This window comes from Macrobrachium nipponense, chromosome 30 (genome assembly GCF_015104395.2).
Source record: "Macrobrachium nipponense isolate FS-2020 chromosome 30, ASM1510439v2, whole genome shotgun sequence".
NCBI classification, from domain to species: domain Eukaryota; kingdom Metazoa; phylum Arthropoda; class Malacostraca; order Decapoda; family Palaemonidae; genus Macrobrachium; species Macrobrachium nipponense.
In genome coordinates, this window is record NC_087218.1 from 22,758,594 (window position 1) to 22,830,682 (window position 72,089).

Here is a 72,089-nt window from a genome sequence, read left to right on the forward strand (position 1 = left end):
ATTCTCGCTCTAGATCCGTGAGCAGAGAAAGAGTGAGGCGTTTTCGTTCGCCTGCTGACTATTCGGGATCGAGCCGGTGGCGGTCATCAGAGATTAGAGGCCGTGGCCGTAGGGGCAGGCAGCCATGAAATTCCCGCCCGTTTGTCAGAGGATAGGAGTGAGCTAACATCCCCTGTGGTGGAGCACAGTATGTTAGAGCCAGAGGAAGGAGAAAACCAAGAGTTTCTGGCCTCGTAGGCAGAGGTGATTGATTTGATTCGTCAATTCAATAACCTTTCGGAGAAAACAGAAACACCTGCCAGTATGCTTCCTCCGTGGATTGACATGGTATTTGGATTGAAAAAGGATACCAAGGTGTCGTATGAACTGCCTTGTTCAAGTCATGCGGACTTTGTTTTACAACACGTAAACGCACAGATTGCAGGAAGAGATAATTCCTTAAGATATAATAGATCATTTAAATTCATTCCTCCCCCAATGATGAAACAAAGGAAATATTATACGACACCGACGGTCCCTTTGCGGTCTAGGCAAGTGAACCCTAATGTGGTAAGGTTAAGGCCTGGATTAACCTTAGATCAGGTTAAAATGGAGTGCCCTTCGATGACTTACCAAGAGGCTGCTATGTTAGAAGCAACAGCTTCTTCTGTCTTTCAGACTGCTTCTTGGTTAGATCTTTGGTCAACAGCAGTGGCGAAGATTGCATCCTCAGAAGTGACAAGAAAGGTAGTGGATGAATCATTGTTCATTAGATTACTACAATCAGGTTCCAAAGCGATTGCGTACTTGACAAATTTAAGTGACAATGTTTGGGCAAATATCCTGTTAATGAGGAGAGATGCAGCGTTGGCTAGACTAAGCCGCACTGTTGATTTGGAAGGATGGACACTAACGATAGATTGGTACAGCAGGCAGTTAGGAAAACGTCTAACAGTCAACATACCTCTATGGAGGTAAGGCAGCAGCAAATACCTCGGAAGAAGACAGTGAGACATAACATCCCTAATAGAGCAACGAGACCCTCTTCCCCAGAGGTTAGTTCATCAGCCCTTTTAAAATAGAAACAACAGAGGAAGGAGGATTAGGGGAAGAGGGAGAGGCTCAAGAAGATAGGATGGGCGCCTCTCATCACTCGGCCACACCAGGGGGGGGGGGGTTGCCTGGCAAATCACTGGAAGGTGTGGCAGGAACTGGGAGCAGAGCAGCGGGTGGTGGATGTTCTCAGGGTCGGGTATTTGATTCCGTTCGAGGTAACCCCACCCCTGACAGAACAACCATTATCTCACCTTGCTTATGCTCAGGAATCTCAGAAGGCCATTATTCTGCAAGAGGAAGTGAAGAAGATGATGGAAAAAGGGGCTGTGGAACAAGTATCCATTCCGTCAAAGGGCTTTTACAGCAGGATTTTCCTGGTACCCAAAGCCAACGGGGAGTGGAGGACAGTAATAGACCTGTCAACATTGAATCTGTTTATAAGAAAACCCAGTTTCAAAATGGAAACTCCAAAAACGGTTCTACAAGCAGTCAGGATCAAGGACTTTATGCTGACAATCGATCTGAAGGACGCATACTTTCAGATACCAGTCCATCAGTCTTCAAGGAAATTTCTCCACTTCAGTCTTGCAGAGAAAGGTTTCGAGTTCAAAGTCCTGTGCTTCGGATTGACATCTCAAGTTTTTACAAGAGTGTTCACTCTCGTGTCGACATGGGCGCATGCTCAGGGGATCAGGCTAATAAGATATCTAGACAATTGGCTGGTGATAGCAAAGTCCAGAGAGAAATTACTCAGGGACAGGGCAACCCTCCTGCAGTTTTGTCACAGTCTAGGTATTGTGATAAATCAGGAGAAGTCACAGTTGGATCCAAGTCAACGTTTGGAGTATCTGGGAATGGTTATAGACACAATAAAAGCCAAAGTATTCCCGACAGACCAGAGAATAAAGAAATGCAAACAAGTGGTGAATGCCTTTCTGGGAAAACAAACATAGCCAGCAAGGCAGGTGGCAGGTAGTACTGGGAATCCTAACTTCCTTGGAGAAGCTAGTACCACAAGGGAGGTTACACCTTTGATCTCTATAATGGAGGATGAAGGAGTTTTGGACACCAATAGTAGATCACCCGTACGAGCAAATTCCCTTGTCGGCAGAAGTGAGGAAAGACTTGCTGTGGTAGGTGAACAATGACAATGACAGTGGGTGTCCCCCTTCAACAACCCTCCCCGGACCTCTTGCTGTTCTCAGATGCTGAGCCATATGGAGTTGCGAGGACAGAGAACTCCATATAAACGTGCTGGAGTTAAAAGCAGTGTTTCTAGCTCTACAGGAATTCAGGGAGAGAGTGAAGGGACATTCAGTGGTTTTGATGTCAGACAACACCACAGTAGTAGCTTATATAAACAAACAAGGAGGCCTAGTTTCTCGGCAGTTACATGTGATGACAGTTCAACTTCATCAGTGGGCTGTAGAGAACCTAGTAGACATCAGGGCCAGATATATTCCGGGAAAAAGAAACATAGTGGCCGACAAGTTGAGCTGCAGGGATCAGATACTGGGAACGGAGTGGTCCTTGCACCAACAGGTAGTGGACAGGATGCTCATATTGTGGGAAAGGCCGATCATAGACCTATTCGCAACCAGGTACACCAAAAAGTTTGAAGTGTATTGTTCGGTAGTCCCAGACGTAGAGGCAGTAGCAGAAGATGCGCTACAACACCCTTGGGACAATCTGGACGTGTACACATTTCCTCTATTTTGTCTAATCCGTCAGGTTCTGAACAGGGTAAAGCAGTCTCAGAACCTCAAAATGACTCTGGTAGCAGAATGGTTTCCGGACCTGCTGGAACTCCTAATAGACGTGCAGAGAGAGTTACCACCATGGAGCAACCTACTATGTCAGCCGCACATGGAGAGGTACCACCAGTCGGTGAAGTCCCTAACGCTTCACGGGTGGAGACTGTCATGTATCTCCTCCGAGCGAGAGGGTTTTTGCAAAAAGCAGCAACTCAGATAGCAGGAAATATCAGGAAGTCATCTGTGGCAGTATACCAAGGAAAGTGGTCAGCATACTGTGATTGGTGTCGTAGAGGGAACTTGTCTCCACTCGGTACTACTATTCAGCAGTTAGCAGACTTTCTGGTATATCTCAGGACAGAAAGGCATATGTCTGTATCTGCAGTGAAGGGGTACAGGGCTGCTCTAGCCTTAGTCTTATGAATGAAAGGTGTGGACATTTCGTCTTCATGGGAGTTGGCCATGCTGATGAAGAGCTTTGAACAGTCATGTCCGCCAAAGGAACTAAAAGCCCTACGAACCTGACCCTGAAGACAGTCGTCTTATTGGCCCTAGCTTCAACCAAAAGGGTGGGTGAGCTACATGGCCTGTCATATATCATAAAGCACTCGAGAGGTTGGAAGTCAATGGTATTCAAGTTTGTTCCAGAATTCGTGGCTAAGACTCAAAACCCAGCAATAACGGACGGCAGATTCGACTCCTTTTCCATACCTTCCTTGGTAGACTTTGTAGACAATGACAAAGATGAGATGCTTCTGTGCCCCATCAGGGTAATAAGAGAGTACTTAGGAAGGACAAGGCACCTCAGGCCGGGGTGCCGGAGGTTGTTCGTAAGTACAGGACGGAACAAGAAGGAAGTGTCCAGGAATACAATATCGTTTTGGCTAAGGGAGACGATCAGGAATGTCTACATGACAGAAGACAGGGGTCAAATAGCCAGGAGAGGGCTAGAGCTCATGACATCAGAGGCTTGAGTGCTTCTTTGGCATTTAAGAAGATGTCTGTGGAGAGAATTCTGAAAGCTGGTGTTTGGAAACGCCAAACAACTTTCACTTCATTTTATTTAAAAGATGTTGCCCATAGATCCTTGGACACCTTTTCCTTGGGTCCAGTGGTGGCTGCCCAACAAGTGATACAGCTTATCCAGTACCCCTGGCAGGTCAGTTTGTGTCTAGTCTAAGATGAAGGTATGAAAGTAGAATGAATGGGATGACTGGCCTTTTTCTTTACTACTTTCTTTCTACTCCTTTACCTACGGGCAGTATGAGGGAGAGTACAATCATATGCTGTAACGGACTAGATGCAGGTGAGGTGGTCAGCCATACTGTAAAGTTATGTTAGGGTATAGTATACTTTTCAGTAGCAACAAACTCCTCTCGGTAATAGGAAAGAGAGGGGTGAGGGTGGATCCAGATGCAAGGGACGAGTGATTTATGAGAAGGGAAGTTTCTCTGTTCTCCCATAATGTGTAAACCATAGAATGGTATCAGCACCCAGTGAGGGAAACCAATAAATTCGCTTATATCTTTGGTTCTAGGTTCATTGTCCATTCTCTTGGAATTCCCCTAATATTCGGAAATGGATAAAGGTGGCAAACTCCCAGTAGTTATAGAGACTTACCTCCCCCCAATAAGTAAGTCTATCCTAATGTTAAGACCGAAGGTTTGTTCTGTATATGAACAAATGACAAATTTGTAACTAATTTGTATTTTTCATAACTAACAAACCTGAGGTCTTAACAGGTAAAGGCCCACCTCGAACCACCCCTCGAGCAGTTTAAACTGGGTTAGAAATATAACTGGTGGGTCACAGGATGCAAAGGGCATTCTGGGTATACAGTGGGGCCCCCATATTAGCGTTCTCCAGATTTGCGGACTCACTGATTCGCGGATTTCAATCTGGGCCATATCTACCCATTTATTTGCGGGGTATTCGCCCATTCGCGGGATTTTCCGACGAAAATAATCACTAATTAGTGTATTTTGATGTTTATTTTCATGACTAAATACATTTTTATGATACAAAAATGATTTACTAATTTTCAAATATTAATTTTGATTAATACTGTATTAGTAAGTTTAATAAGTTGAAATGATATCACATAATAAAAATAATAATTCTCTCTCTCTCTCTCCCTCTCTCTCTCTCTCTCTCTCTCTCCTACAAAGATGTATGTTTTTTTGTATGATAAATAAATGATTTACTATTTTCAAATATTAATATTAATTTATACAGCAATAACATCAATTCATTAAAGAAAATACCACAGTGAATTAGTAAGATTTTTGTTTATTGATTTAAAAAATTATGGAAGAATGAAGGAAATCCCAGTTCTTAATAATAATAATAATAATAATAATAATAATAATAATAATAATAATAATAATAATAACAACTGTAATTACAAAATTCATATTATGTGATAGTATTTTAAAGAAATACAATACTATCTATCCGTGTCACTTTTAATTAAGGTTAACTCTCTCTCTCTCTCTTTTGCCACACAAGATAATAATGTGTCATAGTGGTAACTCCCTTCCTCTCTTTCGCTGGAAGCGTTATAAGTATTTTTTGAGAGAACAGAGAGATAAACTCTCTCTCTCTCTCACCGAGATGAAAGAATTTTTATGGTACTAGTATGTAAAATTTTTATTGATAATTTCAGTTATTTAATAATAATAATAATAATAATAATAATAATAATATAATAATAATAATAATAATAATAATAATAATAATAATAATAATAAAAAAACTGTAATTACAAAATTCATAATGGCAGTATTTTAAAGAGATGAAAATGACCTTTCCATTTCACTTGTAAGGATAACTCCTCTTTCTTACCGAGATGAGAGAATTTTTATGGTAGATGCATGTGTTTATTATATTTTCAAATAATAATAATAATAATAATAGAAGTAGTAATAATACGATAACTAATTTCAAATGAAAATTCCTCCCTTTGTCTTTTTCTGTATCAATTTCCCTACCTTCTCATAACTCCAGTGACGCTCGGAGCTGGGAAAGTAACAATGCCATACAATGGTCAACGAATATAATGGTTTTTATGTAATCTCTCTCTCTCTCTCTTACTGAAATGAGATAATTTTCATGGACATGTATGTAATAAGTTTATCATTAATATTTTCTAATAATAATACTATAACTGTAATTACAAAATTCATATGTGAGTATTTTAAATACAATAATTATTCCATTTCACTCTTTTAAATACTGTAAGGACAATCTCTCTCTCTCTCTCTCTCTCTCTCTCTCTCTCTCTCTCTCTCTCTCTCTCTCTCTCTCTCTCTCCACAAGATACTTGTCATAGTGGTAACTCTCTCTCTCTTGGCTGCAAGTGTTATAAGTACGTATAATACAGTAATATGATAATAATTTAAGGTAAATTTGATGCAGGATGTTACATAAGGTATACATTTGGTGTTTCTATTTCTTCCTTCTTTTATCTCTCTCGCTCTCAGCAAAAGAATTGATAGACAGACAAGCATAATTGCACAGTCCTCTCTTTCTCTCTTCTCTGAAGAAATATATGTATTTATGGGAGGGGAAAAAAGTGTTGCCTACAGATGTTCATTTCAATCTATTGAAATCGTAATGAGTTATTCTCTCTCTCTCTCTCTCTCTCTCTCTCTCTCTCTCTCTCTCTCTCTCTCTCTCTCTCTCTCTCTCTCTCTCTCTTACCGAGATGAAAGAATTTTTATGGTATTAGTATGTAAAATGCTTATTGATAATTTCAGTTATTTAATAACAATAATAATAATAATAATAAAACTGTTTACAAAATTCATAATGGCAGTATTTTAAAGAGATGAAAATGACCTTTCCATTTCACTTGTAAGGATAACTCCTCTTTCTTACTGAGATGAGAGAATTTTTATGGTAGATGCATGTGTTTATTATATTTTCAAATAATAATAATAATAATAATAGAAGTAGTAATAATAAGATAACTAATTTCAAATGAAAATTCCTCCCTTTGTCTTTTTCTGTATCAATTTCCCTACCTTCTCATAACTCCAGTGACGCTCGGAGCTGGGAAAGTAACAATGCCATACAATGGTCAACGCATTTAATGGTATTTATGTAATCTCTCTCTCTCTCTCTCTCTCTCTCTCTCTCTCTCTCTCTCTTACTAAAATGAGATAATTTTCATGGACATGTATGTAATAAGTTTATCATTAATATTTTCTAATAATAATACTATAACTGTAATTACAAAGTTCATATGTGAGTATTTTAAATACAATAATTATTCCATTTCACTCTTTTAAATACTGTAAGGACAACTCTCTCTCTCTCTCTCTCTCTCTCTCTTCTCTCTCTCTCTCTCTCTCTCTCTCTTCTCTCGTCTCTCTCACTCCTCTCTCTCTCTCTCTCTCCTTCTTCCTCTCTCTCTCTATCTCTCTCCTCTCCTCCACAAGATATTTGTCATAGTGGTAACTCTGTCTCTCTTGGCTGCAAGTGTTATAAGTACGTATGTAAGTATATACCTTTAAGGGTACTAATGTTTAGGATTACTTTGAAATGAAATTAAATTAACCCTTTACTGCCGACTGGACGTATTTTACGTCAACATTTTTTGTCTCTCGTGTGCCGACTGGACGTATTTTACATCGACTTACAAAAGTTTTTTTTTAAATTCGCGGAAAAATACTTATAGGCCTACCAGCCTAAAACTTTTGAATCACGCGCCTTGGGGGATGCTGGGAGTTCACGGATCAAGGTGTTGTTTTGTTTACAATCGTTATGCAGGCGCGCAAGCGCGAATTTCTTTCTTGCCGCACTAAAAAGTATCTGTGACACATCTCGGAAATTATTTCGTCACTTTGACATAATTTTTGTACCATTGTAAATTAGCCGTTACATGAAGTATTATATATGAAAATGTGCGCATTTTTATGTAAAATACAACAATAAAATACTCATGATTGTAGCTTTTATCAGTTTTGAGATATTTTCATATAAATAACGATAATTGCCAATATTTCAACCTTTGGTCAACTTTGACTCTACCGAAATGGTCGAAAAACGCAATTGTAAGCTAAAACTCTTATATTTTAGTAATATTCAATCATTTACCTTAATTTTGCAACTAATTGGAAGTCTCTAGCACAATATTTCGATTTATGGTGAATTTATGAAAAAACTTTTTCCTTACGTCCGCGCGGTAACTCTTCCGAAAAAAATCATACATGCGATTGTGGTAATGTTTGCACCATTTTAAAATTAGCCGTTATATAAAGTTTTACAGTGGACCCCCCGTATTCGCGTTCTCCAGATTCGCGGACTCACACATTCGCGGATTTCTCTCAAGAACGTTTCCCTGCATTATTCGCGGAAAATTAGCGCATTCGCGTTATTTTTCTATGATAAATATCCACAAATTCCTAGTTTTTTTGTGAATTTCATCATAAAATGCACTTTTTGTGATAAAACTATTAAAAAAACCATGTAGGAAAATTTTTAATGGGTTTTTCTTGAGTTTTAACTAACAAAATAGGCTGTTTTTAGCATTTTTATAGGGGTTCCAAACATTCGCGGGTTCTAACTATTCACTGGGGGGTCTGGTACGCATCCCCCGCGAATATGGGGGGACCACTGTATATATGTAAATGTGCACAATTTAATGCACAATACAACTAAAACCAACACATGGTTGTAGCTTTTATCAGTTTTGAGATATTTTCATATAAATAACAATAATTGCCAAAATTTCAACCTTCGGTCAAATTTGACTCTACCGAAATGGTAAAAAAACGCAATTGTAAGCTAAAATGCTTATATTCTAGTAATATTCAAGCATTTACCTTCATTTTGCAACAAATTGGAAGTCTCTAGCACAATATTTCGATTTATGGTGAATTTATGAAAAAAAAAAACATTTTCTTTACATCCGCGCGGTAACTCTTCCGAAAAAATCATACATGCGATTGTGGTAATGTTTGCACCATTTTAAATTAGCCGTTACATAAAGTTTTATATATGAAAATGTGCGCAATTTCATGTAGAATACAACTAAAAATAATTGAAGGTTGTAGCTTTTCTCATTTTTGAAATATTTGCACATAAATCATGATAAATAGAAAAAAAACCACGTTCGGTCAACTTTGACTCTACCGAAATGGTCGAAAAACGCAATTGTAAGCTAAAACTCTTACAGTCTAGTAATATTCAGTCATTTATCTTCATCTTGAAACAAATTTGAAGTCACTAGCAAAATATTTAGATTTATGGTGAATTTTAAAAAAAATCTTTCCTTCCCTCCGCGTGGCGGATTCTCTGCCACAAATCTCCGAAATGCGTACGTCCCATTCTCGGAATATTTGCTCCATTTCATATTAGGCATTTCATAGAGTTTTATATATGAAAATGTGCGCAATTTCATGTAGAATAAAACGAAAAATATTTGAAGGTTGTAGCTTTTCTTATTTCCGAAATAATTGCATATAAAATATATATATAAAAAAATTTGACATTTGGTCAACTTTAACTCTTCAGATATGGTCGAAAACTGCAATTTTAAGCTAATACTCTTACAGTATAGTAATATTCAATCATTTGTCTTCATTTTGAAAGAAATTGGAAATCTCTAGGACAATATTTAGATTTATGAATTTTTGAAAAAAAAATATTTTGTTTACGTCCGCGCGTTACGAATTCATGCATTATTTTGTGATAATATTTTCTCTGTGTTGCTTTTATCGTTTTACAATGTGTTATATACCAAAATGATTGCAATTTAGTGTACATTACAACAAAAAAAAGTAACTTGTTACCTTTAACCGTTTTGCGCATAGCGCGATTTGAATACAATTATTAATGAAATTTCATTTTTGCACTATCATATACAGTAGGGCCTCGATAATCACGGGGGATAGGGCCCAGAACCCACCGTGATAAGTAAATACCCGTGTTATCCTGATACCCCCCCCTAAAAATTGCTTTAAACTGCCTACTTTAATAATTAACCCACCCAAGACCACTATTTCAATGTTTATAACTGCCTACTTTAGTTCAAGCACCAAATATGTCTTCAACTATCACCTTAAACTAAATTCAAGACAGTTTCAAAGTTATTCTTTCCTATCTTCAATTTCCCCTTCATCAGATCAGCAAACAAAAGTATATTACCTAACAATTCCTTTCTATTTTCATGATTTGGCTGCTGCATCAAACTAAAAGTACATAGTATATCTATTTTGTGAATGAACATATTTATGATAAAAAAAACATGATTTACTGTAAAGATTACAGCACCCAACTATAATATTAATGTATAAACAGCAAAATACAGCAATATAAATCTAGTTTTGTCTTTTGTTTACGTTTAGAATCAGCTGATGGACGTTTATTACCGAAAGAATTATTTTGGAAAACAATTTAGTTGCCAAAAGAAATGAATTTATTAATGGAATTATTATTATCTTTAACTTTGTACATAATAGTTTATGGTATTATGATTCAGTAATTCATATTTCATTGAGAGAGAGAGAGAGAGAGAGAGAGAGAGAGAGAGAGAGAGAGAGAGAGAGAGCAGCTTGGGATGAGAGTAACTGTTGAATAGCTTGAGAGACCAGCTTAGGACGAGCATACTGTTACTAGCTTAGCTCGAGAAATACATAATGAAATTTGTATTTGAAATATTTTTATGGTGATAAGAAATGAAACATGGATAGTGATAAGATATTCTCTTGTATACTGTTATAATGTGATAATCATTGAGTCAACTATAAAAGTTGTATTGAAGCAGTTTCGTAAATCACAGAAAGAATAAAAGACCTTTTTGTTCTTTTCTTACGATAATAATAGATCAGTATTATAGTTTTTTCTGCAAGTGATAAAAGAAAGAAAGAAAGAGAGAGAGAGAAGCTTGGGATGAGAGTAACTGTTGAATAGCTTGAGAGACCAGCCTAGGACGAGCGTACTGTTACTAGTTTAGCTCGAGAAATACATTATGAAATTTGTATTTGAAATATTTTTATGGTGATAAGAAATGAAACATGGATAGTGATAAGATATTCTCTTGTATACTGTTATAATGTGATAATCATTGAGTCAACTATAAAAGTTGTATTGAAGCAGTTTCGTAAATCACAGAAAGAATAAAAGACCTTTTTGTTCTTTTATTACGATAATAATAGATCAGTATTATAGTTTTTTCTGCAAGTGATAAGAGAGAGAGAAAAAAAAAAATTTGCTATTTACATTCATAGTATTTGAACATTTGTAAATGAGTGTATCCTAAAAATCATTTAGTTATGAAAAGAAGAAGAAAACACAGTAATTAGTGAATCTTGCTCTATGATAAAATTCGCGATTTTGTTAATTTTCTGGGATATACGTAGTATTTGGGCTCCACAAAAAAGTAAGTGATTTATGACAGAATTTAGAGGATACTTACGTAAAAATACATCGGTAGTTTGTAGAACGGTGTAACCACTATCATATTGTGTACGAACAAGACTATTATAGGTTTGGTGACGTCAAGGTGGTCATACGTATTTTTTTCGTGAATGAATATACATTTATGATTAAAAAAAATAGTTACTGTACTGCTTAGAGTACCATACTGTAATATTAATGTAATCACATCAAACTAAAGTAATCGTTGCATGCTGTAAACATATAAAGTGTATTTTTGTCTTTTGAAAAATGCATTCCCCAAGGAATTATTCCTTGAAGAAGCTTTTTATTATGAAGATATGCCAATGATATATAAGATATGCGTTTTATTATGAATATAATTATGACAATAATACATAAGGTAAAATGGTTTTGTTACGTTTAAGCTTCGTCGCCGATCGCAAACAACAATATGATAATCTATGACAATTATCGTTTGTATGACTGCCGTGTTTGATTACGTTATACCAAAACAATAAAGAAGTTCGAATTGAAAATTAATGTTTTCCTAAATGTTATTACTACTGTAATTACAATAATACTATTAACATTTCTAAAAGGTTAAGAATGACAAAGGTGCTGTTAAGTGTAACTCAATGTTTACATTTCTGCTGGCCGCTCAACTACAAGTTGATGTCAATGATGTGGGATTATTCCATGAATAGGCTATATATTATGAAGATATGCAATAATATATAAGGTGAGAATGGTTTTATTACCTTTATTGTCAGTTAATATTTAATATCATAATGTGAATCTGTTCATGCATTTGTTGGTTATCGGAAACGGACGAGGCTTAGCCTACCAGGGATTCATACCAGTGATATAGACTGAGAAGTGGTCCAAGGAAAACCCGTGATTAACTGAATCCGTGATTGCTGATCCGTGACTAAGCGAGGCCCCACTGTATCGCATTATTTATATATGATAATGATAATTTTTTTCATTTCTGATGGTTGCATACTAAACTTCAGCCAATGACAAAAAAAGGAGCCAAAAATGAACTCTTAATCTTGAAAACTAAGCGCGCTGTGATTTTTTGAAAACAATATTTTTTCCGCTTCCGCGCTTACTCTGTAACACCTCCAGCACACGGGAGACAATTTTTTTTTACCGCTTCGGCGTTTAAGGGTTAATACAATCTCTATGATTAATACAGTAATATGATAATAATTTAAGGTAAATTTGATGCAGGATGTTACATAAGGTATACATTTGGTGTTTCTATTTCTTCCTTCTTTTATCTCTCTTGCTCTCAGCAAAAGAATTGATAGACAGACATACATAATTGCACAGTCCTCTCTTTCTCTCTTCTGTGAAGAAATATATGTATTTATGGGAGGGGAAAAAAGTGTTGCCTACAGATGTTCATTTCAATCTATTGAAATCGTAAGGAGTTATTCTCTCTCTCTCTCTCTCTCTCTCTCTCTCTCTCTCTCTCTCTCTCTCTCTCTCTCTCTCTCTCTGCTATTGGTTGTTTATATATTTCTAATGGTAAAATGTTTAAGATGACTTTAAAATGATATTAATAATACCAATTCAATGGTATATTTGATGTAGGATAATACTTTATGTAGGATAATACTTTAAGTAGACATTTGGTATTTGAACTTTCAAGATAGGCAGATATGGGTATTTTTAGAGGGGAGTTCTAACTATTCGTGTGGGTGTCTGGTACACATCTCCCGCGAATACGGGAGGAACACTGTATATGCCCCATAACCTGGTATAGATGCCAATAGTCCCTGGATCTCACAAGTTTAATTTTAATTCTACCGGTTTCCAGCTTGGCGCTAGTAAATCTTAATGTTAAGACCTCAGGTTTGTTAGTTATGAAAAATACAAATTAGTTACAAATTTGTCATTTTTATTAAAATGACCATTATTCTCAATACACAAATATTATTCGGCTTTAGCTAATGGATATCTGTTAGTGTAACAACCTAACCGGGGCAATGGGGAGTCTCTCTCTCTAATCCTTATGATGATGCTCTGTCATCCACTAACACATTAAAATTAATTGAAGAAGCAATTGTAAACCGTACCAACGTAAACAACCAAATAGAAAAATGGTTGATTGCCGACGTTATTTGCTGTCACTATAAAAGAAAAAAAATAACGGAGCAAGCAAAACTGATGTTCAGAAGTGGCAAAATCACACTTAACACTTATAGAATCAAGTACTGTGCACGTTTTAAACTCAACTTTGTCATACAAGATAAATTATCTCTAAATTACATCTCTTCTAATAGCCAAGTAAGGGCAATGAAGATATCAACAGTGCTCTGTCAGCCAAGATTTTGAGAAGGTAAACAATATAAAATGCAAATGGCATACAATGACAATGCTTATATTCTGTAATATACGTTTAACTTTTTCAATTGTTCATTTTCTCCAGAAAATGGTTAAGTTTACAGACAGTCCCCGGTTAACGACAGGGGTTCTGGTCCTTGGGACCTGTTGCTAATTGAAATACAAAAGTCTACAAGTGCCACAATCCACCTTCCGGTGCCCTAGACTTGTTAAGGATGTAACTTCCCTCTGGACTTTGCTACGACAGATATCTTAGCAATCTGATCCCTTGAACATGAACCCATGTTGACACAAAGTGAATACTACTCTTGTAAACACCTGAGGTGATGTTTTCAGTCTGGAACATAACACCGTGAATTGAAACACCTCTGCAAAACTGAATCTTAAAAACTTACAGGAAAAATGATGGATCAGAATCTGGAAGTATGCATCCTTCAAGTCTACGGTCAGCATAAAATCCCTGTCTGTGACTGCTGCTAAGACTGTCCTAGAGTTTCCATTTTGAATTTCGTCTTCCTGACGAAAAGATTTAAGGTTGACAGGTCTATCACAGTCCTCCAATCGTCACTGGCCTTTGGAACAAGGAAAATACAGGCAGAATCCTCTCGAAGGAAGCGATACTTGCTCTCTTCTCCATCATTTTTCTTACTTCCTCTTGCAAAATAAGGAGCTTCTGAGACCCAGGAGTGTAAAGAAAGGTGTGGTAGAGGGTGTTCATCAGAGGTGGAGTGAAGTCGAATGGGAATAGATAACCTACTTGAAGGACATCCACTACCCACAGCTCCACTCCGAATGAATCGCCAGGCATTCCCCCGCTGGTGGCACTGAGCAGGGGGAGGCGTTCTGAAGGGGCCATTGAGGCAGTTTCTTTCTTGGAGAAGCTGATGGAGTAGTTTTAGGGGCCAGAGTAGGTCTCTGTCTTCTTTTGAGGATTTTGTTGAATGTCTTCTTTCGTTAGTTTGATTCACCGTAGACTTATTACCCGCTAGTTGAAGTAGTCTGTCATTAGTATCAGATCGTTGCCTATCAATCGCTGCTTCTAGTTTGTCTTTAGGTAACAGATATCAAGACGAAAATATCCCCGTTGTGGAGAGAGAATAAAATCTACAACCACAGCTGGCTTAACTTGGCTACAGCTGCATCTCTTCTCATCAACAAGATATTGGCCCAAACATTAAGTGCTAAGTTGGTTAAGTATGAGATAGCTTTAGACCCAGAATGAAGCAGTCTGACAAAAGCTGATTCTACATGACTGGAGCACAGCAATTCATAGGACACCCTAACATCCTTCTTGGGTCCTAAAAGAGCTTCTATCCCAGTAGGAACAATCATGGAAGGAGTTTCAGTCCTTGAAAGGTTATTGAACTGACGAATCTGATCAATAACCTCTGCATAAGAGGAAGAAACTCCTGATCGCTACCTCTTCAGCTTCCAAAATATTCTGTTCAACTGAAGTGGAAGGTATAGGGAGATCATGACCACCAGCTCTTTTGGCTGAAGCACCAATATCATGTCTGTGGAGATCCCGACCTCTCAATCCTATGCCTGAAGCACCTACCTCACTCGATGCCCATCTATGAAAAGGTCTTGATAAATTGGCTGGTGAGGAAGATCGATGGTATCTTTCTGTGCTTCTTGACTGAGAACGAGAATGTCTATTCTCTCTCCAGTCTGTCAAGTCTCTTGAAACATTACGTCCGTTGTAAACGGAGCTTCTACAGCCGTCAGCTACAGGTGAATGACTAGCAATGGCTGTTGGAGATCTAGTCCTCAAATGCCTAGTTCAGGGGCAAACTACTACCTCACTATTCCACTGCCTACTTGTAGAATGAATGTTATCATCTATGTGAGGATCCTCCAAAACTAAAACTCATGATCTCTTGATGGAACATTCTCATCTTTTCTTCTCACCTTGAATGGACTTACAGGAGAAATAGGCACCTGCTCAGTGATCTTGGGAGTCCAATGAGAAACTGCTGCAGATTCTTGACAAATTCTTGTTGATACTCTAACTGTATCCTCTGTCACTCTCGCGTCTGAACTTGTTGAAACGTTCACACCCTCCTCTGAAGTTTCTTTGGCCATGCTACCACACGAAAAAGACAGCTGTTAACTTTCGACGTGGAGCTAGTGACTACTTGGGCTTTCCATCTTACAGGGATGTGATGGTCCCGGCTCAAAGATGAAGAAGAAATAATTCTTCTCTCGGCACAAGGATCAGCCACGAAGTCCCTGATTCTCCAACGCCTAACTGGAGCACGCACAGGAGAGACAGAACACTCTGACAAAGCTGAAGTCTTTGAGGAGGAAGTAATACAAGAAGAGGAAGCCACGTCTTTTCTTCTTACATGTCCTATTAATCTTCTCCTCTGAAGCTTGTAGCTTCTCCATACCCGTGCGCACTACCGAATCCGAAAGTGTAGTTGTATCTGTCGTCATCGGAGTTGAGAGGGCAGGCAGAATAGGCTGTGACGTCATGACAACTGCCATGTTGGATTGTGACGTCACTGAGGTTCCTGGCTGTGGTATCACTATGCTCGATGGAAAACGCAAGGAGGCCGTTGGTTCGCCTATAGGCACAGTAAAGTGAGTCCCTACGTGATGCGGGATTGGTACCATGTGGAACCCTGTAGATGTCATGGCGTTTGACCCCATGCAGGCAATTAATTCCCAGTTATTGGCAATCTGGTTTTATGCCGCATGTCTAGTGCCGAAAATTGCCGACCAACTTTTGGCGCTGAAATGTGCCGATTTCCGGTTATTGGTGCCGATACATACCTAACAGAGGCGCCATTAACTGGTTATCCTGAAAATCGCTGATTTGTGGTTATTGGCGATTTTTGCTTATCATCAGGCCATTGGAACGTAACCCCCTGTGAAACCCAGGAACTGCCTGTATAGTGTCGACCAGGGGGAGAAGGGACACCCATAGAATGAGGCACAGGAGGGAAGTGGTTAGCTATGTAGTGAGACAATAAGCCTAGCGAAGCCCACATGCCCTCCATCCTCTGCGCATCTGAGGTTGGAACATGAAACAAAGATGGTGATGGCCCCCTCCCCAAAGGGAAACAAGAAGCAAAATGAGGCAAAAATCTGCTAAAAACCCTTCCCAATGCATCCAATGACAAATCATTGGATGAAGCAGAAGGGGTATGGGAAGTTTCTAATACAGAAGGAGAAACATGATGGAACAGGCCTCTCTAGAGAAGGGACAGCATCACATGGAGGCAAAACAAAAGTAAATGAATCACAATTCCAAGATGGCATCGTCTCCTTCCTCTTGTACTGACCTTTCTCATAAAACCTTTTCCATTGTTCCACCAAGCAAGAACAACAAACAGAACAGGGATTGGTAATAGTACATACGTTCTCTCTGCATTTACTAAACATTGGATTAAGACCCATATACACCGATGTTCAGAATTGCAAACAAGGGAATCTGCTGATACCAGGGCCCTCCTTTACTTCTTACCATATCCAGAAGAAATTTTCTCATGGTGGGATAAAGGTACCCATAATATCCAGTCACACGATACAATCACCAGCAAATTCACGCACTGAAACCCAGAATGAAATAAAGAGCGGGTAAACTGACTGGCTTTAAAGAGGAAGAAGAAACATGCCCTATCCTAAAGGTGGTAAAACAGTAACTGGCATGGCCACAGGTTGCTAAGGGCTATGTGGGTGGTCCCACATAACTCGTGACCAAGCACAGATGCCAAGAATCTCTTGCATACACAATTTTGTTAACTAACAGTTTCCAGCTAGTACTAGAAGATTTATCCTAGTGTTAAGACTGAGGGTTTCTTTCATATAGTAACAACTATGTACTTATCGGTAATAACATTCCCTTTATAATTACTGTAATTTTGAATTGCAGCACATTAAAAAATTTAAAATTTCATTTACCATGACATAAAGAACTAAAATTCTGACCTATGACGCTAACAGCCATAGCATGTCTTAAAGTACAAAGAAATAATTTCTTGTTAATATACCACCATTCTCTTCCACTTGATAAGTTTCCCAACAACTTGCTAGACTATGCAAGTATGTATGTATCAGTATGTATATACAGAAATGATAGCATGTAGCATGTGACTACATGCTATTTTCATTATCAAGCTTTATAACATCCAGTTACCGCATTCCATCTTTTTATAATGGTTCCCTAGAATTTAAGTCTTTGGTTATATTTACATGAAAACAGTAATAACACTATGTCATTGCTCTGCCTCTGGTTTCAATGGGCAACATGAGAGCTGCTGTTATAGCTAATATAGCTACAATGCCATATGTTGCTGTTGCTAAATGAACTGATGTGCGTGTCAAGACCTGTGCAACAAGGGGAGTCAACATAGCCCCAAAGCGAGCCATTCCAGAGCACGTTCCCACACCAACAGCTCGTAGTGATGTTGGATAAACCTGAAAATAATCCATTTGTAATTTAAAATCATATAATGAAATCTGAATTATGCACCAGTTATCTGCCAATATAAGTTCACATTCCTATTTCAGAAATTCTCAATCTTTATTGTAACCTTGGTCAATATCAGGTTTACAAAATGTTATACACTTGAAAATAACATGAACATGGACCACTTGGTTATTTCTAGCTTTCTGTATTCATATTTCATATCGATGTCTTGTATGAAAATTTCTTTGACTGCTGGAAATTATTTTATTATCACATGGAATAATACAAAGCAACGGCATCTTACCTCTGGAGTGTAGACATATGCAGCTTGGAACACACCTGAAATGATTCCTCGAGCTACGAACAGAATGAAGGTCAACCAGGTACGGCTGTAAGTTTAAAAATACTCTTACAGCATACAACAAAGCATAGGTACTCTATTATTAGATTAATAAATGTTTCATACACCATACAAACAAAATGAATGTGTTTATATAAAAAAGCTACACTACTCAAAACTACTAAAACTTAATACTACCCATTACAGTTTAAAAAGCTCAATAATTTTGACATTAGAATATCACACAGTAACACGTAACATCTAAAAAGTCACAATTTTCAGTTTCATAAAACAAGTCCTCTTTCATTTTTTGTTTTGATGAATTTAGCTATTTTTAGTTCTGTCAGGAAATATAAACAGTTCTTGAAATTCCACCTGTAATGCTTACATGCTCTTATTAACTGACGCCTTATCACTGAACATGGTGGATTAACCCTCTTACGCCAAAGGGGTATAATAAAAATCGTCTCCTGTATGCCAAGGGGGTCTCGGAGTGAGCGCCGAAGCAGAAAAAATATTTTTTTCAAAAAATCACAGCGCGCTTAGTTTTCAAGATTAAGAGTTCATTTTTGGCTCCTTTTTTTGTCATTGCCTGAAGTTTAGTATGCAACCATCAGAAATGAAAAAAATATAATTATCATATATAAATAATGCGATATATGACAGCGCAAAAACAAAATTTCATATATAATTGTATTCAAATCGCACTGTGAGCAAAACGGTTAAATCTAATGAGTTAATTTTTTTTGCTGTATTGTACACTAAATTGTGATCATTTTGGTATATAACACATTGTAAAACGATCAAAGCAACACAGAGAAAATATTATCACAAAATGATGCATGAATTCGTAACGCGAGGACGTAAAAAAATGTTTTTTTCAAAAATTCACCATAAATCTAAATATTGTTCTAGAGACTTCCTGTTTGTTGCAAAATTAAGATAAATGATTGAATATTACTATACTGTAAGAGTTTTAGCTTACAATTGCAGTTTTTGACCATTTCGGACGAGTTAAAGTTGACCGAATGTCGAATTTGTTTATATTTTATTTTATATGCAAATATTTCAAAAATGAGAAAAGCTACAACCTTCAATTATTTTTAATTGTATTCTATATAAAATTGCGGACATTTTGATATATAAAACTCTATGAAACGCCTAATATGAAATGGAGCAAATATAATGAGAATGCGACGTACGCATTTCGGAGATTTGCGGCGGAGAATCCTCGCGCGGAGGGAAAGTTTTTTTTTTTTTTTAATTCACCATAAATCTAAATATTGTGCTAGAGACTTTGAATTTGTTTCAAAATGAAGATAAATAATTGAATATTACTAGACTGTAAGAGTTTTAGCTTACAATTGCGTTTTTCGACTATTTGGGTAGAGTCAAAGTTGACGGAACGTGGTTTTTTTTCTATTTATCTTGATTTATATGCAAATATTTTGAAAATGAGAAAAGCTACAACCTTCAATTATCTTTTGTTGTATTCTACATGAAATTGCACACATTTTCATATATAAAACTTTACGGCTAATTTAAAATGGTGCAAACATTACGTCAATCGCATAAAAAAATGTCTGATTTTTTCGGAAGTTACTGCGCGGACGTAAGGAAAATCTTTAAAAAATTCACCATAAATCGAAATATTGTGCTAGAGACTTCCAATTTGTTGCAAAATAAAGGTAAATGATTGAATATTACTAGAATATAAGAGTTTTAGCTTACAATTGTGTTTTTCGACCATTTCGGTAGAGTCAAAGTTGACTGAAGGTTGAAATTTTGGCACTTATCGTTATTTATATGAAAATATTTCAAAACTGATAAAAGCTACTACCATGGGTTGTTTTTAGTTGTATTGTGCATGAAATTGCGCACATTTCCATATATAAAATTTTATGTAACGGCAAATTTAAAATGGTGTAAAAACATTACGACAATCGCACAAAAAAATTTATCGCAAGAGTTACCGCGCGGACGTAAGGAAAAAGTTTTTTTTAATAAATTCACGATAAATCGAAATATTGTACTAGAGACGTCGAATTTGTTGCAAAATGAAGTTAAATGATTGAATATTACAAGAATATAAGAGTTTTAGCTTACAATTGCGTTTTTCAACCATTTCGGTAGAGTCAAAGTTGACCAAAGGTTAAAATTTTGGCACTTATTGTTATTTATATGAAAATATTTCAAAACTGATAAAAGCTACAATCATGAGTATTTTTTGTTGTATTCTACATAAAAATGTGCACATTTTCATATATTATACTCCATGTAACGGCTAATTTAAAGTGGTGCAAAAATTATGTCAAAGTGACAAAATAATTTCTGAGATGTGTCACTGATACTTTTTAGTGCGATAAGAAAGAAATTCGCGCTTGCGTGCCTGCGTAACAATTGTAAACAAAACAACGCCTTGATCCGTGAGCTCCCAGCATCCCCCAAGGTGCGTGATTCAAAAGTTTTCGGCTGGTAGGCCTATAAGTATTTTTCCGTGAATTTTTAAAAAAACTTTTTTATGTCGACGTTTAATACGTCCAATCGGCACCCGGGAGACAATTTATCTCGACGTTTAACACGTTCAATCGGAGTATGAGGGATAAATTATGAAGAAATGAAGTAAACAAATAGTAATAAATGGGACGCTCAAACTACGGTACCATATATTTCTGCATACAAGACGACCTTTAAATCCTAAAATTCGACAGTCTTATACTACCATTCTAAAATTCAAACCATGGATTCTGTGTGATGTTTATACGTAGGCTAGACTTGGCCTCGGTACGATAACCACTGACATACATGAAAAGATTCACATTATGATACAAACTGATAATAAAGATAGTAAAACCATTATTACCTTACATATTATTGGCATATTTGAGAAATAATTCCATATCAATGAAATCAGCTTTTATGTATGCAACCCCAGTTGAGAAAATGTAAACATCAAGTTATAGTTACGCATACAGGAACACTTATCTTTTGGTAACCTTTCAGAAATTTTAATGATAGTATACTTTGGTGGTAATAACATTTAGGATTACGTAATGTTCATTTTTCGTTAGAATTCATTATAATTTTGGTGAAATAACACAATTTTGGATTACATACAACCATTTACAACAATTTAGTCATATGAACAATACAGTGGACCCCCTATATTCGCGTTCTCCAGATTTCTCTCAGGAACGTTTCCCCGCATTATTCACGGAAAATTCGCACATTCGCAGTATTTTTCAATGAGAAATATCCACAAATTCCTGGTTTTTTTTTGATAAATTTCATCATAAAATGCACCTTTGGTGATAAAACTATTAAAAAAGCCAAGTATGAACATTTTTAGTGGTTTTTTCTTGAGTTTTAACTAACAAAATAGGCTGTTTTTAGCATTTTTATAGGGGTTCCAAACATTGGCGGGTTTTAACTATTCACGGGGGGGTCTGGTACGCATCCCCTGCGAATACGGGGGGACCACTGTAATTATACATGAAAATTATTGTACATTAGACTAACCTCTTTGCCTTCATCTCTTTATCCCATCTAGTTAAGTTAAAAAAATAAAAGAGAATGATAAAAGTATTGTTAGTAACGCTAAACTTGTTGGGTAAATGGGTGTAACCATAAACAACCAAATGAAAAACAGCTGTTTGCTATGGACAACTGAATCCGATAACAATAGCTGTTTTGCTTGCATTTAAACCAGTGTACGATTAGTAAATAATCACCGTACTTATGTTACAAATGACATTAGGTGATATATTTATAGAGTAAAGTAGTACTGTATACTCTTATTCGCTATGGAGAAAAGATCAGTAAGGAAATATATTGCTAAATTTAGGCTGCAAAATGTAGTTGAAGTTGAGAAAACAATGTTCAAGTTTCTAATGAATATAAATTATTGTGTATCAGCAACATGGATGAAAATTCCCCTAAACCTTGTTGTGCCATCAAACTCAACTATAATAAAATTGGAGAGAAAAATATCTTAATTAAAACTACTGGGCATGAAAGAACGTATGTAACAGTTGTTTTAATGTGAATGGCAGATGGGACAAAACTTCCCCCATGGTTATCTTTAAATGGAAATTGATGCCTAAACAAAAATTCTTGAGCACAACACAATGAAATAATGAAAACACAAACAATGCATGGTACATGATTGCTATGTTTGAATTTTATAAAACAATAGTAACATGAATACATATAATATTACTGGATACAGTGAAGTAAAGCATAACTTTTTTAAAGATACCTGGAAAAGATGCATACTCTATGTTTGTATTTTATATTACAATATGTGAATATTACATACACTAATTTTATATCTCATATATGATACAGCCTCCTTGAAATTAGCTTAAAAATGGCAATTTGTCAAAAATTGCATTTTTCCTAACTATACAAACCTGAGGTCCTTTACAATAGGAAGGTAACTAGCGGCAGCTGGAACGGTTTTAAGCTTCGAACAAGGGAGTTCAGTAGTTAACTGCTTGTCCGACAGTGCGCGCACGCACGACTGGGAGGTGAAGGACCACTTTGCTTTAGGCCCAGGAAAACGCAGAGTGAGGGGTGGCATGAGGTGGGACTATGTGAAAAGGACCTCAGGTTTGTATAGTTAGGAAAAATGCAATTTTCGACAAATTGCCATTTGTTCCGATACGAATACAAACCATTGGTCCTTTACAATAGGAAGACTCACTTCTTGGTGGGAGGTATCTGAGTCTTTGTGAACAGACTAGTGTTCCCCCAACCTTGGATTCCCTCCCTGGTCGTAAGAGCAGAGGGAGGGATCCTAGCCTCTGCCCCATGATCGGGGTATGTACCGCAGGATCAGTGGTCAGACCTCTGGACCCAAGTAATAAGAGGGAGGCAAGCGTACCTCTTAAAACTAGCAAGCAAGAACTTGTTCCTATTGCTAGAGGCAATATGAAGTCATGGGTTGTCTCTTGTTGGCTTCCACTTCCCCCCCCCGTTGGGGAAGTGGTGGATAATCGCTCCTATCCCTACTGGAAGGGATAGTATGGGGGCTCGGTTGAGTAGCTTACCTGCATCGCCTCCTGATCCAGCATAGTAACTACCGCGTCCCTCTGCCCACAGGTAGAGGGAGAGAAAAAGATGGGGAAGAGAAGGCCAGTCACATTCTCATTCACCTATCCCTTCATGCAGTCACACAAGGATGCGATGCTGTTCTATCCGCTCGGGTGCTGGGTAAGCTACACAACGTGTTGAACAGCCACCACAGGTCCTAAGGAAAAGTGTCCAAGGATCTGTGGGCTATATCCTGAAGGTAGAAGGAGGTGTAGGTGGTCTGGTTGGACCAGACCCCTGCCTTCAGTACCTGCGCCACGGAGAAGTTCTTGCGGAACGCAAGGGAAGGACCAATATCTCTGACTTCGTGGGCTCTCGGACGAAGGGTACGGATGTCGTCACTACCATCAGCTTCGTACGCCCTCCTGATCAACCTCACGCAGCCAGAAAGAAAGAGTGTTACTGTATGCTTCTTTCTTGGTCATCCCGGTGTTAACGAAGAGGCGTCGACACTCAGGATTGGGGAGCCGAGTTCTCTTCAGATAGCGACGTACAGTGTTCCCCCGTATTCGCGTTCTCCGGATTTGCGGACTCACACATTCGCAGATTTTTCTTTGGAACCTATCTAGAAATTATTCGCGGACGGACTTGCCCATTCGCGGAATTTTCCGACGAAAATAATCACTAATTAGTGTATTTTGATGTTTATTTTCATGACTAAATACGTTTTTATGATACAAAAATGATTTACTAATTTTCTAATATTAATTTTGATTAATACTGTATTAGTAAGTTTAATAAGTTTAAATGATATCACATAATAAAAATAATAATTCTCTCTCTCTCTCTCTCTCTCTACTACAAAGATGTATGTTTTTTTGTATGATAAATAAATGATTTACTATTTTCAAATATTAATATTAATTTATACAGCAATAATATCAATTCATTAAAGAAAATACCATAGTGAATTAGTAAGATTTTAGCTTATAAATTTAAAAAATTATGGAAGAATGAAGGAAATCCCAGTCAGATTCTTTCTCTAACTCCAGGTACTAAAACTCAGATATGAGTATCAAGTTAAGTGACCGGAGGGGGAAGGAGCTGATTTGTTGCTGCCATCAAGTGCTCATGAAATTTCCACCCCCCCCCTCTCCTCTCTCTCTCTCTCTCTCTCTTTTACTGAGATGAGAGATTTTTATGGTACATATATGCGTAATATGTTTATTAATATTTTCAAATAATTAATAATAATAATACTAATAATAATCAATAATAATAAGAATAAATAAGAAAACTGTTAATTACAAAAATCATATGTGAAAGTAATTTTTTACAAATACTACGATAATCTCCTCTCTCTCTCTTGTCTCATCTCTCTCTCTCCTCTCTCTCTGTCTCCCTCTCTCTCTCTCCACTCTCTCTCTCTCTCTCTATCTTAAAGCGATGTATGTTGTTTGGATGATGATTTACTAATTTTCAAATATCAATATTAATGTAAACAGCAATAATATAAATTCATTAAAGAAAATACTAAAGTGAATTAGCAAGATTTTAGTTTATAAATAAAAAGAATTAGTTAAGAATAAAAGAAAATGCATTAAACCCCAGCTTGGTTGGCTGGGTGGGTTCCAACTGTCAAATCCAGTGTTTGCCATCTACGGATCATTGAAATTCTCTCTCTCTTTCTCTTTTGCTGATATGAGATAATTTCTATGTACATGTGTATGTTTATTAATATTTTCGCATAATAATAATAACAATAATAATATAACTAATCTCAAAATTCACATGTGATAGTATTTTAAAGAAGTACAATAATCTATCCATTTCACTCTTTTAAAAACTAAGGACAACCCTCTCTCTCTCTCTCTCTCTCTCTCTCTCTCTCTCTCTCTCTCTCGTAACCTTTTCTTCTCCTTCCCTCTTCTCATCTTCCTCTCGTTATCTCTCTCTATCTCTCCTCCTCTCTCACGTAGTATTTGTTTTGTAGTGTAAATAAATTATTTACCTTATAACTAATTTTCAAACTATTAATAAGATTAATAAAAATAGCGATTCCCAGTCTTTTATCCACTTGGAGGAACATGGGCGGGGGAGTAAATGAGTTTGATATACGGAAATTGGTTGGGGAGGGGAGGAAGCGGAGTCCTAGGAAATTATTCGCTACTCTCTCTCTCTCTCTCTTCATCTTCTCTCTTCTCTCCTTCTTCTCTCTCTCTCTCTCATCGTCCCTTAATTATTCTTTCTTCTCGTCTCAGAAATAATTCATAATTTCACTCTTGAGGGTCAAATATATGTGTTGCCATTCATTGGTCTCTCTCTCTCTCTCTCTCATCTCTCTCTCTCTCTCTCTCTCTCTCTCCTCTCTCTCTCTCTCTCTGTTATTTGCTGTAAGTATATATTTTTAATGGTAAAATGTTTAAGATGACTTTAAAATGATATTAATATATAACCTCAAAGATTAATGCAGTAATAGGTTAGTAATTTTAGGTATATTTGAAGTAGGATGTTATTAAAGGTATACATTTGGCATCTGAACTTTCAAGATAGGCAGTTATAAGCATTTTTAGTGGTGGTTTTAACTATTCGCGGGGGTGTCTGGTACACATCCCCCACGAATACGGGGGGAACACTGTAGCGCCCTCACAGGACAAAGCAGCATCTCATCCGCATCGATGTCGGTGAAGTCCATTAGGGAGGGGATTGTGAAAGACTCGAACCAATCGGCAGGGACCGAAGGATTCTGAGTCTTCGCTACGAAGTTCGGTACGAAATCGAGCGTCACAGATCCCCATCCCCTGGATGCTTGACGTCGAAGGAAAAGCCATGCAGTTTTCCTACTCGGAGGGAAAGAAGGGAATCGTCGCGATGACCTATCCCTCTTCTGTCCGACATATTCTTCGGAGTGATGTCCAGTACCCATACTGGTCTATCCGTCTGCAGCGAAGTGTCTCGCGTTCTTGTATCCCATTGCAGCGAAGTCTCTCGCGGTCTCGTACCCCACTGCGGCGAAGTCTCTCGCCGTCTCGTACCCCACTGTGGCGAAGTCTCTCCGTCTCCGCGGTGGATAGGACACCAACGCTCCATGGTGGGTGTCGATGGTATGGGTACTGGAACAAGCTAGTAAGACGAAGTAATGATTGATCTGGAACAACCGAACTAAGTCCACAGCATAGCTCGTAACGGTCTTGGACGCTTCGACAGCTGCCGACTGACTGCGTTCGGTTGTGTGAGGCAAGCTGTTCAAGCATCCGAGCATAATCACGTGACCCTCACCTTTGAAGGGGTATGCCGAGAGACCACACAAATCGTCATATGTTGCCGCCGATGCCGGAAGGCGAGATGATGATTCTCTCAAGTCATGTGCCCAACAGGCGAAAGTCAATTGCCTTCTAGAGACCGAGGTCCCTGATGGCAAGACAGAAGTTCTCATGGTAGTTGAATCTCAGCTAAGGAGAAACAACACTATGCGCCGTTGAAGACGAAGGTGGAAGGTGAATGCAGACCTACGTCTTCACAGCTGAACCGAGAAAAGTGATTCTCAAGATTCTGAACCTGTACTTTTCAAAGGACCGAAAACGCTAAACCGCTATTTCATTGCTGTTCGGTGAGAAGTCGTGATTGCAATGAAAGCAGAACGCTTTTCAGTAATGAAAACACAGGGATGTACTGCCTGAAGAACCGCTTCTCATGGGCTGAATCATCATCATCATCTTTCAGGTTATCCAAGGAGGACATATATATACTTGGAAGTAGAGCTTGCAGGGCGGGGAACAGGCGTTGTCTTCCGTTATAGTACATCTACAATTCGGGGTGAACAATGAACAATTGTATACCTACGAATATGAGATATATTTAGAAGACAAACTCAGATGTCTGAAGAAATCATTCCGCATTATCGCAGCGGTAGGTGTGATGCAGCGGGAGACTAGGCTACAGAATTCTGTTACCGTGCGGTAAACAGAAAGATGATAGAGTCTATTGAGATATCTCTGTCTGGAAATTCTCGCAATGTCCAAGGCAATGCAGTAGAGATGGTCATTCACGTATGCAAGAATCCCAGCCAACCAGAGACCTAAGTCTGTGATTGCCGGGCAGAGATACGGTTCGGTGGTCAATCATTGTAGAGGAGAGAGACATAAACCGACCGTGCATCTCGGAGAGCCAGCTGGTACTGGGCTGCGGCAGGCAGCCCAATACACCGTTGGTCTCGCTCACTCGTCATCCTGAGTTGCCAGGTAATCCATTCCAAGAAGGAATGCGTTCGGCTAGAACCATCGAGCGCAAAAAAATACGCTCGAGCATTTGCATTTAAACGAAACAGATTTCGGTGAATACAAACGCTGAGGGTGTTGTTGTAACAATACCATAAGTATCTCAAAATTGAAACTGGTAACTCCTGGGAGGTTGCAGGCAGTCCCGAGTTGCAGTTCAATTAAGAAGATACTATTCGTCTCGGTCACAATCCGTAGAGTTAACTACGGTATGTGCCTACACCTCGGATAATTCAACTGATTAACAGAATCATGTCGCGAGGACAATATATGTAGTATATTTGTAGGTTCCTGTACATAGACCTCCATCCTAAATTCTTTTCCATTCGAGGAATGAGAATAAGGACTGGAAGCCGACACCCTTCATTCTCTAATGAAGAGAGTGAAGAAGTTATCCCCCGAAGGAAGACTTCAATGGTGATAACAGGATACCGAAGACGATAGTTCAAGCCAAACTGGATGTTCCCACCCGTTCTTCTCTATCCTGGGGTTGGCCGCCTACTGTGAGATATTCTTCCTTCAGCAGCAGTGCTTCTCTTGAACGCTAGAAATTCCAGGAATTCAAGCATTCGGCGAGATTCCGGAATATCGTAGTAACAATTATCTGGGATTCTCGTCTAGCCCCCACTCTGGACCCTGGTTTCGCCCAAGTGTTTGCAGATTGTAGAAAACCAGAACACTCGGAGAGTGCTAGAAATTCCAAAGAATTATAAGCACTCGGCGAAACCCCCACCGAATTCGTCAGACAATCATCAGGTGGTGGTCCTCCCGATTCCCGTAGAAATCGAGGATGGGGCAGGATCCTTCCTCAACGACGGGGACTTACGTCTGGTAGGACCCGAAGGTCCCCCAGGAACGCAGTCCCCAACGTGGAGTCCTACGGAGAATGCTCTGCAGGATCCCTCCCCTTTCCTTCGTAGCCATAGGGAGAGAGGGAATGGGGAGGAAGATTGGATACTCGCTCGCCTTCCCAGCGGAACTAGCAGTTGGAGAAGCGAGTAGGAGCAGCCATCACCGTGCTGTGCCGCTCAAAGTCTAGGAAAATGTTACCGTCAGGAGAAAACGTTTTCCTGAGGAGGGTTACGAACTCGTACTGTAGGCTAAGCGTTTGCCGCCACCGTGACCGTTGTCTGGGTTGGGCTGAGCGAGCACCTGACAGGAGAGAGCCGATACCGTCCTCCGACGCGTCCCAGTCCTCGTCAAGGCCGAAACCTCTCAAGAGGACCGAAGGGGGAGCGCACCCTGTTCTCTTGAGTGTGTGGTTCAGACGGACTGTCACGTGAACAGCGGTGATGGTCCCTCCGAGAGTCTGAGAAGCATCATTTGTCATCGCCAGCCACCCACGATCTCCTCCAACCACTTGAGCGAGGATCTGTTGGTCCCAAGACCTAACCAAGCTCGTGGCCGGATCGTAAGAAGTGCATTCCTCACGGTCACTCCTGTTCGTCTCGTTCCTCTCGGTGTAGCCTGAGGAGGTTGAAGGGACAGGTGAGGGAGACCTGATGCTCCTCCTACCCTGCCTACTAGCAGAACTAGTAGGCTGGGAGGACTGCAGGTTGGTTGGCGATCGAGCTGCAGGTCTGGACCAGCGGCTTCTTGCGGAGAAACACTGGACCAAGGAACGGAGCGTCGGTCTCTATGTCAGGGGAGTTGTTATGAGAGCTCCTCCCCTGCCTACTAGCAGAACTGGTAGGCTGGGAAGACTGTAGGCGATCATCAACCACGGTGATGGTCGAGCTGCTGGTCTGGACCAGCGGTCTTCCTGCTCTTCAGGAGATCTACTGGCGATCGAGCTGCAGGCCTGGTCGTGCGGCTAGACCGAAAGCAGCAGCGACGGTCCCGAGCGTCAGAGGAGCTGCTGCTGGTTCCCCTATCCATCCGGTCCTGGTGGGAGCAGCGGTCAGGGGACCGGCAGAGTCCGCTGTCGCTGTGGGAGCACGCCTTCACAATCACTCCTGATCGCCTCGCCCTTCCTGGTGTAACCCGAGGAAGTTGAAGGGATAGGAGAGGAAGGCTTGACGCTCCCCTCCCCACCCACCGGCAGGACCAGTGTGCTTGGGGGGCTGCAGGCGATCGCCAACCCACGGTGGCGATCGAGCTGCAGGCCTGGTCGCGCAGCTTTCCTGGGGAGAGCTGCTGGACCGAGAACAACGGCCCTGGTCCCATGCGTCAGAGGAGCTGCTGCTGGTCTCCCTACCCGTCTGGTCCTGATGGGAGCGGCGGTCAGGAGACCTGCAGAGACCACTGTCGCGGTGGGAGTGGTGCCTGTTCTCACAGCGCGTCGAACCGCTGGAACCAGCCGGGGCTGGTTCCTGCGATCGAGGGGACTTCTTCCCAGCCTTAGCCTCTGGCCGGTCTGGGACCGTCACGGCAACCCTGGTAGCCTGCGGTTCACTACGAGAGCGATCGCTGGCCTGGCGAGAGTCACCTGAGCAACTCTCGCCAGCCTTCCGCTCTGTGCCTCGGTCCTGGCGCCGAGCGAACTCGGAAGCCTGAGCCTTGGCTGTACGGTCGCCCATGGGAGACCGTACACTCGGTACCTCTCGCGAACGAGAGGCCGAGCCGGAACCTGGTTAGAGGTAGGACCTCTACCACCAGGCGAGGAAGTACCGGTGTTAGCCGGTACCCCTCTGGTCCCCGTCTTCTTCTTCCTTGCGGAAGGAGAGACGGGCCCCGCTCCCGAAGGAGCAAGAGGACCAGTGGAAGAACCCCCCATCCCACCGGAGTAAGACGGGCCCTTAGAAGTTCCCAAAGGAGACTTCTTAGGGGGGAAGGAGCCAGTCTTCTTCTTCTTCCTCGGCTTGGAAGCTTTGGAAGTCGAAGGGGGAAGAGGCGGCAGCAGGCGATGACGAAGAAGACAACGACAACACCTTCCTCTTCTTCTCGTCAGCTCCCTCAGGACAGACGTCTGGTCCTCCATCCAGAAGGACCCGCGACTGGGGCAGCAACACCATGGGCTGGAACAAGTTTGGCAGGAACTGGCTCAGGCAAGGCAGGTACAGCAGGAGCGGCAGGTATGGCAGGAGACTGGGCAGCAGCCAGCGACATCCTGGGTGCCGGCGGCAGGTCCAGGGGCGAACTCTTCAGGCACCGAAAGTCAGGGGCTGGCAGGGCGAAGAACCCAGAGGGGGAGGCATGCCCCTCCTCGGTACGGCAGCGATTGGGGTCTGTACAGCGGCCGTGGGAGTCACCGGCATCGCATGTTATGTGTAGACCAGGTGGGGAGGGGCGGCATACCCTGGGGTCGTGACGGTGGTGGCTGGTGGTGGTCACCATTCCATGGGTGACCAGAACAGCAACCGCCAGAAGATGCAGCTGCCCCTGAACGCTCGGTGTGCCCTGGAGACCCAGCGAGAACCATACCTGGCCGAGGTCGTCGCCCCCAGCAGGAGCACCTGAGGAAGCAAAAAAAAAAAAAAAAAAAAAAAACGGGTTAGTAGTAGGGGTTCACCCTCGCACGGGGGGGGGAACAAGTTCCCTCCCGAACGAACGGAAGACCCCGAGTACAAATTGGATGTTGGGGTATCCCGCCCCCTCCTCTACTCTCGACGGATGGGGCGAAGAGAAGGAACGAGAAACCCCCCCGAAGGGGAAGGAGCCATACGCGAGAGCTGGAATGGCGGCAGGAAGGAAGACAACGTGACTGTGACCAAGGGCGTTGCCGGACAACCCTCCAAAAGACTCCCTGGCAGGCTTACGCCGCTTCCTCCTAGCCTCATAGAGCACCCACTGCTCCTCCGACCAATTATTACACACAACGCAGGGCTCGGCCCGAGAGCATTTGCGCTCTCGGCACCGAGCACAATAATTCATGAGGATCAACCTCTGGAAAAGAGTGGAAGGCCCCACACTTATGGCCCTCCACACCAGGGCAAACTCTGCGGCTGATGGGGGGCGTGGGGACGTCTCCAGCTCACGAGAATGCGTAATAATGAAATAATAATAAAATACAAAGCACACGTACTTACAGTATTTTATCAAACACACACAAAGCAAACCAAGTTTGACGTAAGATACAAAGCGTACGACAAAAGCGGGCAGAGAGCAAACAACACGTCTGTCTCCATCGGCGGCCGAAAGCAAAGTCTTCACCTCACAGTTGCACGTGCGCGCACTGTCGGACAAGCAGTTAACTACCGAACTCCCTTGTTCGAACCTTACGACCGTTCCAGCTGCCGCTAGTTACCTTCCTATTGTAAAGGACTGATGGTTTGTATTCGTATCGGAACAAATTATATTTCAAAAGTCACATGATATGCGAGTATATATGGTAACGAAATGCTAATCTATACACAGATGGTTCTGTAATTTAGCAGTCGTCTACACTTGTCTTGTCTAAAGATTGTCTTTAGGTATTCAAGTCGTTGAATGGCTATAGCTTTTATCAGTATCTTTTAGCAAATGAAATACAAAATCTAAAGTACATAAATAAATGCTTGTTACCAAAAAAGGACAACCTACTTACTTGGAAGTGCAGATGAATAGAAAAATAATTGAAACTACGAAGACAATGAACTCAAGGGCCATAGTCTTCTTCCTTCCAAGTCTTTCTATTACTAAGATAGTGAAGAAAATCCCTGAAAATATAAGTCACTATGTAATGCCATATATTTCCACAAAAACATGTTGAATTAAAATATGTTTCATCTGCAAAATGTAAAACTAAAAAGCCCAATAGTCATGGGGATTAAGTCACCTGAAAAAGTAAGGGCCCCTCAGCCATTAAAATACAAAATTCATGTAAGATGGCAAAAAGAAAAAAACAAATCCATATTCATCATTGCCATCATATATCACTACAAGTTAAAAACATGGCTGGTCAGATAATGCAATCATTCTTCAGTTAATACACCCCAATACTCCCATTTTCAAAGTTTGCTTCCTATATTGTAAAGTGGATGTGGAGTTTTTTCATCTTTTTGTTTGTTGTTTCATTCTGACATGCTCCAGACTACTGCCTGCTTGACCTTGACCACTGAGTCCTCCCTTCCCACTATTTTTGGAACTGTGGGTCAATGTCTCTTAATACTTACAGCACTAAGTCATGGCTCATACTAAAACTCCTTTAATGGCAATTAATTTTCACATATATTTAATTGTCCTAGGTAAGAATAAATGTCAGAATTATGTAATAAATTTAGTTTTAAAGATTCAATATTTTCCCTATCTTTATATCCCACACAGTTTCCAACTATACCAACTTGCTAATGCACCATTCCTCGTAAGATTACTTGCAGTTGCAAGCTGTAATCATTACTTATCTCTTTGGCAAATAAAATAAGATCTAACCTTACTATATCTATTAGGTAAAGGATGATACTGAAATGACTGTTGCTCAAGTGTACCCTTACAAAAATGGTAAAGGGATGCTATACTATAGCACCTTACCACCTAAGGAGCAAAGAGCACACAGCTAAATTTATATGGTAAGGGCACCTATATGCAATACCATATACAGTACTATACTGTATTTAAAGTTATACCTGATGCTCTGTACAGGGATACTACTTAAAGCGTTCCTTGCACATCATCCTGTGAGCTGTATTATTTTTTATTCCTGCTTCATCCCTTCCATTCCCAGCCTTGTTCTGAGTCTGCCTTTTCCTATGCACCCAAATTGTAGACTGGTTAAACTTTTTTAGTAATAAGAATCTCACCTCTCATTAGAGAAGAAATCCTTCAAGCAAGCAATGGAAGATAATAACTGCCGTTATGGCATGAGTAAGTTCACAGACTTCATGAACTATATTAAGTGAGTCAACTGTATAATGTTGACTTTTTCTAAGTACTAAATCTATTTTAATGCAATACTGATGCATCACTGGATTCAAGCGCACTCTCTTGACTTGCTTCCACCTCAACTACACATCGGATGCCAGATGCCACAGCTTCCGATGCATTTACAATCTTTTATTATTTCTAACCGGTTTCCAGTGGCGCCAGAAGATTTATCCTATTGTTAAGACTGAAAGTTTGTTCTGCGTATCAACAAAAAAGCATCTATGGCTACTTAAAGACAATGTTAGCTTATTAACTACCCATCCTTAATCTTAGATAGATGATTGGAGATGTGGCAATGCATATGTGATTGGAGAATGTTTCAAGTCAATAAACATTACAAAATGTTTACATCAATCACAAATTGGTTAGTTAAAGAGTATTTTATTCAATTTAGTCATCAAATAACTTCATTTCCTCATATTTTTTATTAAAATGTGTGATCACACATAATTGGCACTAATCAAGCATGAACCCTAATATTTGATCAGCCATGTTTATCTCTTCTACCAAGTTAGCATTATAGTATGAGTAAAATAAGAGATTAGATCTATTCCATGGTCACATATGAAAGCATCAAACATCACCTTACCAGGAAATTCTGCAAGTGTTGTCCACAAAAGATCCAAATAATCTTCTGAATTTAATGGGCGGCAGTCAGCAGAACAGGTATGTACACCCTCTGTGCCAGATATGGAACACAAATTCCCTTTGGCTTCAAATAATTCTGTAGTCATGAGCACAACTCCATAATAGCAGAATGCACAGGATGACCTGTTAAAATATGCAAATATGTGTATTAAATCTCAGCTCCCTCCCAGCACCAAGCAGTATCATCAACCATTCACTACGATTCCCCTTCAAAGAGTCATCATCTTCACTCATCATCTGTTCACCAGTCAACAATTTTTTTTATTTCTAATGTCATACATGTCAAAAAGTTTGCAAATTCAGCTAGCTTTCCTTATGGTTATATAAATGTGATCCCTTTTATGCATTGGTATAATTCATAATCTGTGTGATTTGAACTGATTTTTTTTTTATGTTGCTTAGTTCAAAGTATGGTGTGATAAGGTTAGCGGTCCCATCAATGACATGCACTTAACATGCTCCTCGGACTGGTCAACGTAACTACATCTGCAGCATTATAACAGTAGACCTAAGAAGCTCAACAATCATAACATTTTCAAAATAAAAATATGAATTACATCAAGTTTTCTTTGAATGTTGAAATTTTAAGACCAGAGTGAGGAGCAGTGTTGGGGAAACAGAGGGTTTTGAGGTGAGGGTAGGATTACACCAGGGGTCTGCTCTGAGCCCATTTATCTTTAACATAGTGATGGATGTTATAATAGAGGAAGTAAGGGAGGCAGTACCATGGAACATATTGTATGCGGATGATATTGTTCTGTGTGCAGAGAGCAGGGAAGATCTGGAAATGAAATTGGAAAGATGGAGACAAGTACTAGAGGACATAGGAATGAGAATAAGTAGATCTAGGATGGAATATATGTGCACCACCACTGAGTGGGATGATAAAGTATTCAGCTTGGTGGAGAGCAAATAAAGAGAGTTGATAAGTTTAAGTATTTGGGATCTTTTTTTAACGCTGGAGGAAGTATGAAAGAAGAAGTAAAACATCAGGTACAGGCAGGCTGGAACAACTGGAGAGCGGCCTCTGGAGTTCTTTGTGACAAAAGAGTACCGCTTAGGTTAAAAGGAAAATTTCACAAGACGGTGGTAAGAACAGCAATGCTGTATGGTACAGAAACAGCAAGCATGAGAAAAACAGAGCAGAAGAAGATGGATGTGGCAGAAATGAGAATGCTTAGGTGGATGTCTGGGGTGACAAGAGGATAGGATCAGAAATGACTACATAAGGGGGTCGACTAAAGTGGTGGAAGTATCAAAGAAAGTGCAGGAGGGGAGGCTGAGAAGGTATGGACACCTGTTGAGGAAAGATGAGGACCACACTGGGAGACATACTATGGGATGGAGGTTCAAGGAAGGAGAAGAAGAGGGAGACCAAGAAATAAATGGAAGGACCGTGTGAGAGGAGACTTACATGAGAAGGGAATTGATGAGGCAGAAGCGCAGGATAGAAATAGACGGAAACGGCTCATCCGAAACGGCGACCCCATATAAAAATGGGAATCAGCTGGGAAGAAGAAGTTTAAGCTGCCTGTATGTTGCAAAATGAATTATAGGCCTAAAAAAATAATCTAAGGCTTCTTGAGATGTAATCTGTTACTAATGAATTTATTTGCAGAGATTACCTATTCTTTGAGGAATAAAAGGATGATGATTTTGATTATATGAGGAGATGGCTATTAATCGAAACATCTATAGTACAGGTGGCCCGCGCTTAACGGCGCAATCGCTCAGCGGCGAATCGGTTTTACAGCTGTCGTCAAAAATATTCATTAAAAAAATAAGGCATTGAGGTATTTTTACTGCACAATTTTCGGTCAACAGCGCCGCTAGCGCCGTTATGTCTAATGAGCACATACATTTGTAGAAATACCATTCAGCCCATAAAGGTTATGCAAATGATATTAAAAAATTTAGAGTTATTACATAGGTATTAGGGTAAAATATATGGCTCTGATGCTGTTCTATGGCAAAAATGTAGGGTAAAATATATGGCTCTGATGCTGTTCTATGCCAAAAATGTAGAGTTAAATGAGTGCAAATTTAGCTATGGATGTGTCGATTTATAAATGTTCATGCTTTTATGTTTAAAATGTGTATGAAAATGTATTATGTATAGAGTATTCTTATTTCTGCACAGAAATATGATACAAAGGCAGCTTTTGAAACTGCCCTTCACGTTATCAAGTACGATGTTTTTTCATGTTCATTCTTGTAAGCTGCCGTCTGCTGCCCTTCCGAAAATATGGAGTTAAAAAAAGTGCAAATTTAGCAATCGATGTGTCAAATTTATAAATATTCATGCTTGTATGTTTAAAATGTGTATGAAAATGTATTATGTATAGGGTATTTTTATTTCTGCGCAGAAATATGATACTAAGGCAGCTTTTTGAAACTGCCCTTCACGTTATCAAATACGATGTTTTTTCATGTTCGTTCTTGTAAGCCGCCACCTGCTGCTCTTCCAAAAATATCGAGTTAAAAAGAGTGCAGATTTAGCGATCGATGTGTCGATGTTATAAATGTTCATGCTTTTATGTTTAAAATGTGTATGAAAATATACTACGTACGTATGAGGTATTTTTTATTTTTGTACATAAATATGATACAAATTAAGGCAGCTTTTGTAACTACCCTCCACATTGTCAGAGGATGTTTTTTCATGTTCGTTCTTGTCTGCCACTGTTCGAAAAATGCATGGTGTTATTTTATTAATTATGCATCTTTCCATAAATACTTATTTTCTTGCTTCTAGTTAGCATAAACGAATATCTAGATACTTTACTTATATGAGACAAGGTTATTTTTCCTTATACGACGTGTTTTTTAGGTGGAAATATGAATTGAACATTTCTCGTTGTGATTGTGAACTCATTTTTTTCGTTAACAGATTACGTTGGCGGCATGTTTACTGCATAAAAAAATTACGTGATTCCATTCTCAATTTTCCTTTATATCATCGTAATACGAACTTTACGTTATTTATCTTATATCGGCGTGGAACCAACATTAAATGTGTTCTTTCAAGCACAGTAGTTTTGATTAAAATGATTTTATCTATATTTTATCTACGGTTGTGTTTGATGGCATACGTTTACTGGAGTTTTATCCTTGTTGCCGATGCACGATAATAGTCATTAGCAACTTGAACAGTTTTCTCAGCTTCAGCTATAACTAGGTTTAAATTTAACAGTATATTTTCCTATTGATCTTTGATTTATATTGATCTTTGATCTACAGCGAAGAAAGTTATTACATTAAGATATCTCAGTCCTATTCTACATAACATCATCTATAACAACTATGGTAATAATGTACTATAGTACGATGATTAAAATACAAGCCAAACGGATGTTGTTACCTAATTCGGTTGTACTTAGAAATAAAAAGTTGTTTCTCGTTCGGTTGTTCATGGCTGTAAACATTTACGCAACAAGTATAACGTTAAAACCATACTTTAATCATTCTCTTTTGCTGTTTTTGAACTTATGTAACTAGAAGATGGAAGAAAGTTAGGCTATTGTAAATTGGTCTCTCATAAAATCGGATTATCGTAAGATAAATTATCGTAACTTGAACATACAACTACCTGTACACTGTATAAAACCTTATAATATCTTTACATACTTTAGACACCCAAAGGATTAAAGCTAAGATTTTTTCACTTTACTGTATTTATAACACTATAATGTACTGCACAGTAGTACCGTAAATTCTATAGTCCCATACTGCATAAATATAATTTTACTTATTGCATGATTGCGGAATTACGGCGCCATTGGGCTGGTCTAGGGCACTGTTAACTGGTCTAGTATTCCGAAAGAAGGTGTGCGGCAGCTGTAGGCTTTAAAATTGCTTAGCGTCAAAAATCGCTTAGCATCAGCGGCCAGGAACGGAACCCCTGCTGCTAACCGAGGGCCAACTGTATTTGAAAGTGTAATGCTCACCAGATGAACCACAGCAGGAGTGTTGTCCACTTGAGGTCTTGCACAAGCAAATCTCTTATCCTTCCACGATTCATCTGAGCAACATCATCCACAATCAACCTACCCAGTAACATAGGTTTCCCTAAAAAATAATATGAATGAATTATAACAACCTACCCAGTAACATAGGTTTTCCTAAAAAAGAATATCAATGAATTATAACAATGTTAAAAATGACAGTAAAAAATACACTTTATCTGAGGAAAAAAATCTTATCTACTTTAAACATTTTAAAGTAAAAAATAAACATATTTCATAAAGCATATAACAGGTTTAAATCAGTAGAGCTGGTAATCAGTGACTCACAGAGTTAATGTTCATAGCCGCAGGCACATAATCTTAATTATTGTACTGTTCCAACACAGTTTTTCTTACAAGGGCACTTGGCTTGAAATATTCACCTTTGTTCCTAGTTTACTCGATAATTTTCTATTACTGATGTGATAAAAGCAGAAAGAACACAAATACAAATTTTAAAAATGAAATTTTTATAATAAAAAAAAAAAGTTTTATGTATACTTATGAAGTAATTACCTAGTTAAGAGCTCCCTGCCTATGGCAGCCTAAAATAGAAAATTCACGATAGCACTAGCATTTGTCCAGGTGTATTTAACATGCCCCACCCACTTTCCAGGACTGAGAGAGAGAACAACCAGGCAGAGAGATCCAATACACAGTACAGTTGTCAGCATATAGTTGATCCTCATTAAGACAGACTAATAGGGGCCTGGGTGTCCGTCTTAGCCGATTGTCTGGTTTAACTGGCGATACCTATATATATATACAGGCAGTCCCTGGTTATCAGCGGACTCAGTTATTGGTGGTCTGGTTTTATGGCACTTGTCTAGCTCCATAAAATCGGCGATTTATGGTGCCATAACGGGCCGAGTTTCGGTTATTGATAATAGAGTTATGGCACCATAAGAGTTCTTATGGTGCGCCATAAAGTACTTATGGCGCCGATAAACATAAATTGCCATGTTTCGGTTAATGGTGGTTTTCACTTATTGGTCCATCCACGGGAATGGAACCCCCGCTGATAACCGGGGACTACCTGTACCTATAAATACCTATAAATAAAGAGTATGAATAATAAACCAAAGTAGAAATGTTTGAAAAACCTTATAGTAAATGATGAAAAATGAAGAATAAAACACGACAAAAATGATAAATTCAGGCACACACGTAGATGCCTATGTTGAGACATGAACGCACAACTGTATATTGCAGCAAAAAAAAAAAAAAAAATTCTTTTTTTCCATGTCTTTTCCATTTTAGTTGTTTATTCATTATTATTATTATTATAATTTATAATTAATATACTGTTAAATGAATATGCGATCATTAAGATAATCAATAATGAAATGTAGTGGGACAATTAAGACCATATGTTCACTAACACATTTTGTTTTCAACAAAAACATTCTGTAAAATGCAAAAATCTATGTGATCCAAATAACTGTAATTCAACTTGGAGAGGGTTGTTCTTTATATTGCCACTGACACCATCAACAGTTTGTAGTTGTATTTTGTAACAGAAATGTCTATAAATAGAACAGAAGTAGAGGGCTGTCATTGGCTAACAGATCACCATGGCAACCAGCCAGTCTGTAGGGTTTTAGCTGCAGCATTCTGTCTGTAAGTGTATGTGTTTTGAATACAATACGTAGTTTTTAATAGTGTATGAATTTTACTGATTTATAAAGAATAGAATAAATTCCTTCCTTCAAAATTGTTGAAATATGAAAGATGATAAAAATGAAGATAGAGTTAAGCCACATAGAGGAACTGGCAATTCCTCTCTCTCTCTCTCTCTCTCTCCTCTCTCTCTCTCTCTCTCTCTCTCTCTCATATCGTTTGCCATGTAAAGACAAGTATGGTTCAGTAACTCAGCTTTTGTCTTCATAAAGTTTACCTTTGCCATATCTTTCTTTAATAAAAAAAACATACAAAGCCATCATACTGTAGCTACTAGTCAGGCAGCAGATAGATAAAACTGCTGGTTACCATACTTCCTACCCATCCAGACAATAGCATGTCGTAATAACCGTACGTACTGCTTGCAAGCTAAATCAGTTAAAAGTTGAAAGCATTTTAGTTTAGTACAGTATAAATACAGAACTACAGTGGTCCCCCCGTATTCGCAGGGGATGCGTACCAAACACCCCCGTGAAAAGTTAGAACCTGAGAATAGTTGGAACCCCCATAAAAACGCTAAAAACAGTCTATTTCATTAGTTAAAACTAAAGAAAAACCCACTAAAAATTTTTATTTGTGGTTTTTTAAATAGTTTTATCACAAAAAGTGCATTTTATGATGAAATTGATAAAAAAAACAGGAATTTGTGGATATTTCTCATGGAAAAATATAGCGAATATGCGAATTTTCTGTGAATGATGCAGGGAAACGTTCCCGAGAGAAATCCGCGAATGTGTGAGTCCGCGAATCCGGAGAACGCAAATACGGGGGGTCCACTGTATATATAAAAATATAAATGAAAAGTCTGTTTACTCTTGGTCTATAAAAAAGGAAAATGGTATGCAATGAGTGGAGGAACATAAGTACTATTTGAATTAAATTGACTGTTTCTTTTCGCTGTCCATCTTATCTGATATCCAGAGTACAGTGTTCCCCTCATATTCGCAGGGGATGTGTACCAGGGACCCCCGCAGATAGCGCAAACCCGCGAATAGTTAGAACTCCCCTCTAAAAATGCCCATATCTGCCTATCTTGAAAGTTCAAACACCAAATGTATACTTAAAGTATCATCCTACATCAAAGATACCATTGAATTGGTATTATTAATATCATTCCAAAGTCATCTTAAACATTTTACCATTAGAAATATATAAACAGCCAATAACACAGAGAGAGAGAGAGAGAGAGAGAGAGAGAGAGAGAGAGAGAGAGAGAGAGAGAGAGAGAGAGAGAATAACTCCTTACGATATCAATAGATTGAAAGGAACTTCTATAGGCAACATTTATTTCCCCGCCCATAAAAGGGATTTTGACAAAGGAAAAATCTATTTCTGGGTGAAGACCTGTGTTGCCCAGTTAAATGTACCTATAGCACTCATTTCTAGGTATAAATAAATGCTAAATATACCAGAGAAAAAAGCCATATGGAATGTCAAGAGTTACTAACTCTGGATCGATCACCCTCATAGGGTGTCGGTAAGCATCAGGGGCGAGTGGAAGCCAGTATCACAGATACTTTACCCAATATCTTTCTCCTCTCTCAAAATCCCCCGCCAGAGAGGTGCCATTACAACGACCACCTTCCGCTCGCCACCGCTACCTCAGCCAAGAAACGTCATTCCTGAATATGCACCCAAGCTTAGGCCAGCTAATGGGTGGGGAAAGGAAAAAGAGAGGGATGGGTTCACTGGGCGACACAGGTCTTCACCCAGAAATAGATTGTTCCTTTGTCAAAATCCCTTTTCTGGGATTGACCTGTGTCGCCCAGTGAAATAGTAACAGAGAATTGGCCATACAAGCTTGGTAAACTGAGAGCAAAACAAAAATTTTATAGAAGGAGAAAATAAACTTTTCTTAACAATCATTGTTTTAATGATCCAAGTTAGGGGATACAAAATATAAGAAGCAAATAACATATAACCATATATGACCAAGTTCATACCATCACCAGGAAAATCAGCACGGGTAATGAATGCAATAACACATGAAATAATGAATATGTACAAGCACAGGAGTGGGTTAATAAGCAATCCAGTCCGTGACAAAAGGCAAAAAGGGAGGGAATAGAAGCAAGGCAGGTACGTGAGAGGGAGTACCAAAAGGTAATTAAAGATATAACAATATACAACATTACAAAATACATAATTAGGCTGTATCAGGGGAGACAATGTTCCCAGCAGCCACTGCAGAATATTTAAGGGCCTCTAGAGACTTAAGATAGTGGCGTTTAAATACTGTCAGAGACTTCCAACCCGTATACTTTTTGAGATCTTTGAAGTTCTTATGATGAAAAGAATTAACTGAGGTAGCCACTGCTCGGATATCATGAACCTGAGGAACTGAATCCGGATTAGCTTGTTTAATAAAATAAAAAAAATTGTTGTCTGATGGCCTCCAAGGAAATGGTTCCACCATTCTCTCTAATAAAAAGAGGACCTGAAGACTTATTAGAAGTTCTGTCAAGGTAAGATTTCAATGTAATAACTGGACATAATGATGGGTCCTGTGGAAGAGGGACAATCGTCCACGGAGACCACCTGTTCCGAGGGTCTTCATTCTTTGCTAAGAATTTCAGATCAGGAGAAAGCAGAACTTCTCCTGACGGGAGGAAATCAATATGATTAGGTTCTCTATAGAGAGCCGACAGTTCAGATATTCTGGCACCTGAGGCCAGGCTCAGTAAAAATAATGTTTTCCTGAGAAGGGTTATATATGAGCATGATTCATTATCAGTATCTGAAGCTAACTTGAGTACATCATTTAAAAACCAGGAGACCGTATGAGGCCGGTTTACTGGTCTCAGACAAGCACATGCTCTAGGGATAGACGAAAAGTCCGAATCTGTTAAATCAATATTAAAGTCATATTGAAATATTTTCCTTAAGGCGGATTTAGTCGTAGTGATGGTACTAGCAGCTAGGCCTTTTTCGAACAGAGTTCTAAAAAATGAAACTGCCAGATTCGTGGTCATTGTCTGAACATTTGATTCCATTAGAAAGATGACTAACTTCCTCACTGCCGAATTGTACTGCCGGAGTGTCGATTCACTTTTGTCTGATTCCACGAATAATGTGTTTAGTGGATCAATATTAGCACCTTTCTGTGCCGCAAACTTCATGAAGTCCATAAATAACTTCATGAAGTCCATAAAGTTAGGGCATTCAGAATTCTTGAGGAAGCTGACACAGTCCGAGTTTGTACTAATTGAGTCAGTTTTAGGTTGGGGATCCGTCTGGGACGGAGTTTCAACTCTAGTAAAAGAGGAAACCAATTGCTCTTTGGCCAGTTGGGTGCTACCAGAGCTATCCGCCCTTTGAAAGATCTGAGTTTGTGTAGAACTTTCATCAAAAGGTTTATTGGCGGAAATAGGTCAATCTTCTGCCAATTGTTCTAGTCTATGGACATCGCATCTGTGGCGTGAGCTAGAGGATCCAAATTGGGAGCCACATAACATGGAAGTTTGTAGTTGGACTCCATGGCGAACAAGTCTACCTGAAGGCCCGGTATTTGTAGGCAAATCCAATTGAATGACTTTGTGTCTAAGGACCACTGTGATTCCAGCGGAGTTGTCCTGGACAGTGAATCCGCAATGACATTCTGTACTCCTGCCAGGTGAGTAGCTGACAGGTGCCAATGATGTCTCATTGCCAACGAGAAGATTGCTATCATCACATGATTTATATGGCTTGACTTGAAACCTCCTCTATTTAGGCAGTGAACTATCACTGCACTGTCCAGGACTAGTCTGATATGAATATTCCTGGCCGGAGCCAGTCGTTTCAGGGTCAGGAAAATGGCCATTGCTTCTAAGATGTTGATATGGAACTGGGGGAATACTGTCGACCATGTTCCTTGAACCTTCTTGTACTGAGAATAGCCCCCCCATCCGCTCAGAGAGGCGTCCGTGTGGACTACTAGAGACGGCGGGGGAAATTGGAGTGGTACTGATTTGGAAAGACTCTTGACTGTCGTCCATGTACGAAGTCTTTTCCTTAGTATCAGCGGAATCAAGGAGATTTTGTCTCTGAGTCTGCTGTTGGCTCTTCTCCGCTGTACCCGATTGATGTCCTTCAGTCTGGCTTTCAATAAAAGATCTGTTATTGAAGCAAATTGAAGAGAACCTAAGACTATTTCTTGGGTACGACGAGACACCTGTCTGTTCTTGAGAAATTGTCTCGTAGCTTTTGCTATCTCTTTGCACTTGGTTGGTGGAAGAGATAGTTTGTGTGCGATTAGATCCCATTGAATACCTAACCATTGAAAGTGAGACGCCGGAATGAGACGGGACTTTTCCTTGTTTACCTGGAATCCCAGATAATCTAGAAATTTTATTACTTTGGCTGTTGCACTGCAACATTCTTTGTCGTTGGGTGCCCAAATGAACCAATCGTCTAGGTAAGCTACTAGTGTAACCCCCTGAGCTCTTGGTTCCTGAACTACTGTCTCTCCTAGTTTGGTGAATATTCTGGGCGCTATATTGAGCCCGAATAGCATGACTCTGAACGAGTAAGCCTGTCTTCCTAGTTTGAAGCCTAAGTAGGGAGAAAAGTTTCTCGCTATCGGGACGTGATAATAAGCGTCTGTAAGATCGATAGAGGTGGTGACGACCCCACGGGGAAGTAAGGTCCCCACCTGCGAGATGGTTAGTATGCAGAACTTGTTGCATTAATGTATGAGTTGAGACGGGACAAGTTCAGAGTCACTCTTCGTTTGTCCGTGTCCTTCTTTGGTACAGTGAACAAATGTCCCTGAAATTTCAGGTGTCTGACTCTTTATTGCCCTCTTTTGAAGAAGGTCTTTGGCATAGTCTAGGAGGTCTGTCGTTGGAATTTGGTGGAATCTGACTGGTGGAGGAGGCTCTTTTATCCATCTCCACCCCAGACCTTTTAATACAATAATGTGGGACCACGGACTGAAGGTCCAATGGTCCCGGAAGAGGTACAATCTCCCGCCTACCTGGAGAGGCTCATAGATTGGATGAGGTCTTACTTCCTCTGCCTCCTCTGGAACCTCTGCCTCTGCAGGGAGTTCTGGAGCCAGCTCTGTACCGGTAAGCACCTCTTGCTCTGGTTCCTCTTGCATTTCGGTTATAGCCTTGAAACACCCCTTGTGCTTCAAACGAAGCGTTGAAGGCCGAGGACGTCACAAAAGCAGCCAAACTCAAGGACTGTTGAGTTGGTTGACTCTGCAGCAACACCAATTGTTGCTGCGGTCGTGCTTTAGAGGTCGAAGGTTGACCAATCTGGGAGACGGGGACTGCCTGCATCACTGTCTGTGTCTGAGGAGCCTGGAAAGACTGATACTTCCTGACCCTCTTCCTAACTTTTGGCTGCTGTCCGGGGGTCTCATAAAACTTCCTTTTTGAAGGAAGACCCCAGCGGACACGAAGGTTCTGATTAGCCCTAGCAGCCTCACTGATGACGCTATTAACTACGTCTTCAGGAAAAAGGTTAGGACCCCAGATTGCCGCTTTAATGAGCTTATTAGGCTCATGTTTAATGGAAGCATCGGCAAGGACATGCTTCCTGCAGTTCCGCCTAGTAACCACAAAGTCATAAAGGTCACTCTGAAAGGTCTGTAAGAGTGACTTTGTAAGAACCCGGAATAGAGGTTCCTCAGAGTAAACAGGCGCCGTCAACTCCGATGTAGTAACAGAGTTGATCGACCTACTCAGTCTGCACCTGGATTCAAATTCTGCCTTTACCATGGCCTCCGGGATTCTGGGTAATCTTTCACTAAATTGAGAGGAAGCACACTCCAGATCGAGTTTGCCCACTGTGAACGTTTCTGGAGCGCCCACCCAGCACTCCAGATCTCCGGGAAAGAGCAGAGAGGTAGGCTCTGTCTCTCGAAGCTGAGACATCGGCTTCTCCTCCATTCCAGCCTGCAGAGTTAACTCTGCGATCTTAGACGTGCAAGGGGTTGGGATGTTATCCCTCACCACGAACATGGTGTAGCAGCCCTTGTGTGGCGTCAGTCTAGTGTTGACACACTCCCATTCTGAAAGGGTGCGGACCCATGCCGACTGTGCCTGGTCCCTAGGATAAATTACTGTTTCCTTTGGGACCCTGTCTACCCTGACTAATGCTTCCTCAGCTAACCGAGCAAAGCCTGGGAAGGGATATTGGAGGTCCGCCGGGAAGAACTCGTAATCTTCCACGGGACGGGTTCCACAGCCTTCAATTGTCAGCATGCCATCCGAAAAGGGGGCATGCAGAGCCAACCACCATGGGTTGCTGTTCTCAAATGGTGGAAGCTTAGAGGCGTCTGGCACAATAAAGGACTGCTGTGTGCCTCCGGACTGCGTAAGTCCGGCCAGCAAGCTCTCCTGGACCTGTAGCCTCTGAGCCAGAGACAGGATGGACTGACCCGATGTCTCCAAGCTTGAAGCAAGCTGAGAAGACATTGACTGTAACCTCGAGTCCACGATACTGCCCATCTTCTCCATGAGAAGATTAGCGAAGGGATCAGGATCAAAGCCGGACTCCATAGATCTGGCTTTAGATACTTTAGCTCTCGACCCCTTATGCGAGGGAGTAGCTTTAACCGAGGAAGTCATAGGTGTAGGAGCCAATGACAACCTGGCGGAACTCGCTGGAGTAGGATTATTTGGTATGTTAGTCCTAGGCAGAGTCTTCTTATTCATGGCTTTTACCTTGGGAATCACGGGTTTTACCTTGGGAATCACGGGACTAGACCTGTCCCCAGGTTCCTGGACTTTGAGAAGCCCTGGAAAGAAGAGGAAGAAGACGGAGTAGGACTGAATGAAAAAGATTTATTTTTTACAGTACCTTCTTCCTGCTCGTCGACGGTCATCGGTTCAAGATGGATATTGATGGCCGCCACCTACTCGCACAAGACGTCTTGGTCTTCCGGAGGGGCCTGGGTCTCCAACCGAATCTTGGCAATGATAGGGGCCGCCAACTCCTTATCCACTGCCGGATACAATATCGAACAAAGCTCCTCCGACAGTACATAGGGGCATCCGGCAGCGACATTCCTGCCAAAACCTCCAACCCAGGTCCTTAGGGTCATCAACGAGGAGGTTTTGAGCGCCAGAGGAGTCTGTAAGAGAGGACGAAATCAGATCCTCTAGTGGCGGAATGTGTCATATTTTCAGATATATAAATGTAAGGATATGTCATACAAAATAGAGAAAATTACCAAGATGAGAATGGTACCTACCGACTCATCAGTCACATACTCAAACAATGAGTAGCAAACTTCACAGCTGTCCAGGTGCCATACCAATAGGTTATCGATCTGCACAGCACAACTGGCATGAGACCAACAGACCTCATGACCACACGGTTGTTGGAGGACAGGTGTGCACCCTAACTCCTGACATCACACCATCTGAAGTTAGAGTTGATAAATGAATATCTTCAAATAGTTCCGCCGGAGTTAATTCCGGCGGTATGTTTACACTTAGATTAGTTCTACTAAAACTCACTAAAGGTAAACATCAACTATTATAATTTTACATATCGTAAAAGCTCAGATTGTCTCCGCCTGCTTCGGAATCCATAATCTTGTTATCGCAATACTAGGACCAGCGGAGTTGGCCTGATACGAACAGAACAGGGAAACAAGGTAAAACCTAGGCCTGAATCTAATCACACCGGAGTAGGATAGCCATTCCAAGTCCATTGGAAACGCATTGCCTAAGCCTAGTCCGCCTCCACCGGAGTGGGGAACAGCGATAACAACAGAGAAATACGGAATACCGAGCGGCAGAAACAGCGGTATGTAGTGCTCTGGCATATAAAATACATCGAATAAATACAGGTTCGGAGACATACCAACAGAGAATATGTAATCTACTAATCCTTTATCTCCTCTGACTAATCCCCCGAAACGGTGCTAGACGCTCCAGCTACTGTTCACTGGTAGGATTGCTAGGTCAGCGAGCTAACTAAGCACTTCCGGAACAAGTCCGGAACGGAAGTGAAAAGCTCGGAGGAGAAGGGAAGACTTGTAATTGCCTGGCAGGAGGCAACCGGTCAGGTGATTACCATCCTCCGAGAAGCCGTGAAGTAGCCTACAACTAAAGGGATAGAAGGCGGCATGCCAACTGACACCCTAAAGGAGGTAACGGGCAAGGCTATACTTGCAAAAATTTTATCGATAAAGAAGTATTGGAAGTACCGACGAAAAAAGGGGGCAAGCCCATCTGCGAGCCTAGCCTAACCTTCCACAATCGGATACACCAATCTGGTCAGGTAGGCTAGGATAGCGCATACTAGTACGTTACGAAAGAGGACACTCTAGAGCCTAACCTAACCCTCTAAAATCAAACGTATCGACCTAGTCAGGTTAGACAGGTCTAGCACCTAAATTTACGTAACAGAGAGGAACTCTCTTGTGATGGAACACCCTCCAAACCAAATATCGGTCTGGTCAGGTTGCCAGGACTAGTACCAACTATGGGTAGCGAGTAGCACTCTCAAACTCCTAGCCTACCCTCCAAAATCTCATCGATCTGGTCAGGTAGGCTAGGGTTGGTAAATCGTGAGGGACTTCCAAACTAGCCTCATCAATAAAAATTTTGTATACCAATATAATATTAAAACAAGATAATACAAAAATTACCACATATACAACATGCATGAGCATATCGGATGGAAGAGGGCTTTCCTTTACCTCCAAAATAATAACTGGAGAAGTACTAGGCTAGCTAGCCTAGCTCGCTTCCAACACACTACTCATGCATTAAAATGAAATAAAACCACACTTTTGTGAGGGAACCAAATCGCTCATGAAGGACGATGACTAACGTGGGAAACCCTCTAATAAGGCCAAAAATTTAAGGGTTAAACCGTAATACATAAGCCTATCGATACCCAACAGGAGCGAAATGGTAAAATTTTACAACAACAGTAGCACTTACTGTGATGTGCAATAGTGGTGAATTTAACCCTTAAACGCCGAAGCGGTAAAAAAAAAAATGTCTCCCGTGTGCCGGAGACGTTTCAGAGTGAGCGCGGAAGCGGAAAAAATATTTTTTTCAAAAAATCACAGCGCGCTTAGTTTTGAAGATTAAGAGTTCATTTTTGGCTCCTTTTTTTGTCATTGCCTGAATTTTAGTATGCAACCATCAGAAATGAAAAAAGTTATCATTATCATATATAAATAATGCGATATATGATATCGCAAAAACAAAATTTCATATATAATTATATTCAAATCGCGCTGTGCGCAAAAAGGATAAAGGTAACAAGTTACTTTTTTTTTCGTTGTAATTTACACTAAATTGCAATCATTTTGGTATATAACACATTGTAAAACGATAAAAGCAACACAGAGAAAATATTATCACAAAATAATGCATGAATTCGTAACGTGCGGACGTAAACAAATATTTTTTTCATAAATTCACCATAAATCTACATATTGTCCTAGAGACTTCCAATTTCTTTCAAAATGAAGACAAATGATTGAATATTACTATACTGTAAGAATATTAGCTTACAAATGCAGTTTTTGACCATATCCGACGAGTTAAATTTGACCGAATGTAGAATTTTTTTTATATATATTTTTTTATATGCAATTATTTCGGAAATAAGAAAAGCTACCAAGCTTTTCCAAAATATTTTTCGTTTTATTCTACATGAAAATTACGCACATTTTCATATATAAAACTCTATGAAATGCCTAATATGAAATGGAGCAAATATTCCGAGAATGGGACTTACGCATTTCGGAGATTTGTGGCGGAGAATCCGCGCGCGGAGGGAAGGACAGTTTTTTTTTAAAATTCACCATAAATTTAAATATTGTGCTAGAGACTTCGAATTTGTTTCATGATGAAGATAAATGACTGAATATTACTAGACTGTAAGAGTTTTATCTTACAATTGCGTTTTTCGACCATTTCGGTAGAGTCAAATTTGACCGAACGTGGTTTTTTTTCTATTTATCGTGATTTATATGCAAATATTTCGAAAATGAGAAAAGCTACAACCTTCAACTATTTTTTGTTGTATTATACATGAAATTGCACACATTTTCATATATAACACTTTATGTAACGGCTAATTTAAAATGGTGCAAACATTACCACAATCGCACGTATGATTTTTTCGGAAGTTACCGCGCGGACATAAGGAAAATGTTATTTTTTTCATAAATTCACCATAAATCGAAATATTGTGCTAGAGACTTCCAATTTGTTGCAAAATGAAGGTAAATGCTTGAATATTACTAGAATATAAGCATTTTAGCTTACAATTGCGTTTTTCGACCATTTCTTTGGTAGAAGTCAAAATTGACCGAAGGTTGAAAATTTGTCACTTATCATTTTTTATATGAAAATATTTCAAAATTGATAAAAGCTACAACCATGGGTTGTTTTTAGTTGTATTGTGCATGAAATTGCGCACATTTTCATATATAAAACTTTATGTAACGGCTAATTTAAAATGGTGGAAACATTACCACAATCGCATGTATGATTTTTTTCGGAAGAGTTACCGCGCGGACGTAAGGAAAAAGTTTTTCCATAAATTCACCATAAATCGAAATATTGTGCTAGAGACTTCCAATTAGTTGCAAAATTAAGTTAAATGATTGAATATTACTAAAATATAAGAGTTTTAGCTTACAATTGCTTTTTTCGACCATTTCGGTAGAGTCAAAGTTGACCAAAGGTTGAAATTTTGGCACTTATCGTTATTTATATGAAAATATCTCAAAACTGATAAAAGCTACAATCATGAGTATTTTTTGTTGTATTCTACATAAAAATGCGCACATTTTCATATATAATACTCCATGTAACGGCTAATTTAAAATGGTAAAAAAATTATGTCAAAGTGACGAAATAATTTCCGAGATGTGTCACAGATACTTTTTAGTGCGGCAAGAAAGAAATTCGCGCTTGCGCGCCTGCGTAACGATTGTAAACAAAACAACACCTTGATCCGTGAACTCCCAGCATCCCGCAAGGCGCGTGATTCAAGAGTTTTCGGCTGGTAGGCCTAAAAGTATTTTTCCGCGAATTTTTAAAAAACTTTTATATGTCGACGTAAAATACGTCCAGTCGGCACCCGAGAGACAAAAAATGTTGACGTGAAATACGTCCAGTCGGCGTTTAAGGGTTAAGATAATCATAGAAAAAATAAAAAATATATAAATTGAGAAGACTGAGAAACGTAGTACCTAATGTAAAACATTCAGGTTCCCTGGATGAGGGTTCCTTCCACATATGTAACATATAAACATCTCAACTAACAACTTCTCAAATAAGGACAAACTGTTGTCTAACTGCATTCAAAGTTAATAAAATTATACTCAACTTAGATGAAGATGCTTCTTGAAGATCAGAAGACATATTAACACAATTATTAAACCAAATTATTGAAAAGGATCACAGCGAAAAATAAAGCTGTTCGTGTAGCGAGTGCTATGAAGGAATGACGTTTCTTGGCAGAGGTAGCGGTGGCGAGCGGAAGGTGGATGTTGTAACGGCACCTCTCTGGCGGGGGATTTTTAGAGAGGAGAAAGATATTGGATAAAATATCTGTGATAGTGGCTTCCACTCGCCCCTGATGCTATACCGACACCCTATGAGGGTGATCGATCCAGAGGTAGTAACTCTGGCATTCCATATGGCTTTTTTCTCTAGTATATTTAGCATTTATTTATACCTAGAAATGAGTGCTATAGGTACATTTCACTGGGCGACACAGGTCAATCCCAGAAATACACATATCTATTCCAGAGAAGGGAGAAAGAGAGGACTGAACAATTATGTTTGTCTATATATCAATTCTTTTGCTGAGAGAGAGAGAGAGAGAGAGAGAGAGAGAGAGAGAGAGAGAGAGAGAGAGAGAGAGAGAGAGAGAGAGAGAGAGAGCAAATGTAAACCTTATGTAACATCCTACATCAAATTTACATTAAATTATTATCATATTAGTGTATCAATCTTAGAGACTGTATCAATATAATTTCAAAGTAATCCTAAACATTAGTACCCTTAAAGGTATATACATACGTACATACATACGTACTTCTAACACTTGCAGCCAAGAGAGAGAGAGAGAGAGAGAGAGAGAGAGAGAAGAGAGAGAGAGAGAAATTTCATGAACACTTGGTGGCAACAACCCAACAGCTGCTCCCCCTCCGTCCCATTACTTGATATGTTTGACAGTTTTAGTACCTGGAGTTTGAGAGAGAAGACTGGGATTTCCTTCATTCTTACATAATTTTTCAAATTTATAAACTAAAATCTTACTAATTCACTTCAGTATTTTCTTTAATGAATTGATGTTATTGCTGTATACATTAATATCAATATTTGAAAATATGAAATAAATTATTTATCATACAAAAAAACCATACATCTCTGTAGAGAGAGAGAGAGAGAGAGAGAGAGACGAGAGAGAGAGAGAGAGAGAGAGAGAGAGAGAGAGAAGAGAGAGATTTATTACTTTTACTATGTGATATCATTTAATCTTATTAAACTTACTAATACAGTATTAATCAGTATTAATATTTGAAAATTAGTAAATTATTTTTATACCATAAAAATGCATTTAGTCATGAAAACAACATCAAAATACACTAATTGGTGGTGATTTTCGCCGGAAAATCCTGCGAATAGGCGAATCCCCCGCAAATAGTGGGTAGATATGGTCCAGAGAGAAATCCGCGAATCAGTGAGTCCGCAAATCCAGAGAACGCGAATACGGGGGGAACACTAATGGGGTCCGGTTTAACAAGGGTTGACTGTTTAACAATAAAAAAAAAAAAAGCTTGCTGTTTCCTTACCTGGCAAGGGAGCACTGCAAATAGCTAATGCCTCCTGTCAATGCTCCACGTGACCTGTAGTGTGCATGGCTGTATAACCTAGTCTCCCCTAGAGAAGTGGGAAGTTTGCAGTGAGAGAAGTACACCTGTGGCTCCCAAAGCTACCAAAAGATGCCTTTGCCTTGGGGATTTACCAGAACACTGTTAACTACACTATAAAAAATAGTCACAATCCAAATCACAAAAATCTGGTGGGCACTCAAGCCAAAATGTGTCTCCACGTTTCCCCCCAAAAAACACAACCCATCCTTCAAGGCAAAGGGAAACAGGGAAAGGAGATTCCCTATATTAGTGGTTCCCAAACTGAGATCCAGGAGAAGGCCCTAGGTCTGTAACACAATTAATTTTTTCAACTCAGAAAAAATATATATACAATAAAAAATATACACTGACTGTCATCCTTGTGTCGGTGTTATCGATACTTTGGTGTACAAGCAGCTAGCTTTCACATCTTTATTATATCATTATTTATATCATAAGCTTAATTTCAAATGTTATATATTTACTTATACTTACTTTGTGCAGGAATATGCAAATATTAAATGTACTACATTGTACTGGGTATCCCGGTATAGAAATAACTTTTGATTGGCTGGAGTCCATGGCTGGGACTTGTCATATCTGGGGGTACTTGGTACGGTCAAGTTTGGGAACCACTGCCTTATGCTTCCTCTCCCAACACCATGCCAGTCATGGATAAAGGTCCTAAAGTAATAAATTTTTTAAGGTGGTCTCCACGTCTTTAAGAAAATATGAAACAAAGATGGACTTGCACTTCCAGAAGGTTGCTTGCAAAATATTGGAGAAGGACATATTATGTCTGAAGGCAAGAGATGTCGTAACAGCCTTCACCTTATGCACCTTTAACTTTAAAAGATGACAACGTTTCTTCTTGAATCTGGGAATGAGATTCCATGATCAGGCTCCTCAAAAAGAAAGACAGGATTTTTGGAGACAGGACGTGACGAGTTTTTAACCAAACACCAGAGGAAATCCAAGGAATCCCATATCTTTTCTGTCCTTTGCGGGTAATATTTCAAGGCTCTAACCAGACATAAAAGTTTTTCATCTTCCTCCTGCCTAAGAATATCCATCAAATTCCTGATGGTGAATGAGTGAAGCCATGGGTTAGAGGGATCCTCCCTCATTCTTAGCTAGGAACCCTAGCGAGAAGCAAACTGCGCTTCCTTGCGAAAATCCAATTCTTTTGTCTATGGCTTGGATCTCGCAAATATGCTTAGTGATTGCCAAAACTGCAAGGAAGAGAATCTTTATAGTTATGTTTACCAATGAAGCAGAATGAAGAGGTTCGTAGCGGGGACCTGATAACCAATTCAAAATAATGTCCAGATACCAAGAAATGGCATCAGATCTAGCTTGTTTCAAAGAGCCAAAAGATTTAATGAGATTGCTTAAATCTTGCTTTGAGGACAGATCTAGGCCTCTGTGCTTAAATACAGAACTAACCATGGATCTATACCCCTTAATAATTAAGGTAAGATAATGAACAGAGACCGTTTTTGAGGTAGGAGCCTCAGAAAATCCAATAACAGTTGAATTAGGTCTGGGAACCATTCCTTTCTTGGCCAAAATGGAGCAATTAAAGCCATTGTGACGTTCAGATGAGAAGAGTGTTTGTTTATCACCTCCCTGATCATACTGGAGGGAGAGAAGGTGTACACATCTAGACCAGTCCAATCCAATAACATAGCATCTGTCCTCCAAGCGAAAGGGTCTGGGATCGGAGAGAAGAATCAGGGCAGTTAGTGACTCCTTGAGGTTGGGAAAGGTCTATGTAAAGTTTGCCCCACAACCTCCGCAGACCCTCACAAACTAAGGGATCTAGAGTCCATTCTGTTGGAAGGACGTGTTTGCTGCGACTCAAACTGTCCCCTAATACATCCATCCTGTCTTGGATGAATCCAGTCAGTAACGACAGCTGATTCCTTTCGGTTTAAATAAGTTCCTGAGATACTTGGTATAGGGAAAATGAGGGGTTTCCTCCTTGTTTCCTGATGTATGACAGAGCAGTTGTGTTGTCATAGTGGATCGTTATTGAGTAAAAACTTGTGAAGCCATAGACAGACCTATACTTTCCCTTGAAAAACATAACGGAGAAACTTCTAGGAATCTGGATGAACAGGAATGTGGAAATATGCATCCTTCATGTCCAGGGTAACCATCCAATCCCCCTGATGGATGGCTGACATAATAGACTGATTCATCTTCATGACTTGGTAACCATCCAATGCCCCTGATGGATGGCTGACATAATAGACTGATTCATCTTCATGACTTGGTAACCATCCAATCCCCCTGATGGATGGCCGACATAATAGACTGATTCATCCCCGATGACTTGGGGACTATGAAGAGTGTTGTAAAATCCCTCCAAGTCGAGTCTTAATCTTCCATTGCTTCTACCGCTCCTTTGCAAAGTAGGGACTCCCTAAGAGAGGGCCGTAAATTTCTCTGAGTTCATCAAGTAGGCCTGCAATACTATCGGTGATCTGGTAAAAGGATGGCTTTCCTTGAGAGGAATGGCATACCCTTGTCCTTAAGCCTTGACCACCCAAGGCTCTGCTCCTCCACGACTCCATTCCCTTCGAAAAAGGCCCATTCTGGCCCCCAAAAAAGCATGAAGGACAGAGTCTTAATTTCCCGTTTACTGGTTTAAAAGTTGTCTTCTTTATAGATCTTGCAGGGGGTTGCAGGTTTGTGAGAGGTCTCTGCTGGGTTCTTTGCCTTCCTCCAAGAAAGTATGGGAATGGAGTGGCGAAAAAGACTTCATGGTGACAGCAGAAGATTCTCTGGGCTGTTTTGCCAATTGTGCCAGGAGGTCGTTGGTGGACTTCTTCTGCAACGACGATAAAATTTCTTGCACCACATATTGTGGAAAAATGTGACTTGTCCAATGGTAAAAACAAAAGCGCCAACCAAGTGTCCACGTCTCTAAGAACTTTATTTGTTGACAAAAAGAGAACTAGGTTGGGAAGAGTCGAACTATCGGAGAAAAGTTTCCTCATAAGGAAAGTCAAAGCCAGGGATACTGGTTTTGCAGGCGAGAGAGTCCAAAAAATTATTGAGAAAATATCTCGATAAAGCTGAGTAGGCTGATAAAGGAGAGGCATCCTGTCCTAATCCTCTTCATCCAGTACATAGGTGACAAAGTTGAATCCTTCGACTTGGTAAGAACTGAGGTTTTCTTAAAAAAAAAAAAAAAAAAAAAAAATGATATTGTTATTTTACAATAAAGTTTTGTACATACTTACCTGGCAGACATATACTTAGCTTACGTCTCTGACGTCACGACAGAATTCAAAACTCGCGGCAAACGCGACAGGTAGGTCAGGTGATCTACCTTACCCGCCGCTGGGTGGCGGGTGTAAGAACCAAAGTACCTTTCTTGCCAGATTTTTTCTCTTACACCTGTCTCCTGAGGGGAGGCTGGGCGGGCCATCAATCGTATATGTCTGCCAGGTAAGTATGTACAAAACTTTATTGTAAAATAACAATATCATTTTGTCTGCCAGGTAAGTATGTACAAAACTTTATTGTAAAATAACAATATCATTTTTGTATATGAACTTTCCTGTCAGACATATACTTAGCTGATTGACACCCTTGGTGGAGGGTAAGAGACAGAAAATAACAAAGAAAAGGTAAACAACACCTGTTGTAGGATAAAAATAACCTTGGTTCTTACCTGTTTAGGCTGAAGACTTCATAGGTACTGTCTATTAGTCTGCATAGCCATAAGAGCTACAGCGAGGGCTTGACCTACAGCTGAAAAGACTCTTTGGGTCTACTAACGGGACTTGATATCCGCTTACTTAGTAGAATCCAAGTCGGATCATGTCAATGGGGGTTCGCCCTCTTCTATGACAGAACCTGTCCACTACCAACGCAGGGAGCTTCAAACCAAATCCGATCACCTAACCAAACTAAAGTTATTAGTACTACGAAAAGAAAAAAGATGCCTACCTGCATCATTTTTCATACAACCATATGAACTCAATACCAAAAACAAGGGAGCGAAAAAAACTTACTAAGGATATGTTTCCAGCTCCCTGCCCCAGCACCGAATCCGCCGATACGTACGGGCCTAATGCGAAGCACTCGTCATACGTAATCCTGACGTCTTTAAGGTAGTGGTTGGCGAATACTGAATTACATCTCCAGAATGTAGTTTTCATCAGATTCTGAAGAGACATATTCTTATTAAAGGCCAAGGAAGTGGCAATGGCTCTCACTTCGTGAGCCTTGACTTTTAGGAGCTTGAAATGTTCTTCATTACAAGATTTATGTGCTTCTTTCACTAGACTTCTAATGAAGAAAGACAGCGCATTTTTAGACAATGGTCTGCTGGGGTCCTTTACAGAGCACCATAGTCTGTCCTCAATGCCCTTAAGGGTTTTCTTCTTCTGAAGGTAGTATTTTAAACTCCTAACAGGGCAAAGAGTTCTTTCGGTTCGTTCACCCCTACTAGGGCAGATAATCCACGAACCTCAAAGCTCCTTGGCCAAGGATTTGAGGGGTTCTCATTCTTTGCTAAAAACGAAGGAAGGAAGGAACAAATCACAGAATCTCCTTTGAAACCTACCCTTCCTTCTAGGGCATGAATCTCACTAACCCTTTTAGCAGATGCCAGAGCCATGAGAAACAGAGCTTTCCTCGTAAGATCTTTGAAGGAGGCTAACTGGGGTGGCTCAAACCTAGAGGACCTCAGGAAACGAAGAACCACGTCCAGATTCCAACTTGGAACTTCGGTCGAAGTTTTCTTGGAAGTTTCAAAAGATCTTAATAGATCATGCAGATCTTTGTTATTCGAAAGATCTAAGTCCCTATGTCTGAACACTGCAGCCAGCATGCTCCGATAGCCCTTGATGGTAGATACTGCCAAACCGCATTTTTCTCTTGAGGAAAACTAGGAAGTCTGCGATCTGAGTCACAGAGGTACTGGAAGAGGAAAACTTCTGGTTCCTGCACCACCGGTGAAAGACGTCCCACTTCGACTGGTAGACTTTAAGGGTCGAAGGTCTTCTAGCTGAGGCGATAGCCTTATCAGCTTTTGTCGAAAACCCCTTCGCTCTGACAAGACTTTTGACAGTCGAAAGCCAGTCAGATTGAGAGCGGGGAGGTTTCTGTGATACCTGTCGAAGTGTTGTCTGAGCAAATCTTGTCTTTGTGGAAGTGCTCTTGGAAAGTCCACCAACCATTCCAGTACCTCTGTGAACCAATCTTGGGCGGGCCAGAACGGAGCTACTAGCATCATTCTTGTCATCTCCGAGATAGCAAATTTCTTGAGGGTTTGTCCCAGTACCTTGAAGGGGGGAAAGGCGTAGACATCTAGACCTGTCCAGTCTAGGAGAAACGCATCCACTGATACTGCCCCTGGGTCTGAGATCGGGGAGCAGTAAAGTTCTATCCCCTTGCGTTCCTTGCTGTTTGCAAAGAGGTCGATGTGAGGCCTGCCCCATCTTCTCCACAGGTCTTGGCATACTTCTGAGTGGAGGGTCCACTCGGAAGGCAGGAGTTGATTCTTCCTGCTCAGGAGATCAGCCCTGACGTTCCTTTCTCCCTGTACGAATCTGGTGAGAAGACTGATCTTCCTTGCTTGGGACCACAGCAGAAGATCCCTTGCTGTTTCGTACAGGGAGAAGGAGTACGTCCCCCCTTGTTTTTTGATGTACGCCAAGGCTGTGGTGTTGTCCGAATTGACCTGAACTATAGCATTTCGGACGTGGGGCTCGAAGGCTTTTAATGCCATCCAAACTGCCATCAACTCTTTCTTGTTGATGTTGCCAGGACACCTGATCCCCCTCCCCCTTCCAGGTGCCTGACACTTCTCTTGTCCCGAGCGTCGCTCCCCAACCGCTCCGGACGCGTCGCCTCCCCCCCCAACCTGCTTCCCGACGCGTCGCGAAAACAACACGATGGTTGGGGTTCGGCATGTACAGAGACATTCCTTCCACAAATCGGAGTGGGTTGGTCCACCACCGAAGGTCCCTCTTGATTCCCCTTGAGATCTTGAAGGAGAACTATCCAGAATCTAGGGACGAGACGCCTCCAGTTCTGGTATAGGAAGAACTGTAGAGGCCTGAGATGCAACCTTCCTAGAGAAACGAATTGCTCCAACGAGGAGAGTGTCCCCAGCAGACTCATCCACTCCCTCGCTGTGCATGCATCTTTCTCTAGGAAGGTCGTTAGTTTCTCGTAGCAACGAGCTATCCTCTCTGGCGACGGAAAAGCCCGAAAAGCCAGAGAAACTATCCCAATCCCCAGATAGATCCGCTCTTGACTGGGGATTAATTGAGACTTCTGGAAGTTCACCAGAAGTCCCAGAGAACTTGCCAATGTAAGGGTCTTTTGAAGGTCCTCCAGACATCTTTCTTGTGACTCTGCTCTGATTAGCCAGTCGTCGAGGTTGAGCGACACCCTCACTCCCTCCAAATGTAGCCACTGCGCCACGTTTTTCATTAACCCCGTGAACACTTGGGGTGCAGTCGAGAGGCCGAAGCACAAGGCCTTGAATTGGAAGATGTTTCCTCCCATCATGAATCTCAGATACTTCCGTGAAGAAGGATGGATCGGCACATGAAAGTAAGCGTCCTGAAGGTCTAGTGACACCAATCCAGTCCCCTGGACGAAGAGCCGCTAACACTGAGGAAGTCGTCTCCCATGGCGAACTTCCTCTTTTCCACAAAGACGTTCAGGGCGCTTACATCCAAAACCGGTCTCCATCCTCCTGAGTTCTTCGGAACTAGGAATAGTCTGTTGTAAAAACCCGCAGAGCGGGGATCTTCCACTAGTTCTATAGCCTCCTTCTCTAGCATCAGATCTACTGCTAGAGAAAGGGCTTGATTCATGATGGGGTCCTTGTACCTAGCCACCAACTCCCTCGGAGTCGTCGTCAATGGTGGCCTTGACGAGAAGGGAATGAGGTATCCTTTGCTGACAATCGATAGGGACCAATTGTCTGCCCCTTTGTGGGCCCAGACGTCGGCAAATTTCAGTAGTCTGGCACCCACTGATGTCTGGAGTCCTTAATCGCTATTTCTTCCCTCTGACTGACCTAGAGAAGGTTTTACCTCTCTTAAAAGGTCTAGTTCCTCTGGTTGAAGAAACTCTGGCGGCGGGTCCTCCTCGAAAGGGCTCCTGCCTCAGAGGAGTCTCTTTCTTGGTCTTGGGCTGGAAGACAGAGCGAGGTTTCCTGGCCGACTGGGCTAACATGTCCTGAGTAGCCTTGGCTGATAGGGCACTCGAGACATCCTGAATAATTTTCTTGGGGAAAAGAAGAGGAGAGAGCTGAGCATAAAGGAGTGAGGCCCTTTGTGCATGTGAAACTGCCTTCGTGAGAAACGAACAGTAGACTGACCGCTTCTTTATCACTCCAGCTCCAAACAGTGAAGAGACTTCACTCGAGCCGTCTCTCACTGCTTTGTCCATGCAAGTGAGGACGCAGTTAAGATCTTCAGGCGACAGGGAATCCGGGGTCTGGGTCTTCTTAGCCAGAACTCCTAAAGACCAATCAAGGAAGTTGAAAACTTACAGGACTCGGAACATTCCCTTCAGTAGGTGGTCAAGTTCGTTCATCCCCCACGTAGTCTTGGCAGACAGGAGGGCAGATCGACAAGCGGAATCCACCAGTGAAGAGAAGTCTGAGTCCGCAGACGAAGGGAGAGCGAGGCCTAATGGTTCCCCCGATTCGTACCAGAATCCTAATCTGCCAGTCAGTTTAGATGGAGGGAAAGAAAAAACAGTCTTGCCTTTCTCTTCCTTAGCAAGGAGCCATTCCCCAAAACCTCTAAGCGCCTTCTTCATGGAAATAGTCGGTTTCATCCTTACACAAGATGAAACCTTCGAAGTCTTCGAAGTGGAGAATAAAGAAAGAGGAGAAGGAGGAGCCACAGGAGAAAGGATATCTCCAAACTCTTGAAGGAGCAAATCTGTTAACCTCTTATACGAGGAAACAGAGGAGTCTTTTGGTCCTTCTTCTTCCGAGGGATCCTGTTCTTCCTCAGCTGAAGAACCCTCATGATCCTTATAGGCGCAACTACCCTTAGAAAAGTCTCTTGAGGAAGTATGAGGTTTGACTCTTGGGAGACAAAACTTCTGGAACGTGCCTACTCGCAAATCCTTCTTGTCTTGAGGAGGGCGTTTTCCAGATTCTTGGAGCCTAACAGGAGTAAGGCGGCTGTCAGGAGCAGAGCGCCTGTTTGAAGAAAAACTTCTATCAGGCTCTTGGCGCCTATCCAAAGGAGAGCGGCTACCAGGCGAACAGCGCCTGCCATGAGAGAAGCGGCTACCAGGCTCTTGGCGCCTGAACCGAGGAGAGAGGCTCTCTGGCGACGAGCGCCTACTAGGTGAGCGCCTACAAGGGGAGAAGCGTCTGCCATGATCTCAGCGCCTGACTCGAGGAGAGTGAAAGTCAGGAGAAGAGCGCCTACCAGGAGAAACGCGCCTAACAGGCTCTTGACGCCTGTCAAGCGAAGAGCGCCTGTCCGATTTAGGGCGCTTGTCAACAGGAGAGTGGAGGCGAGACGAGGAGTGGCTACGAGGCGAGTAGCGCCTACTAGGCTCTTGGTGCCTATCAAGGGGAGCGATCCTGTCTCGAGAAGAGCGTCTGTAGGGCGAAGATCTCCTACGAGAAGCCTGCTCCTTGTCCGAAGGAGAAACAAAGATATCCTGTCTGTCAGGCGACTGGCGCTTGGACGCAGCCGGGATCTTGTCCGAAGTAGAAAGTCTCCTGCGAGACTCCGAACGCACAGGCGAGCGGGCCGCTTCCGTCGAATAGCGAGAGTCGGGAGAGGGGAGCCTGGACTTCTTTACAGGAAGCGAGACGTCCTTCCTACGATGAGAAGACATGCAAAGAGAGCCAGCCAGAGCCGAAATCTGCGCCTGAAGACTAGCCAACACCCTTGCAGGAGATTTCACAAAATCTTGAACAGGTGACGAGGCTCGATCTCTGCTCGGGGAACAATACTCAAGAGATCTCTTCCGTTTCTTCGCTTCCACCTCAGGCTCTTCCGAAAAAACTTCAGGGCGGGAGGGAAGGGCGCAGGGAGCGTTCCAGGCTCTCTTCGAAGGGCGCGAGGCTTCCGAAGAGCTCCATCCTCGTTTAGGAGAAGGCGAAGGCAAAGACGAGAAGCATTGGCGCAAGACTTCTCTCTTGGCGCGATCCAAGGTAGCCTGGGAACGAGCAACAGGCGCTACCGAGGGGACGCCTGACCGGTGGGGATGCTCCCTAACCTTCCTGCGGCTTTCGACTTTCCTCCTCCACTGGGACTGGGAGTTTGGAAGAGGTCTAGGCCTGGAAGCATTAGGGAGCCGATCAGACGCACCCTCCACTGCACTGGGATCACTGCACAAATCACTATTAGAATCACTCTTACCTTCCAAATGTTTGATTTTCATCTCTATGCTGCGAATGGTGGCTTTCATGGAGGCCACTTCCGAAGGCGCATCTTCGGCTTCGATGCAGGGAGCAGGAGCTGAAACTGACAAAGGAGCTACATCTAAAATGGGATTATCTACATCCAACTCGCTAATACGAGATCTACTACTGCTCCTAGAAGAAGCTTTCCTAACTTTATCCTTTTCAAGCTTCCTCAAGTAGGAAGACAAAGACTTCCATTCATCCTCATTCAGCTTTTCACATTCGTTACAAGGATTATTGAAGGTGCATTCATTCCCTCTACACTTCAAACATACTGTGTGAGGGTCTACCGCAGCTTTCGGTAGCCTCACCTTACACTCAGTCATACAACAAACTCTGAACATAGCAGTTTTCTTAGTATCAACATCAGACATCATGAATCCAAAGAAAAATCCAAAGAAAAGTCAAATAACGGTCCACAAATCGTGAATGCCAGGCCAAAAGATCAGGTACTTCACCAAAAGTCCGTTGAAACAATCCAGGGCAAAAACGAGAAAAGAATCCAACTGTCAAGAGGTACCGACAACAGGTGTAGTCGACACCGACGACAGAAAAAATCTGGCAAGAAAGGTACTTTGGTTCTTACACCCGCCACCCAGCGGCGGGTAAGGTAGATCACCTGACCTACCTGTTCGCGTTTGCCGCGAGTTTTGAATTCTGTCGTGACGTCAGAGATGTAAGCTAAGTATATGTCTGACAGGAAAGTTCATGTACAAAATCTAACTGTCACTTGAGAGGGCATGTGAAGTCCCAAGTCAAAAAAATGCAAAAGTGTGAGAGTCAAAACTGGCGCTGGGTCAGCAGGCGCTCTGGTGTTGGTGCAAAGCGTTCGGCTGAATGAGACTAACGCATCACATCAGGCAAAAGTCATCCAGGGGTTATAGGCAAGTCCGAAACAGGACATGGTTTCTCAGATGAAGATGAGCACCCAAGAGGTTCTGTCCTACGCTTAGGAGCCAAACAAAGGTGGTCCAGATGAAAGATAGACTCCGGGCTATCACAAGTAGGGTGAGGTGGAGGAGCTGAAGAGGCAGGAGGTGGCACCACATAACTACATGAAGGCTGGGGACTGAACCTTGACCTCTTTGGACTTCTTGGAAGGTGGAAGGGACCTCTCGAGAGGTAAGAAGAAACTTGACAGCGTTCTCGACGTCTCTTTCTGGGAGTTGAATCTTCAGATTCAGATGACAAACAATGCACACTGAAAGAGGTGCCTTTCCAGTGGCGCTCTGTCAAAGCCAAAGACTCAACTGACACAGGAGCAGGAGGGTTAAGGATTGGAGAAGATGCAGGGATCATAGGCAAAGAAACAGCACTTATTATCTACTAAATCTGTAACTTGCGCAGGTTCTAAGTTAGACTTATTTTCAACTCTAACAGCTGCCTTTATCTTCCTATCCTTATCTAATTTGTCTTGATGACCTAAAGATCTTCCACTGGTTGTCGTCCCATCCATTACATTCTGTACAAAAAACCTACTTAACCTCCTTCTTACACTCCTGACCTCTACATTTTACACATCGGGTACGAGGATTGTAGCAAGATTTAGTTAATCTAGTTTTGCATCCCTCTATACAAAACCTAATTCTCAATGAGCTAGAATCTGATATCTGAAATGCAATTTGCTACAGCAAAAACAGAGTACTTCACCAAGAACTCCAAAACCATCACCAAAATTATTAGTCAGGAGCCAGCAGAAAATGAATTGGAGCTCTCTGCCAGGTTGTTCTCTCTGTCCTGGAAAGTGGGCAGGCATATTAACTACATCTGGACAAATGCTAGCGCTACTGCAAATTTTGAATTTTAGGCTGCCCTAGGTAGGAAGCTCTTAGCTATGTAATTACTTGTTAAGTGTCTTATGTCAAACTTGCTGATCATGTGATGCTACCACATCACAAGAACTAGGATGAAAACAGTGGCAAGTATGTGATAAAATCTAAAAGGAATGTTGGTGCTTGTAAACAATAAACAATACCCGTATCATGTTCATTATGTTAATGGAAGAAGCTACAAACAAGATGTTCCTGAAATGCATAAAAGATGGTGATTTTTAGAATATTTTGAAAAGATGGAACTACTTACAAAATGCTATGATTCTTGGCTTACTTGGAATATTGTATCACAAATAAATAAACAGCAATAAAATATAACTCAGATGCCCCAAGTGCATAGCAAAAATTACCATCATTACTAGAGAGTTTGACCCTATCCAATATAACTAATGCATGCAGTGCCATGTAATACAAACCAGACTGAGTTTAAAATCTTATTTCTAATACGGCTGGCTGTATCTTGCTAAAAGGAAAAGAATAATCAAGTATGGAAGTAGTAAGACTAGGATAAATGAAAATTCTGACAGAAAGTACACTATACAAAGTGAGAACTAATACACCCAAATCTGATGTAAAGTCATTTTTAATGAATGTTGATTATCATTAGTGGTGAAATGGGTAAAGATCTCTTACCACCATGGGCAGATGCAAAAACTGATATTTTATAATGAAATGAAGTTTTATAATAGTATACTTACCAAGTAATTACTTAGTTAACAATTAGCCTTGCACAGTATCCTAAATTCAAAAAATTTGTGTGAAGTGACTGTTGCAATGCATGGTGACAGTTCCCGTCCACTGCAACGGGAGCTAGCAAGTAACAGAAACCTACAGCGTCATTCTTATTCATGCCACGCAACTGACAAGACATCGTTCAGTGCTTCCCGAGTTTGTGTTCGCTGCTTTCTTGTTTGCTTGCTGAAGCCGGTATGTACCTGCTTTAGTTAATTTTTTGTCTGTTGCATTGTATTGGTTTGCTTTATCTACATTATTTTTTATTTTTCTCTTCAGTTAGTTAAAAGGGTATTAGTATGTCTGATTCTAGTGCTTCCAGTCTCCACTGTTGTAGCAAAGGCTGCAAGACCAGAGTGACTAAGATATGCTATGATGCGCACATTATGTGCAGAGGTCAGGTGTGTACGAGAAAGCTAACCTGTGATGAGTGTAAGGAGTTGGATGATAGTAGGTGGAAGTTTTTGGAGTCTTGCCTTAACCCTTTTACGCCTATTGGACGTATTAAATGTCGATATAAATTGTCTGTTGGGTGCTGATTGGACGTATATACGTCGATATAAAAAAAGTTTTTTTTTAAATTTGCGGAAAAATAGTTATAGGCCTACTGGGCAAAAACTTTTGAATCATGCGCCTTGGGGATGCTGGAAGCTCATGGATAAAGGCGTTGTTTTGTTTACAATCATTACCCAGGCGCGCAAGAGCGAATTTCTTTCTACTTGCACTAAAAAGCATCAGCGACACATCTTAGAAATTATTTCGTCACTTTGACAATTTTTGCACCATTTTAAATCAGCCGTTACATGGAGTATTAAAAATGAAAATGTGTGCAATTTAATGTAGAATACAACAAAAAACAACTCATGGTTGTAGCTTTAATCAGTTTTGAAATATTTTCATATAAATAACGATAAGTGCCAAAATTTCAACCTTTGGTCAACTTTGACTCTATTGAAATGGTTGAAAAATTGAATATTCTAGTAATATTCAATCATTTACCTTCATTTTGCAACAAATTGGAAGTCTCTAGCACAATATTTCGACTTATGGTGAATTTATGAAAAAACTTTTTCCTTACGTCCGCGCAGCAACTCTTCCGAAAAAAATCATACATTTTTTTGTCCAATTGTCGTAATGTTTACACCATTTTAAATTAGCTGTTACATAAAATTTTAAATATGGAAATGTGTGCAATTTCATGTAGAATAACCAAGAAACAACCCATGGTTGTAGCTTTTATCAGTTTTGAAATATTTTCATATAAATAACGATAAGTGCCAAATTTCAACCTTCGGTCAACTTTGACTCGACCGAAATGGTAAAAAAACGCAATTGTAAGCTAAAACTCTTACATTCTAGTAATATTCAATCATTTACCTTTATTTTGCAACAAATTGGAAGTCTCTAGCACAATATTTCGATTTATGGTGAATTTATGAAAAAAATACAAAATTTTCCTTACGTCTGCGCGGTAACTCTTCCGAAATAAATAATAATTTTTTTCGTCCGATTGTCGTAATGTTTGCACCATTTTAAATTAGCCGTTACATAAAGTTTTATATGTGAAAATGTGCGCAATTTCATGTAGAATACAACATTAAACAATCCATGGTTGTAGCTTTTATCAGTTTTGAAATATTTTCATATAAATAACGATAAGTGCCAAAATTTCAACCTTTGGTCAACTTTGACTCGACCGAAATGGTAAAAAATGCAATTGCAAGCTAAAACTATTACATTCTAGTAATATTCAATCATTTACCTTTATTTTTCAACAAATTGGAAGTCTCTAACACAATATTTCGATTTATGGTGAATTTATGAAATAAACTTTTTCCTTACGTCCGCGTGGTAACTCTTCCGAAAAAATCATAAATTTTTTCTTCTGATTGTCGTAACGTTTGCACCATTTTAAATTAGCCGTTACATAAAGTTTTATATATGAAAATATGTGTGCAATTTCATGTAGAATACAACAAAAAACAACCCATGGTTATAGCTTTTATCAGTTTTGAAATATTTACATATAAATAACGATAAATAGTCAAAATTTGTCCTTCAGTCAACTTTAACTCGACCGAAATGGTCGAAAACTGCAATTGCAAGCTACAACACTTACAGTCTAGTAATATTCAATCAATTACCTTCATTTTACAACAAACACGAAGTCTCTAGCACAATATTTCAATTTATGGTGAATTTTTTAAACATCTTTTTTTTATGTCTGAGCATTACGAATTCATGCATCATTTTGGGATAATATTTTCTCTGTGTTGCCTTGATCGCTTTACAATGTGTTACATACCAAAATGATCGCAATTTAGTGTACAATACAAAAAAATTAACTCGTTAGCTTTAACCAATTTGCTCACAGCACGATTTGTATACAATTATATATGAAATTTTTGGGCTCAAGCCGTGTCACCGGTGAAATGTCTCGTTAGCCATTTCTAATATATAAAACTAATGCTAAATATACTAGAGAATAAACCAAAGGGACTGACTGAGGTTACTACCCTCAGGCGAGCACTTTTGTAAAATAAAAATGTCGTGTATAAACCAGGGGCGAGTAATACAGCCACGTTTCCTTCAACCCCACAGAAAGATCCTCGTCAACAATCCCCAACATACGAGGTGCCGTTATACAGGCCGCCTCCCCGCAACCAACACCCTCCTCCCGAGCGCCATCTACAACATCTTAAGTTAGCACAGCGACCTGGTAGCACGAGATTTTTATATCTGTGTATTATTTTAACTTTTTGTCGCTTTATTGTGATTCAACGATGGCAGCTTCCGTCCCATCTAAGTTGAGTACTCAGAACATGCTTTGATTTACTTTTTAGCTGGTAGATCGCCGTTTTTAAGACGTTTAAGCTCGTTTTTACTGGCGCTTCACGTTGCGTTATCGTGGGCTTCGTCCGCATGGCGGCCGTTGTTTACGCTTGGGCGATATTTCTACCTAATTTTGTAAATTTATGATTTTTATGCGCTTGGTTTTCTGGGGAGGGTCTTCCTTGGTAGTAAATTTCGTAATATCGAAACCTTATGGCTAGGATCGAGTGTTATTCGTTCCGTTATTTTCGATACTTTTATATATATATATATATATATATATATATATATTATATATATATATATATATATATATATATATATATGTATTATACGTAAGGAAGATACTCTTTGATTTCCAAGGTTAGGGAGTTCTAGTACTCCTTTATTTAGCATTTATTCAAACCCTTTTTTCATCTGTTAGAGCTTTTAGACGGTAAATTCACCTTTTACCTTTTCGTTAGGCCTAGCACCTAGGTTAGGTTGCGCTCTGACCTCGCGTGGTGGCATATCTGTGCTGTTTTTAAGCGTAGGCTATATGTTGGACTTTAGCTCTTGTCTCTGAGATTTCGATCCCAGGCGATTCAAAATTTAATCATTTTAGGGCTAGAGGGTTCTAATTAGAGTAACCTAGCGTAGGTTATTTAGGCTAGCCTATCCGAGTAGGCTACTTCTTGTTCGCCGTCTTTCTTTCAGTCTGTCCTCTTTTGACTTTCCATCAACGGTCGGTTAGCTGTTGGGAAACAGTGTCTGATCTTTAATTATAACCTAATAGGCTTGCTTTTAGGCTAGATCCTGCGGCCGTTTGATGGAGTAGGTTTCATATTAGTTCATAAGAACTGAATTACCTACTAGTCATCTTTAGATGGTAGAGACCAGTTAGAAAGGGAGGCGGATAAGAAGTGGGGAACGTTTGCAGTGTTAACTTTTGGTCTCGAGTTGAGTTGGTTGTCTTCATAGAATATCGTTTCTTTATATCCGACCGCCACCGGACTCCGGTGGGGCAGAGTGAGAAACTATTATTTTTTCTGTTTACATCTTTCATCCCCTCTCGGTTCTATTTAGACGTGAAGGATCACAAGATTGATGTTTTTGACAACCAGTTCCTCACGGTTCGACTCATTTTGTTTTCATTTCAAACGTGACTGGCTCCTTCCTTCGTATCCCAGTAGTTCCGGGATACCAGCAGGGAAGGGTAGGTCTTCTCCCCACAATGACTTATTTGGTTATAGTATACATAGATCAAATTTGACGTTAATTTCCTGCTGATGTTCAAATCGTGGTAGGTCCGGAGAACTGGACCGCATACGTTGAATTTCATAGGAATTGGTTGAATTACGTATACGATTGTCTGATAATTCATTCGGGATCGTGGTAGGTCTAGTATCTAGGCCCGGATACCGTCCTGCTGGATTGGCATCTCTAACATTCATTTATCTTTAGCTCTAACTGTAGTAATTTTATCCGATCGGTGGTAGGTCTATTAATATAGGCCCGGATACCGTTAGGATAATGAAATTTATATTGTTTAGCATGTTTTATAATTATTTCATTTTGTTTTATACCGTTTTTCTAGACGCTGGCAGGTCCTGAAAAACGGACCCGGATATCGTCCGGAAATAACGGTGGTTCATTTATCGTGTTTATCTTTTACCCATGTCCTCTTTATTAAGAAATTCTGTAGTCCGGCGATGCCGGATTACTATTTTAGTAGAGGCACACTGCGGTTTCAAGAGATATTGTATGTGTTTTTCCGAGTTTCCTTCCCTCCTGACTATTTTGTTAGCTTCTCATTCCGGCGACGCCGGATTTTGAGTGGAGGGAGAGTGAGGATTCTCAGAAAAATGTAAATTTATATCATCCAAATTTTCCAGGGGTACCAGGGAAAATTACTGTTATAGTTTAACACGATGATTGGTGGATACTCATATGTAAATATCTCTTACAGATGTTACAGTGTGCTGAAGTGGGCTGTTCCGCTATGCTCCAACAGCCGTGCGGACATGTAGAGTGTCGCACTCACTCGGCATGTGCAGTCCAAGTTTTGCAAGAGACGGTCTGGCATTATGAGAGATGCCAGGTCTGCTATGATCTCTACGCACAGATCACTGATGACTCGGTAAGTAGACATATAATCTGTGCTTACTGTTCTCTGTTTTATTAGATGAATGGTTTGCTATACATCTGAAGTATTTTTACCTGCGTCTGATCAAGGATTCTCTTCCAGGCCCCTAAAGAGGTGAAAGATACGGCACTCGCCACCTTGAAGGTTTGGGTAGGTGGCTTTGGAAGAAATGTAGGGAAAGCTAGGCCCTATATTCTTTCCCGGGATGCGGCTTCCGTCATCTACCCTAATTCGAAGACTTCGGCTGTAGCGGAAGAAGTCGCGGCGCCATATCTTCAAGATATAAACGAAGAATACCATAGTTTAGAACCTTTAGAGGGACCCGAGGCAGAAGTAGTAGCGGAAGTCGGCGGCTTGCACTTATCGTCTGAGCCGATGCAGACGGAGCAGGTAGGTGAGGCAGTAGCTAGTCCTTCTCCTTCAATCTCCTCCTCTGACTTCCCTCCTATTCCTTCTCTTACTCCTTCTCCAGTCGCTTCTCGTGTCCCCTCTCGTACTCCGCCAGGGTTCGAGGGTTTTGGGAACGTTGATATAATTAAGGCAGCGTCTGTTCGGCCTAAGGTGAAGACCGTGAAGACTAAACAGCTGCCTGCGAAAGTGAAGTCCGGCACCTCGGCCCCTTCTGCCGCGGACTCCAACTCTAAGAGTAGATCTAGCCGAAGCGGCAGCAAGGACAAGTCCTCACGTAGGACTAAGGAGAAGCTTGCTACTCCTTCTCCTGCTCCTTCACGGCTTCTACCCCGATAGCTGCTGCTATCCTTAGTCCGGCGCCAATTCCGTCACCGACTTTCCCGTCTACATCAGGGGAAGTGCCGGTTAACTTAGAGGTTCTGACTTCCCTTCTAATACAGAAAGTTAGTCAAGAAGTTTCCTCTCAAGTAGCTAGGGATATGGCAGCTCTTTCAGGCAAACTGGAATCGCACATGTCTCCGTAACGGACCAGTCAGTATCAGAGCTGTCAGGGATAGTGAGCCAACATCAGTTAATGATGGCTCGAACAGGTGGAAACCCACAGCTTTTGTCGATCTGCCTAATACGGCCAATCTACCTCCCTTTGAAGCAGGCAATCCGTGGCGTTAGCTTTGGAGCTGTTTTGCGTGATGGTAAGCTCACTATCGAAGGGTGCGGGACACGCCCGTTAGAAGATTTTGAGTTTCACCCGACAGATTTGCAATCTCCTTTCTTAGGCTATGCAAGGTTGACCAAGGAAGCGCTTGTAAGGGAAGAATAAGGTTCGGCTGAGACTCTTATCTTTCCAAGAGAAGCGGCTCAGTCAGCTTTGGCTTAGGATTATGAAGGAGATGGAGTGTGTCAACAACTAAGATCACTCCATTTAAAGGGAAATACACCAACTTTCATTATCCCAAAGATTACCCGCTGCCTTGCACCACGAAGAATCGACGAGCTGACCTGAAAGCTGCGGAAGAAGACAAGCCCTCTTCCACAATTGAAGGAGACAGACTTGACGTCTTTGTTGTGGTGCCCGAAGATCCTACATACTGGCATCAAACTCCGGAAACGTTCCAGAAAGGGAAGTTGGAGACAGATTGTGCTTCAACACATTTAATGAGAGACCTCCTTAAACTACCTGAGCATCTCATTAAGGCCGAGTTTGAAGCAAGGTGTAGGCTGAGTCGGTCCCTTCACTCAGTCACTTCTGCGGAGATGATTGCTTCCACCTATCCGACTGCTCCGGAATTTCAGGGTCCTTACCAAGTCGTTGTTAGCACATTTCAACACGACTTGTTTGATTTCGCGGTGGCTCGAAGAGACTGCCGGAAGTTTGTCCTAAGACCAGCAACGATCAGACATGAGCCTAATAAGCTCATTAGATCTTCAATATGGGGACCTTTCCTCTTTCCGGAGGATTTAGTAGCTCAGGTTACTCAAGAGGCAGTGAGAGCCAATCAAACACTTGCAACCAGATGGGCTCTTAAGTTCAAGCGTCCAGCAGATCCTTCCCGGCAGGCGCTCAGAAGGCCAAGAAGCCAAAGAGGTTTCAACAGAGAAGTTTCAAAGATCTCCTGGCGGTGAACCAACCTTCCACTTCCATGCCTCCGCCACACAATCATACTGTGGGTACAGACACCAGCACCACAGTCTAATCAACTTACTTCCATCACCGGCCTACAACCAGACTTATGAGGCACATACTTCCTTTCAGATGTATGCTCCTAGAGGAACTAGAGGACGTGGTACCTCCAGACGGGTCGGCGGAGGAGGGGGAAGGCTCGCAAGAGCCAGACCCTACAGAGGAGGTCGAAGGTTCAAGACCAGCTGCCAACCAATGAGACAGCCAAGGTAGGTGGGAGATTAGCTCTATTCAAGCACAGGTGGACATTCAACACCTGGCACACAGTGTCATATCAAAAGGTCTGGGATGGAGGTGGAAGAAGGGAACCACCTCCCCCATACAAGTTTTTTCAAGACCGGACACCAGATCTAGTAGCTTTCACTCAGGAACTACTCCAGAAAAGGGCAATAAAAAGTGTCAGGAACATCAAATGTTTCAAGGCAGACTATTTTTCAGTCCCCAAGAAGGGCACAGACAAGAGGAGGGTGATTCTAGATCTTCACGGCTCAATTCCAGTATAGTATGCGACAAATT

General features: G+C 40.8%; 1 protein-coding gene across 1 annotated transcript; it reads right to left on the reverse strand.

The window, feature by feature from the left end:
* Positions 1-10,295: 10,295 nt before the first annotated feature.
* Positions 10,296-38,578, reverse strand: LOC135202373 (synaptic vesicle 2-related protein-like). Its single transcript, XM_064231735.1, has 5 exons — positions 37,971-38,578; positions 33,965-34,146; positions 32,060-32,171; positions 18,248-18,332; positions 10,296-17,951 (listed from the first exon to the last, which is right to left on the reverse strand). The coding sequence occupies exons 1-5, from the start codon at positions 38,081-38,083 to the stop codon at positions 17,745-17,747; spliced, it is 699 nt and encodes a 232-aa protein (XP_064087805.1). The 5' UTR covers positions 38,084-38,578; the 3' UTR covers positions 10,296-17,744.
* Between the last annotated feature and the right edge of the window lie 33,511 nt (positions 38,579-72,089).

Bases quoted from the DNA above. Each gene is read 5' to 3' on its own strand.
- LOC135202373 (XM_064231735.1), bottom strand. From the start codon at position 38,083: ATGTTACTGGGTAGGTTGATTGTGGATGATGTTGCTCAGATGAATCGT. The intron at 34,147-37,970 runs GTGAGCATTACA...ATATTTTAACAG, and splicing joins CTCCTGCTGTGGTTCATCTG to GTCATCCTGTGCATTCTGCT. The intron at 17,952-18,247 runs GTAAGATGCCGT...GATTATTTTCAG, and splicing joins CATATGTCTACACTCCAGAG to GTTTATCCAACATCACTACG.